The 72,089-nt window shown below is 35.3% G+C and overlaps 3 protein-coding genes and 1 long non-coding RNA gene across 4 annotated transcripts; 1 reads left to right on the top strand and 3 right to left on the bottom strand.

Moving 5' to 3' along the window:
- Positions 1-23,328: 23,328 nt before the first annotated feature.
- LOC136219701 (pentatricopeptide repeat-containing protein At3g22670, mitochondrial-like) lies at positions 23,329-25,405 on the bottom strand. Its single transcript, XM_066007188.1, has one exon. The coding sequence runs from the start codon at positions 25,306-25,308 to the stop codon at positions 23,653-23,655; it is 1,656 nt and encodes a 551-aa protein (XP_065863260.1). The 5' UTR covers positions 25,309-25,405; the 3' UTR covers positions 23,329-23,652.
- Positions 25,406-27,507: 2,102 nt separating this feature from the next.
- On the bottom strand, positions 27,508-30,742 carry LOC136219700 (uncharacterized). Its single transcript, XR_010684244.1, has 3 exons — positions 30,371-30,742; positions 30,198-30,269; positions 27,508-27,983 (listed from the first exon to the last, which is right to left on the bottom strand). It is a non-coding gene; the product is annotated as an uncharacterized lncRNA (long non-coding RNA).
- Positions 30,743-44,264: 13,522 nt separating this feature from the next.
- LOC136219699 (protein RDM1-like) lies at positions 44,265-46,741 on the top strand. The gene is made up of 3 exons (XM_066007186.1): positions 44,265-44,408; positions 45,514-45,699; positions 46,029-46,741. Exons 2-3 carry the CDS (start codon positions 45,543-45,545, stop codon positions 46,394-46,396), a joined length of 525 nt encoding a protein of 174 aa, XP_065863258.1. The 5' UTR covers positions 44,265-44,408; positions 45,514-45,542; the 3' UTR covers positions 46,397-46,741.
- A 17-nt stretch (positions 46,742-46,758) lies between these two features.
- Positions 46,759-49,135, bottom strand: LOC136219698 (homocysteine S-methyltransferase 3-like). The gene is made up of 7 exons (XM_066007185.1): positions 48,907-49,135; positions 48,106-48,162; positions 47,785-48,011; positions 47,582-47,711; positions 47,278-47,481; positions 47,127-47,198; positions 46,759-47,052 (listed from the first exon to the last, which is right to left on the bottom strand). The coding sequence occupies exons 1-7, from the start codon at positions 49,057-49,059 to the stop codon at positions 46,879-46,881; spliced, it is 1,017 nt and encodes a 338-aa protein (XP_065863257.1). The 5' UTR covers positions 49,060-49,135; the 3' UTR covers positions 46,759-46,878.
- Positions 49,136-72,089: the final 22,954 nt, after the last annotated feature.

The following is a 72,089-nucleotide window of genomic DNA, read 5'->3' as shown; positions in this document are numbered from 1 at the left end:
ACCCAAAGTGGAAACACTTTGTCTGGAAGTTTTCCTTAGCCAGCTGCTGTCTTGTACGCTTTGTCGAATCAACTCAGCAGCTTCGTTCCGAAGTTGTTCCCTGAAGGTCTTCTAGATCCTTCTTCCGCTGAGTTGCGTTTTGTACATAACGACATCGTTTTGACATACGCGGGCCGAGTTGCCTTAAACTGTTTGACTTGGGCTTTGACTTCCGTATTGGGCTTAGGCCTTTTAATCTTGTGTCTTATAAACAATTTAACTCAACATTGAACAAACACATTAGTAGAATAAATCAAAGCATTTAAACTTAGTGTGTTTAGAATATGTTTTTTAATTATACTTAAACAATTTTGTCAAATCAAAATTATGTGGAAAGGTGTTTCAACACATAATACTATGGTTTTGTCTGAGAAGAGAGGGCCTGCGGGTACCTCGGCAAGGCTCTCAGGAGCCCTTAAAAAATACCTGGTTTAGGGTTGTGGGTGCGGTCAGTTGTCCTCCTGTCTATGGATTTGTTGTTTTGGAATGTTAGAGGTGCGGCTAGCAAGGCTACCCGTATCCATGTTAATGATTTAATTAAACAGTTTAATCCTTCTTGCTTTGCTTTAATGGAAACTAAAATTAGTGGAGTTAAGGCAAATGAGGTGGTTAAAAATTTTAGGAACTGGAACTGTGTTAGATCGGAAGCTACTGGTCGGACTGGTGGGATTTGGCTTTTCTGGAAGCCAGATCGTGTTCATTTTGATATAATTAGTATGGATAAATAGTTTATTCATAAAAAAGTGAGTGTTTCTGGTAATAAACCCTTTTTTATTACCCTGGTGTATGTTGATCCTGTCCTGGCTAATCGGAAACGGCTCTGGGAGGTTCTTTACTCTATGAGTGTTAACATAACCGAGTCTTGGTTTGTAGCTAGTGACTTTAATGATATTACCCTTATGAGTGATCAGAGAGGGGGTTCTCATCATAAGAATAGTATGGATTTATGTGGGCTTTCTGATCTGGGTGCCTCTGGTCATAAGTTCACTTGGAAGCGCAACAGTACCTTCGTTCGTTTGGACAAAGTTTATGCTAATGTTTTAGCTCAATCTAGATTTCCTGAAGGGTCTGTGTTAAATCTCCCGTTCCGTCATTCGGATCACTGTCCTATCTTATTCAGGCTGATGAGAGGCAATCGGCCTAGGGGGGAGAGACCGTTCCGGTATCAGGTGGCTTGGGAATCTCACCCTAAGTTTAAGGATTTCGTCCAAGAGAATTGGAAACCTCACTCGAATGTCCTTCAAGCTGCTGAGGGTTTCAGAAAGAATGTGCTGGGGTGGAATAAAAACGTCTTTGGGCATATTCTTAGGAGGAAGAACAAGTTATTGAATAGAATTGAGGGCATTCAGCGTAGGTTGGAGGAGAGGTTCGATCACAGTTTGGATGGATTTCTCAGAACCCTTCAGAAGGAATTGGAAGCTGTGCTTCGACAGGAAGAGCTTCTTTGGTTTCAAAAGTCTAGGAAAGCCTGGATCAAAGATGGGGATCGGAATACCAGGTATTTTCATCTCTCTACCGTCATTAGAAGACAGAAAAATAGGATTGATGCTACTAAAAACTCTAATGGTGATTGGATTTATGAGGACGAAGACATTCGGCAATTGGCATTGGACTTCTATAAGGACCTTTTTAAAGAGGAACCTGTTGATCTGGATAAGGCGCATTCTGTTGCTACCTTTCCCATGGTGGGAGAGGATAGAATTCTGGAAGCCTTCCACCCTATCTCTCTGAAAGAAATTGATCAAGCCATTTTTAGTATTGGGGCTACGAAAGCTCCTGGGGTTGATGGTCTGCCTGCTGGTTTTTACCATAAACACTGGGAGGTTGTGAAGGAAGGCATTTACAACTTCATCAAAGGTGTGTTTAATGGTTCTCAGGATATCGGGCAGGTTAACAGAACCCTTCTTGTTCTGATTCCTAAAGTTGAGAAGCCTTCTTCTTTCTTACATATGAGGCATATCAGTCTTTGTAATGTTCTCTATAAGACTATTACAAAGATTGTGGCTAATAGAATTCATTGCATTCTTCCTGAGATCATTAGTCAAAATCAGGGGAGCCTTGTGCCTGGTAGACAAATGATGGATAATGTGGTGATTGCCCAAGAGATGGTCCTTTCTATGAAGATTAAAAAGGGGAAGAAAGGTATTGTGGCTCTTAAGTTAGATCTGGAGAAAGCCTACGATCGCATTAACTGGAGTTTCCTGATGGAGAGTCTGGAGAGAGCAAGGATCCCGGACAATTGGAGAAGTTTCATAAAGGTTTGTATCTCTTCTCCGGTTTTTCAAGTTTTGATTAATGGGGATATGTCAGAGGATTTCTCTCCTGGCCGGGGTATCCGTCAAGGGGATCCTATGAGCTCTTTCCTTTTTGTTATTGTAATGGAGAGGTTGTCTCACCTGATCCAAGATGCTGTTGATAATGGGAAATTCCACCCGGTGGCCATCAATAAGTTCTGTCCCCAGGTTACTCACTTGTTCTTTACAGACGATGTTCTAATCTTTCTGGAAGGTAATGAGGAGCAGTTAAGTATCATTATGGATATTCTTGAATGTTTCTGTTCGGCCTCTGGTCAAAAGCTCAATGTCCAGAAGTCCAGGATGATGTGCTCTAAGAATATGAATCAGAGAGCCTGCAAAAGGTTGAGTGATCTGTCCGGAATTCCTCTTACTTGCTCTCTTAGAAAGTATCTAGGTATTCCCCTCCATAGTGAGAGAGTGTCGAAAGTGTCCTTTAAAGATACTTTGGATAAAGCTAATATGAAGTGTGCCACTTGGAAAGCTAGGACTCTCTCCCTGCTGGCCGGCTTACGTTGATCCAATCTGTCAATTGTGCGACACCCAATCACATTATGCAGGCATGTCATCTTCCTGAGCCAGTTCTAAAGGATCTTGATAAAATTAATCGTAGATTCCTGTGGGGAGAAGCTGAGGAGGGGAGGAAGGTCCACCTCGTTCCTTGGAATGAGGTTTGTCAACCTAAGGACATGGGAGGTCTGGGCATTAGGAAAGCTAGTGATAATAATAAAGTCTTATTAATGAAGCTTCTGTGGCGAATGTGGCAGCTTCCTTCAGCTCTTTGGGTTCAACTTTTATGCGGGAAGTATCGGAAGGATAAGGTGTTTGGGGGTCCTAAGGATAGAGTGGTTAATTGTTCTTTTCTTTGGAAAGGCATCAGTGCGGTTTTTGCTGAGTTTTGTTCAGGGATTGGGTGGAATGTGGGAAATAGTAGATCCATCAGCTTCTGGAAGGATATATGGATTGGGAATAAGCCTTTATTGGAAGTTTGTGCTTCGTTGCCTCCTTTGGATATTCAGAACTGGAGGATTGCAGATGTGGTGGATTCTGAGGGTGAGTGGATTTGGTCAAAATTTGAGTCCTACCTCAGTATGGATTTGCTCCTTAAAATTAGAGGGGTTCAGATTAGTAGTAAAATTGATGACAAGGATAGTTACTGTTGGTCTTTGACGAACAACGGGGCCTATTCTTGTAAATCAGCTTATCAGAGGCGCTATCAAGATTTGGATTCCTCGTCCCCTGGGGCGTGGAAGACGATTTGGGCTTTAAAAGCGTCGTACCGTATTAGAAGTTTCTTGTGGCTAGGGGTTAAGAATAGGTTGCTTACTAATTCGGATAGGAAAAGGAGGCATCTGGTGGAGTCTGGAGCTTGTGGAAGATGCAGAGGTAATGAAGAGACTTTGTGCCATGCTCTCAGGGACTGTGAGAGAAGTAAAGAGGTTTGGAAGAGAGTTCTCCCTATGAATGTTCTTTCTTCTTTTTTAGCCCACTCTGAGAATGATTGGTTTATGGATGGGGTTAATGGTAAGCTTATGGCTGAGTTAAATTAGGGTGTTCTTTTATTCGCGGTGGTTTGCCATCAGATTTGGAGGTGGAGAAATGAGGAGGTTTTTGGAGGAGAAAAGGTGATTTTGCCGAATGTCTTAGATTTCTTTTCCAAAAAAATTAGCACCCTGGTTGATAGCTATGTTGAGGACCCCTTGGCTAGGGCTGTTCAGAGGAAGGAGGTCCATCTTTTAGGCCGGTGTAGGCCGAGAGAAGGTGTGGTTAAGTTTAACACTGATGGTTCTTGTCTGAGGGACGGGAGAATTGCTGCTGGAGGGGTTCTGAGAGATGATGGTGGCAGGTGGGTTTCTGGTTTCTCTCAGAATTTGGGTATTGGTTCGTCCTTTTCTGCAAAGCTTTGGGGGATATTTTCTGGTCTGAAGCTTGCTAAAAATCTGGGGATCAAGAAGCTTCTTGTTGAGTCAGATAACCTTGAAGCGGTTAATATGATCTCTGATAACAATGCTATTTGCCTAAATAGCCAGAACTTAATTAAAGGCATTAGAAGGTTTGGCGACTCCTTTGAGTCTATTAGTTTTGCTCATATTTATAGGGAGCAAAATCGTGTTGCGGACCGTCTTGCAGTAGAAGGTCATTCAAGAATGTTGGGTTTTTCTGTATTTGCTTCTCCTCTGGTCTTCATCTCTTCTTTGATCTTGGAGGATGTGGTGGGAGTCAGTTTTCCTAGGCTGATCCCGGGTTGAGCGGCCTTTTGTTTGTTTTTCTTTTCCTTTCCTACCAAAAAAAAAATAGAACTAAGAGTAATTTTATCCAAAATGGATGAAATGGCCTAATTTGGTAAAATGAAAGTAAAGTTGGTTAGATATATAAATGACCCTTTTTTAATTAGCCCTATTAAAACCCTGGGCGCTGGTTTTGTTGATGAAATAGGGAGGGAATAAAAGCTATTCCTTAGATATTTTTATTCAATATTTGATTCAACTTTTTTATACCAAAATAACTATTTTGTGGAACATATATTCCATAAATTAAAAAATAAAGATTCTTTGATTTGATTCAGGAAAAGGCTGTTTCTAATTAATATTATTATTTATTTTCAAAATTACCCTCTAACCAATTTCTTAAATCCTAATTATTTTTGCAAATCCATAATTTATATCCTGAAAAAATGGAAAAAACATTATAAATGCAAATATATATATATATATATATATATATAGAGAGAGAGAGAAGGGCTCTTGTGAGAACCCTTTGTTAGGTGAGGACACTTCTTAGGTGAGAACCAATTAAAACTACGTAGTTTTGGGGTATTTTTTTGACAAAAACGGTGAGTTTCATGTGAGAAGTCGCGCGTTTTTGAAGTTGAAAAGATCTGTCTCTTCGTTCTTCGACTTCTTCCTCGACTCCTTCGTTGTTTCCATCTTCTCTCATTTCTACAGTCGATCAACTTTGGTTTTGATAGAAAATTTGCTTTCTGCGTCTCATCAATTATACCGTGTATTTGTTCCTCTGAACTTTGGTTAGTTGTTTATCGTCTTCGTTTTTTCTGTTCATTGTTTTTGTTTGCATTTTTTCGCTTTTTCGTTTTTTTCCATGAATTTGTTCGTCTGAACGAGGTTTGTTGCTTTATGTTCTTCGTTTATTTTGTTGTTTTATGTTTTTCGTTGATTTTGATAGCGATTTTATGTAGTTTTTTTATTTTCTAGGGTTTCGTTTGTTTGAACTTTATGAAGAAGTTTCTGTATGTGTTTTCTATATTTTTTGTATTCAAATGTATTTAGTTTGAGAATGTTTTTATGTTGTTTTATTATTGTTTTATATTTTGTGTTTGTTGTTCTAAAATTATGAACGTATGTTCTATTAATGGTATATTGTTTTGTTTTATGTTTGTTCTCTATTTTTTAGTTTTGATAACTTTTTTTTTGTTGCTTTTTGATTTGTAGGTTTTTCATTTGTTTGAAATCTGTAAGTTTGTTGTGGTTTGATTTTGAAATTTAGTGAGTTTTAAAATGATTTTATTTTTTTTTTCAAAGTTTGTTCTATATTTGCATGTGTTTGTTCTAAAATTTTGAACAATTGTTCTGTTAATGAGATATTGGTTTTGTTTGGGGGTTTTGCTTGTTTGAACTTTCAAAGTTTGTTGTGGTATTATTTTGTATGGTTTTTGTTCTAAAATATTGAACATATCTTCTGTTGATGAGTTATTGCTTTGTTAAATTAGTTTATGTTTTGTTGATGAGTTATTGCATTTGTTTTATGTTTTGTTCTATATTTGCATTTGTTTGTTCTAAAATGTTGATTATATGTTCTGTTTTTTTGTAGAAAATGCGCGGAAATGGAGAAGAGAGTTTCCCAAGTAATGTGATTGATAAGAATTTGCTGGATGAAATTATTGAACAATATTGTTCTGATGAAGATATGAAAAATAAGAAGAAAGGTGAGAGTGTTGTTCCTGCTGAAGCTATAAGTGGAAAAAGACAGACATCTAAAAGATTTAAGAGGACTTCTAAAAGACCTTCAATTTCTAAAAGACCTTCAATGTCAGCCATTCCTGCTGACAATGATTTGCTCTCTAGTTATGTTGTTCCGTCTAATAATTTGTTGAGTCGGCAAACAAGGAGTCAATCTATCAAAGGTGCGTTGAAGCAGGAAACAAGTAGTCAATCTAGTAAAGGTATGTTTAGACGACAAACAAGGAGTCTATGTAGCAAAGGTTTTGATTCTTCTCAAGTTTCTGAACCTTCTGTTGATGGTTTAAAGGAAGACATTGATGCTAGGAAGCTAAAGAAAGTTAAGTTTGCAAGAAACATAAATGTTGCTTCTAGGTTTTTAAAGAAGCGGAAGAAGGTTGTTAGTGCAGGTGATGATGAACATATTTCTAAAAGGAATAAGACTGCTCTTGGTCAAAGAATACCACCTAAACAGTTTATTGGTATTCTTAATGATATTCCAGAGACTCATAAGAATGCAATTAGACGGATTGGATTTGGTGGCTTTTTGGATTTAAGTTTAGATGTTCATAATGCTTCTTTTTGTGAAAGACTTGTCAATAGTTTTAATGTAGATAGGTGTAGCCTTATGTTGGGTAATAGTGAAGAGTTGAAGTTTGTTAAGGAAGATTTTCAAGCTGTTTATGGCTTGCCTTGTGGAGGTGTAGAGATTGAGGAGCCTCAAGATGTTGGGGAAGATGATTGTTCAGATTTTTTTGCTGAATGGAGGTCTTATTTTGGGCTTATGAGTGGAAGTCCAATTAATAGTACTGTGATTGCTAAGCTGAATGATCTGAAGATGAAACCATTGTGTGATGAGTTTTTGTTGCATTTCGTATTCTGTGCGGTGAATTGTTGTATTCGTTCAACCAAGAACCAGGCTATGAACTATAAATTTCTTTATAGTTGTAGGAATGTTAATGAGATTGTAAATTTGGACTGGTGTTCTTTTGCATATAAGCATTTTTTGGATTCTATCAGTGATTGGAAGAGGAGTCCTACTTTTTTCACAGGCCCCCTTCCTTTCTTGTTGGTAAGTATATTTTTTTTTTTGATTATGTGTTTGACAATGTTTGTTGGTTGTTTATTTTTTAATTTGTGTTTAACTTGTTCATTTTTGTTATTTTTTTCTAGATAAGTTATTTTGATAGGCTTCAACAAGCTAATGTTGTTAATCCAAGAGATTATCCATTGATATCTGTTTGGAATAAAGAACGAATTCAAAAGAGGATGGCTTTGGAGAAATTGAGGGGATTTGAAAGTGGGATTGTGTTAAATAGAATATTGGTAGGAGAAAACTTGGTAAGAGAAGGTATGTATGGGGATGAAGGAAATTTGGAAAGAGAAGCAGTGAATAGGAATGAAGATAAACAAGATGCTGAAGTTGGCAATAAGAAGGAATGTGGAGAAGCTTCTTCTAGTGGACCAGCAGAAATTTTTGTACGTTATTATAGCTTTACCTTTGTTTTTAAATTTTAGAACATTCTTATTAAATTTTAGAACATGTTTATTAAATTTTAGAATATGCTTACTATTATTTATAACTTGCCCTGTTTTTTAATTATGGTTTTGTATATGCAGGAATTTCTTTCTAAGTTCCAATCATTAGCTAAAGAACTGGGTTCTAAAGTTAATGAAATGTATGTTATATTGAAAGAAGCTAATGTTGTTTTTGGTGAAGATGGTACAAGCGTTGAGATGGGTAATGTGATAAAGAGTTTATGGAGTAAATATACTCGAGGCAATGAAGATCCAGTTAGTCAAAGTGAAGGAGGGAAAGAAGAAGTTGTTAATGAGAACAAAGCTGAAAGTAAAAAAGATACAGGAATGACTGAAGATTTTGAATGTGATTTGTCTAGTCAAGATAGTCATACTTATCTTAATTCTGAATTTTTTGATGAGATAGATGCTTTAGTTGAAAGAATAAAAAGAGAGAAGAAAGATCAGAGAGAAAGTGAAACTCCAATGAAGAAATCTAAAGAAAAATATTCTTGTCCAAATTTTAATTTGTTGAGTCAGGAGTTGCATGATTTTGTTGGAGCTGAAGGTGGATCTACACAAACAAAAAATTTTGTTGAGAAAGTGGATGTTGCAGATGTGAAGAATAATTCTGATCCTGAAGTAATGTATGTGATAAGAATTATTTTATATTTTTTTTATTTTTTTTAATGTTTGTTATATTTTAGAACATATGCCTTATTGTTTAGGACATAGGTTTTATGTTTCTGATTATCTTATTGCTTTTTTATGTTTTAAGGTGGTTTGTTTTGTCAACAGGTTTGTTGTTGATGATGAAGTTGATAACGTGATGATAGAAGATGTTGTGGATGTAGATTTACAAGCTTTGCCTAGAAATATTCCAGATAAGTTACAGAGTCTGTGCAAATGGGCTAATTCCGAGTTGGTGAAAGGCAATTTTGTTAGCTATGTTGTTGGTGAAGAAGTGTTTGGACATGATGCTAAAGCATTATTGTTGAGGCAGGATATATATTCTTTGGTTCATATGGGAGAGATAACTTGCAACGTTATAATTTTCTATATGAGGTATTTTGTTTTTGAAATATTATAGTTTTATTTATATTAGTTGTAGTTGATTCTTACTATGTACTTTTGTGTTTTTATGTAGCTACTTGTTTAATTTGTTGAAGAAAAGAGGAATGGACAAATTGTTTTATTTTGTCGATCCTTATTACACTTATTCAATTGGAAGTACTAAAACAGTAAGCCAGCGCTCATATGAGTTGATGAATCGATTGAAGATGTCCACGATGGATAAGTCTATCTTTTTGTGTCCATATAATACAGGGTATGAAATTTTAGTTATTTTATTTAATATTTTTGTAAGTAATTTTCTTTATTTTGAAATAATAATAGTATTATTTTCAGTGGACACTGGACGTTGTCAGTTATCGATTTGACGAATTTTAGAGCTTATTGGTTGGATCCGTTGAGAAGGCGTTTGCCAAGGGCAGATATATGGATGGATGTTGTGAATGAGTATGTTTTTTGTTTATATTTTGTTTTATAGTTTATTTGATATATAATTATGTTTTAAGATTAAGATTATGTACCTGATTTTAATGAATTTCATTTTAACAGCGCTATTCTATTATACTCTGGGAATGATCAAATTAAAGTCAAATGGACTGCACTTTTGGTAACTCTTAATTTGTATATTGGTTTTGTACATGTGTGAAATTGTTTAGAACGTAAAGGTTAGATTGATGTACATGATTTTAATGTTGTGTTTGTTGTGTTGTAAGGTGTGCCAGAGCAGAAAGATCATAAAACATGTGGTTTTTTTGTAATGCGGTACATGAGAGATATTGTGATGGACAATGATTTGAAGTTTGCTGAAAAGGTATAGTCCACTTATAATAAATGTTTTGTTGCATTATTTTGAAATTATAGTTTGTTTTATGGTATTATTTTTTTTATATTTTGTAGTGGAAAAGTAGGTGTGGTATGAAATATAGTCAAATTGATTTGGATGAAGTTCGGAAAAAGTTTGTGGAAGAAGTGGTAAGAGTAGGAGTTACTGGACTTGATGACAGTTTTACTGATGATGTTTCTAATAGTAATGCAATGTAAGTGATATTTAAGAATTTTTGTAATTTAGAATATCTGTATGTGTTTTTTGAACATATGGTTTATATTTTAGAACATAAGAATAGAATTTAAGAGTAGGTGTTTTCTGTTTTGGAACATGGTTAATTTTTTTTCCTTTTTGTTATTTTTTTATGTTGTTAATAGGAGAGTAGAGAAAGATGTAGGTGAGAAAGTGCAAGAAGGTGGTGTTGGAAATTGTGCAAAAAGGATTTCAAAGTTGCCTGTGTATCTACAGTCTCCATTTTTGGTTGAGTCTGAGCATTTACTAAATAATATGCTTGATTCGAGGAGAATGTTGGTGGAATATGTTTTCTGTAATGGAGACCCACAGTAAGATCTTAATTGAATGTTGTTTGTGTTAATTTGAATTTTCTTTAAGATATACTTATTGTTTTTATTTTATTCTGTTTGCTTTTTTTGAAGTGAGTTGTTGTATAGTGATTCTTTGTCCACAATCAATAGAGAGGAGATTATGACCTTGTCAGGAAAGAATCATTTGGTTTGTAATGTTGTTGATGCGTGGTCTCGAATATTGAATGGTGAAAGGAAGAGCAGGGGTCAAATTGCTGTGAACAGATTCTTCTTCTCTACTGTACCATTTGTATGTGTTTTTACTTTTTGATATTTTTTTTGTTAAAAAGAAATTGGATTATATTAATATGAATGTTGTATTTTTGTATAGTTGTTACTATGTACAGCGATAGACACTATGCTTTTTTTGAGAGGATTAGTTATGAACTTCGTGAGACTAAAGTAGATAGTTTACAAAATTATCAGTTGGTAATTATATTAAAAGTAAATTGTGTTTTACTGTAATTTTTGTTTGAAATTATTATGATTGCTAATGGTTTATCTTTTTAGGTGTTCTTTCCGGTTGTTCATGCTGCACATTTCTATCTTTTTGTTATCAACCATTTTACTGGAAAAATAGACGTTATTGATAACAAGGCTCTTGAGAAAGGTGTTCAACCTTCTAGTAAATATAAGGGTTTTGCAAAGGCTTTGGTAATATTACTCAACTGTTTTTTAGTTTTGTTATTGTGTTCTATATATTTATTATCATGTTCTGAAAAACTAACTGTATGTTCTGAATAGTTTATGATATGTTTTAATATTCATAAGATGTTGTTTTATGTTTTCCAGGTGAAAGCATATTCACTTTATATTAAAAGAGAAAGCCCTGAATGTTTGAATGATATCAGTGCTTATAGTGCAAGACATTTGAAGTTGAAGTGGAAAGACACAACCAACAATGATGATTGTGGTGTTTTCCTTATGAAGCATATGGAATTATATTTTGGACAAGATGTTGATAAATGGGATATTGGAGTTGGAGATAACAATGTGAGTTTTTTTTAAATCTTTTTTATGATAGGTTGATGTTATTATTTTGAGAATATTAGTAATATTGATTTTGTAATATTGCAGGTTGATCCGTTGAAGAATTTTAGAGTTGAGTACTGTTGGAGGATTTTGTCAGATCCTGGAAACAAAGAAGTTGCTGCTGTTAATGGGAATGCATTAAAATTGAAGAATGAACACTAGTATTATTAGTTTAGTTAGTTATAATTTGTAATATATATGGGATAGTTATTGTAATTTTTGTAAAATATATTGTAAAAGTTTCTGTTGGCAAAGTTTGTGTTTTATTTTTTACCATGTTATATATGTTAGAACATAAGACATATTTGTTGGAACATAAAACATATTTTTTGGAACATACACGATTTTGATAACATCAATGAAGTGTAGATTGGATATATTTGTTTAGAGTGGAAATGTGTGCAGCTTAGAGGCTTGTTTAACAAAATTGTAATCATATGAAAATTCATTAGAATAGAATGAGAAGCTTGAAGTTAAATTTTACTGTTATACATGTTTATATCCACTATAAACATGTTAGATTCATTTTGATACATGTCATAATGATCATATTTGTAATACTTAAAATATGATAATTATGGCACACGTCATAAATTGGATGGAATATAGATAAAAAGATAGAGGAACATGAAATAATTATTATACTTATAATACTTTGAAATATGTTAATTATGTCATTGAATGAAATACGGGTAAAAAGATAGAGAAATAAAAATAACAAATTTTAGAGAAATAAAAATAAGAAATTTTCAGCTTCTTACATAGAAAAAAAATAATTCTGTGACAATAAATTGTATATTGGAAATATTAAATCGTTGTTCTAATACATGTATCATATGTTCTAAAAATTATATCATATGTTCTAAACAATATAAGAGATTAGTTGTTCTATTTTTCTGGACAGTTTCTGCTATCATGGTTAGCAAGTTGATTACAGACTCTGCATAACCTCTTTTTTTCCTGGTTTTCCTCAACAGCTTTCTCTCTTTCACTCTTCAATCTTTTATCACTGTTTCCTTTTGGAATATGTATACCTGTATCTTTGTTCTTTGATATTTTTGGTGCTTTGACATTAATTTCAGTCGGTACACTAGTTCCAATCAACATTTCAATGTCTTGATTTTTTGTAAGAGTTCTGTTTTTCTCAGTGTCTTTTTGAGTGATGTTAGCTTCTAAATCCATTCTGATTCCTTGAAACTTCTTCACAAGATCCTTTATATTTTCCTCATTACCTTGAGCTAAATAGACACAAACATTAATCTCTGACCATAGTTGATTCAGCAATGTTTTCTTATCAATTGTAGCAGCACATTCTTCCATAAGATTTCTGTGCAGATTAATGTTTTTTTGACTTGTTGCTAATGTAGTCCATCTGTTAAGAACATACCTGTTAGGAATTGATTCAAGCATTTTTTCCTTCCAAACCCACACCATGTGTCTACATGGTAAGCCTTGTCTTTCAAACTTCTTGCACGAACATTTTGTTTCGTCTTCAATGTTGCTGTACATAACCTGAAAGTTATTTGATGTCCTTTGCTCTTTGATAGTGTAAATTTCGAAAGGAGGTTGTTTATAGAATCCGTCTATTCCACAAAAGAAAGAACCATTATAAACCTCTTCCTGAAACTCATAAAAGACAGTAGTTGTATAAACATCAGCTCCATGTCTTTCAATACCCATTGGTGTTTTGCATACAGGTCTTTTATGTTTGGCATCATTGTCATTGTGAGCTTGGTTATGCCTTTGTGCATCCATTGCACTATCAAATCTCAAATAAAATTCTACAAAACTTAAATGAGAATTTGTAAAAGTAGTGAAAAAGTTGTTCTCGCTCTCTGACCTTGATGTAGTTCTCATAATTCCTCCTAGGAATAAGTCCCTGAAGTACGCTGGAATCCACATTTTTCTGATTTCAAATATTTGACCTAGTCATTCATGTTTTTCCAAATTAAACTCTGAAATGACTGCTTTCCATTTTTCATCAAATTCTTCAGGTTCAATTTCAACACTCCAGACAATTGGTTGAATCCTTTTTAAGAAATTGGTTTCTTGCATAATTGCACGACCTATTAAAAAAACCAGTAAGTATCTTCATTATATACAAAAAAATTTAACATGCCAATAATATATTGGAACATACAATTTAATACGTGATCAAAACATATAGTAGAACAATCAAGTAGTAAAATTTTTAATTGTAAACAATGCTTTGGAAGGCTTACCTATTTTATCATTCATCTTTTTCATAATGTGCCACATGCAGAATCTATGTTCTGTTTTTTGGAAAACATTTTTTATTGCAATCTTCATTGCTGGATCTTGATCTGTTATTAAGCATGTAGGTTCATTGCTTCCCATTGCGTTAAGAAACGTTTTGAAAACCCACTCAAATGATGCAATATCTTCTTTAGCAATGAAACAAGCAGCGAACGTAACACATTTTTTGTGGTGGTCTACTCCAGTAAAGGGGCCAAAGATCATGTTATATCTGTGGAAATAATATACAAATGTTTGTAAATAAGAAAACTTTTTAAGAATATAAGAATAAGATTTTAGAACATGTCAATAAGATTTTAGAACATCCCAATTAATATTTAGAACATTGCAATAAGAAATTGGTACATGTAATATTATACCTGTTTGTTTGGTATGTTGTGTCAAAAGATACCATATCACCAAATAGAGCATAATTCTTTCTACAAATGGGGTCTGCCCATAAAGCTCTGCAGAGATGATCGTCTTCATCCATATCAAAGTCGGAAAAAAAAGCAGACCATAGAAGTTTTTTCTTGCTGAAAATGTCAATAAACATTTGGGCATCTGACTCATAAATGTAAGCCTTTAAATCTCTGTGGAAGTTTTTGAAATCTTGCTTAGATGCTCCTACATTGTTGTATCCTCCTACATTTTCTTTTATTTTCCTGTATGTTCTTACGGGTCTGACATTCATCTACACGAAACACATGAACATATTTTATAAAGAAAGTAAATACAATTTGAAAACATTGTAGATGTTGTTAGGAAAGTAAATTTAGAATATGACTCACCTTAGAATTATCAACAATCAACTTCTTGTGTAGTATTGTCAGTTTTCTTCCCTGTTTTTGAAATTTCATACAGCGTGGACTGTAAAGTGGGTGTGTATGTTCCTCTTTTAAACGAAAGACAATATATTTTCCATCATTGCAGTACTTTAAAACAATTTGTGCTTGGCATCCAACACGTGTGATTAATCTTCTTCTCGGTTTATGTCCTTCAGTATCTTCAACATTTTTTTTTGTTTATGGCCTGCTTTATTGCACAAACAGTATTGAAAAATCACAACATTTGTGTTCTTTCTTTTTTTCACTGTAGATTTTCTAATATTAAATCCTGCTTCAGTGGCATATGCTTTGTAAAATTCAATACCCTCATCAATAGTATTAAATTTTGTTCCTACAATAGGTATTTTTTCCGGAGAACAACATGGCTTCCATTCTTTTGTTCCTCCAGGAGTCAGGACAATTTCTACTTGTGGAGTGTAGGATATAATTGCAGTGGAAGAATCATTTGGCTGCTCTTCATTTGACACTGCATTTAAATGCAATTTTGGAACATATGTGATAATATATAGCACATATGAACAATTGTTTAGAACATGAGGTACAGTTTGAAGAACGTAGTGAACTCTATATTTCAATACACTCAATTTTATTTTTTCAACAATTTTTACAACTAATTATAAATAAAAAATGAATAATATGTACTAATATCTATAGAACACATGAACAATTATTTAGAACAAGATTTTTTAGATTATGAAGAACAGAGAAATTATGAAGAACACATGTACCTCTTTCAATAGTTGAAGACAGAGAAATTTCATGGTTATCATCATTCTCTTGTAGATCATTGTCTATTATATCATGCAATTCCATTGTTTCAGAATAGAATCTGAATGATTTCCAATCTGTTTCAGATTTAAGCAATTTCTGAATAATTATAAACATAAAAAACAGAACACAATTTAATATTAATTTATAATTGTTGGAGATAAAATTACCTGATTGATGCTATTTCTTTGACTGTAGATCGTTTTTTCTTAATCTGATTTGCGATTTCAGATTATTTTTTGAGTGTTTAATGACGGAACGATGAGGAAGGAGGTCGATCTAATTGAGGATGATGAAGATCGATGATGGAGAACTATGATGGAGAACGATGATGGAGATCGCTGATGAAGAACGATGATGAAGAACGATGATGGAGAGGATGTGAGGGATTTGAGCGATTTTTATTCCTGATTTTGCTGTGAGTGAATCACACGATTTTTTCATTAGAGTAGCAGTTGGTTTTGAAATGAGTAAAACGGTACAGTTTTAGTTGGTTCTCACCTATCAAAGTGTCCTCATCTAAGGGAGGGTTCTCACTTGATCCCTCCCATATATATATATATATATATATATATATATATATATATATATATATATATATATATATGAAAACACAAAAAATGTGAATTACACAATATGCAAAATAAAATACGCAAAAAACATGAACAAACAAGGAAAACACACAAGAAAAGCAAAAACACGAAAACACAACAAGACAAATACAAAAACGTGAAAAAACACGAAAACACGAAAATATAAAAACGCGAAAAACATGAAAATGAAAAAAACTAAAAAAATGAAAAGGTGAGAAAACGCAAAAAAAAAAAAAAACTCGAAAACGTGAGCAAATGCGAAAAACATGAAAACGGAAAAAAACGTAAAAATATGAAAAACGCAAAATCGTGAATAACACGAAAAAATATAAAAACGTGAAATACGCGACAACACAAGAATGTGACAAACGTGAAAAACGCAAAAAAAAAGTGAGAAAACGAAAAAAAACACGAAAACATGAAAGAATCGGAAAAACATGAAAAACGACAAAATAAAAAAAACGTGAAAAACACAAAAACGTGAAAAACGCGAACGTTATAAACGTATTTTTTCACATTTTTCGTTTTTTAACATTTAAAATGTTTTTCACATTTTTGTGTTTTTAACATTTTTTCCACATTTTCGTGTTTTTCGCTTTTTTCAAGTTTTTGTGTTTTTCCGCTTTTTTCATATTTTCCTGTTTTTAACTTTTTTTTTTTTACTTTTCGTGATTTTCGCATTGCTTCACTTTTTCTGTTTTTAAATTTTTTTTACTTATCGTGATTTTCGGATTTTCCACTTTTTGTGTTTTTACAGTTTTCGTATTTACACGTTTTCGTGTTTTTAACAATTTTCACATTTTTTTCGTTTTTCATGTTTTTCTGTTTTCCATATTTTTTTAGGTTTTCGTGTATTTAACGTATTTTCTGTGTTTCCTGTTTCCTATTTTTCTGTTTTTTTATATATTTTTTAAAATAATATATATTAAATATTTGAATAATTTATAGTAATAATTAAATTTTAAAAGAAATAAAAAATTATATCTGAGGACAATGTTGTCTTTTGTATAAATTTTTTTTATCTATTTCATTCTATCTTATTCCACCAACCAAATATAGGAATAATCATTCCTAAGGAATATATATTCCATTCTTTGATATTCCATTCCTTTAGAATAGTCATTCTATTCCATGTCATTCCATTCCGCGAACCAAGCAGCACCTAAAATGCTTTATCCCTCAATTATTATTAGGTACATGATCCTAAAGTTTTTTTCCCAATTTTAAAATCAATTTCTGTTCCAATTTTTAAAATCAATTTTTATTTCCTTTAGTAAATAGATAGCAATATATGCTAACCATAGTCGATTATCAAATTAATTTTTTTAAAAACTCCTTGAATTTTAAAAAAAATCTAAGATATTTTGGTTGATTTACGTTGATTTCTCAGTCATCTTACTCTCTTGGAACTTTAAAGTTTCGCTTCCCGACCATTCTCATCATAGGGGGCAAATATTATTTGTAAAATCCATCCAATAACTTCGAAGAGACATCGATATATTACTGTGAAAGTTGATTATATCATAAAATAGAGAGTTGCACCTTCTATGAAGGACCTAAAAGAATATTCAAATTCATGATGCTATATCTTATGAAGGATTAAGGTGGATCCTACCCAGAATTCTATTTTTACAAATTCTATTTCCAGCTCTTCAACTACATATTTCCACATTATTTTGCATTAGATTGCCCTCTTTTGTATCACTTCTTTCAACAATTTTCAAGGACATAATTTTATGTTTTAGCAAATATAAATTTTGAAATGTGCCCTTCTACTACATCATGCAAGGATTACGAATTACGGATCAATTTGGTTTTAATTTTATTTAGTAGAATCAATTTAATCTGAATCAAATTTAGGTATCAATGTGAAGAACACGAAAGAAGCATCTACAAAAATGAGCATTACATAAAATCTCAACAATATTTTTAACATTCCAAGAGAAAATGTTTTTCACAATATTTTTTCTTTGTGCACGACTGCACGTGTGATTGGCCCGATGTCCACCGACATGTCCCGTATCGTTCCGGTGAACAGTAAAACGACCGTTTTTCCCCTGGACTGCTTCTCTTAGCCCTTTAGGCATTTAGCTTGGGTCATTCTTCGGATGACTTTAGGCTGGCCGTGACATCCTTACCCACTCCATTAGACAATGTCCTCTCTAGTGTGTGTCACGCCTCCTTGCCCACCATGTGTTCTCGCGACCTTGCTTGGCCTTTTGGTTTTATCGATGTCCTTTTGGTATCAGCAGCTTCCTTCTTTGGTTGTTGCTCGATCGTAACATGTCGTTCCTTCGACGACTCGTCCCTAGGTTGGCCAACCCCATGGCCTATGATTTCAGAGATTTGGCCCTCCGTGGCCTTAGTGTTCTTCGACCTCCGCCTCTTTGGCTTATGGTCATGCTTGTCCTCCGTATGCAACTGTCCTTCTGTAAGCCTCGATTGGCAAGCCTTCCCTTGCTTGGCCGATCTTCTCCTATTGGCTCTCGGACCCCTCACCTTTCCTCCATTGGTGCTTGCTGCCGTAGGAATCTTCGGTTAGGTGATGGCACATATTTCACCTTTGTCACGTGCGTCTTTGGCCACCCGTTCGGCCTTAGACTTTCTTCGCTTCACCGATCCCTCGGGTGAAGTCTTGGCTGGTTGGTGCTCCGCCTTGCCCTCTGATGGCAACACCTTGTCAATTGCGTCCTTGGCCATCCGTTTGGCCTTAGACTTCATCTTCTTCACCGCTTTCTTGGGTGAATGCTCGGATTGATGGTGTTCCGCCTTGCCCTCTGACTACAACACCTTAGAAATATTTGTTGCTTTAGCTTGCTTGAGCTCCGGCTTGCCCTGTGATGGCAGCTGTTATCGTCGTAATTTATAGCATTTTTAGTATTTAATTACTAGTTATTTTGTACCATTTTAATAAATTTTAATAATGGTTTTTGTATATTTTCTTCATTTTATGTATCTAAGCCACTTTGTGTGTGTTTTAGGCACTTTCATAAGGTTTTCAGCATAAATAACCAAGTCGGGGCTTAAGGCGAAAACTCGGGAGTAAACGGGACCAAAAAAAGGAGTTTTAGTGACATCAGCATACACCTCGTCACGGATGGGTCCTGTAAGATAAAAGTCCAATTGTTCACACTAGGACAGATGTGACACATTTTCGTATTTTAAACTTATCTCCCTCATATGGACTCGGATTGAGGCGATTCAAAATCCGTTGGAAAATCTAAGAGAAAGATGTACAAATGACTGAGAATAATCATCTCCAAATTCGAAGCGTATCAGGCCTAGCAAATTATCCAAAATTGATGAACATGTTGAAGCCTATGATTCCTTTCCCACCTTTACACATTTCAACTCCTAAATTGTCAAAGTCTTCCACCACCATCTCTTAAAGGTTGAATTCAGAAGATTAGGAAGTGGGAGGCCATAAGGAGACTTGGTCTTTGGAATTATGTGTGTCATTTTAATATAAAATGAGACCTTGGGAGCCATTTGAAGACACACCAAGCTTAGGCTTAATTCCTCTCTCTATAATGTTATTTTGCTGATTTTTCTCCTCAAAGATCAGTTGTATTTGTTGTTCTGATTGTTGTTATTGTGCTCAAGTTGTTGTTTGTGCAAAAGTTCATCAATAAAAGTAAGTTTTAAGTTACCGAATAAGTTCGTTCGGCAATCATCATTACGGTTTCTTCTAAACTTCAATCTCTTTTATTACTATGAACTCCATTATCTATCTTCCTAAGGTGTGTTTTAATCTAATCATGGGCTAAAACCCTCTTAACTAAGGCTAAAAGCGGATCTTAACCTTAATTATGTGGTAATTACGTTTAATCTATTCAAGCTATGTTTATCCTTTTTTAGAACTAACTTATGATTCTTAATGCTCGTAGGTGATGGGCCCAATTCCTACTTGAATATAATTAATTGTTTATATTGACCGTGATTAAATTAATTAATCGAAATTCATAAGTGGGACCTAATGACCATTTAGTGTGGCTTATTGGTTTTCCAAGATTTTTCATGAATCTTATTACAAATATTTAAATTTATTACTTGAGCCGGACCAAGGGAAAGTAATAAATCGAACGTTTGGAACTAAGAAAACTTAATGATTCTTTGGATTAATTACTTGAGCCGGACCAAAGGAAAGTAATTAATCGAAAGTTTAGAACTAATTACTCGAGCAGTTTTTCTTGAATCACTTTAGTCAGACCAATGTAAAGTATGTTAAAAAGGTTTAGATTAATAAAACTTAATGCTTCTCTAGATTAACTACTTGAGCCGGACTAAGGAAAAGTAATTAATCGAGAGCTTAGAGCCAATCTCGAGAATCTATTAGTTAATAAGAAAAATCGTCATCTTAAAAAGGATAAAACAACTTAAAAGGGGTTAAGTGTTATTACCAAGCAAAGAGGTTAAGTGAAGCTAGAAGCCTTAGTTTCTTTCAATATAAGTAATCTCTCACCAAATTTGTATAATTTTCATTTCATTTCTTGCTTAAATCTTAGCTTGGTTGTCCAACAAACTCTACCTTTTGATTGTTTAAGTAATAGATAGTAAGCAAAGAGATTAGTACTTATAATCACCATCCTCGTGGGAACCATACTCTACTTTCACTTTATTACTTGATACACGACTAAGGTATACTTGCCTTCACATGCATGTATACGTAAAACGCGCATCAGCAGCTCAATCGGCATCGTTGGTGGTCGAACGTCCTTTCTCACTTGGACATCCGTGGTTTGTTCGGGCTCGACGCTTGAAAATTCTCTCGTTCCACGGGGAGATCTTGGTGTTGAGGGGCTTGATGTCTCATCATCTTTTCGTCCCTCAATTCTCATTGCGCCAAAATGACGTAGGGACCCTATGTACATCTCAGTCGGTCGCTCATGCACGTCATCATGGTGTTGTCACTGCCATTTTTCGATGAGTGCATTCAACTTCTCCTTCATTGGGAAGTCCCTTGTCCTATGTTGGTCGGTACACAAATAGCACTTGAGCGGCCTCTCCATGTAGTTTTCTTTGTTGCCTTTGAACGGCTTAGCCTTTTGCGGTTTTGGGACATTCTTGCTACGATCGTGGGTGTCTCCCACACTTTTGCCATTGGCTCCTCCGTCTTGGCCATTCTTGCTTTTATCATGGCCGAAGCTTTGCCTTCCCGACTTGTCGAACTCCACTAACGAGTCGGCTACGGCAGTTGCAGCAGAAAGTTCGTTCATATTTCTGCGTTGAACTTCTAGCCTAGACCATGGTTGTAATCCTTCAAGGAAAAGATAAAAGTCCTCCTCTTGCGGATAGCTCAGTAGCTCTAGGAGAATCTCGGAAAATTCCTTGATGTACTCTCGTAAACCACCGTGTTGCTTCAAATGTCGCAAATTGGCCCTCTTTTCGAGCTCGCCCAACTCCGAGTAGAACTGGGCTTTAAGCTCACGTTTAAAATCATCCCAAGTAGCGATTGAACATGTACCTCGTCGTATTTCTTGCTCCTTCAATCGCCACCAAACCATAGTCGTATCTTGCAAGTAGAGTGACACGCCGTTGATCATCTTGGCATCGTTTGTTATGCCAAGTGTCCTAAAATACTTCTCCATACTCCATAGGAAGTTGTCGATCTCCTTGGAATTTCTCCAACCACCATACGCCTTCGGTTTCAGCACTTCTAGTCGCTGCAGAGTAAATGCACCTGAAGTTGACGCTTCACCATGTGCAATTGCCCTCTTGCACAAGGCTAATTCTTCCTTTGTCGTGACTAACTCAGCAAGAGCATGCTCTAGTTCTTGCCTAAGAGAAGCAACTTGAGCTTCCAAGGCCTTGTCCCGTTCCTCACAATCAGCGGCGACCTTGTTCACTGTGGCTAGCACCTCTTGCTAGAACTCATCCCCTTCGAGCATCTCTAGGCACTGATCAATAGCCTCGAACTTATTTAGGTCGTCGGCTACGACAAACTCCACTTTTGCTAGCCTACCGTTGATGTCTACAAGGACGTCTCGCGACCTCGATCTTCCCATTTTGCTCTTACTTTGCTCCTCGTGCACGCTAGTCGCTTCTGCCTCACTTCTCTTCGACATTGTGCTTCCGTCGATAAATCAGAAATTCGTAGGTAATTCTGTCACAAGTCTGTCACTAACCTTGGCTCCTTTTCCCTCGGTAACCTTGGCTTTCTATCGGAAGTACTTGCTTGCAAATAGTTGGCTTTCAACCTTTGGCTCTAATACCACTTGTCACAGACACATCCTCCCGATTGTCTATCGACCGTGCGACACTAGTAAATTCACCCTGATCACTAGTTCAGCCTTAACCTCGATTGCTTAGCGCGGATGTTAGGCAACGTTATGCCGCGAAAAAAGGATCTTGCACAAGTCTAAGTGAGGAAAACACTCTTTATTAGAAAAAGAATACTTTGCAAAGGTTAGGTTACAAAGCTATACTCTCAAAGGCACTCAACTTGCTAAGTTTCTCACACTTTTGGTGGATGCTCACAAATGAGTCTTGCTCTCCTATTTATAGCCTACCTAGGAAGATTCTAGAAACATTTACACAATAAAATCCTAGAAAATTCTAGAGAAAGAACAATTTAGAATAAATAAAAAAGAGTTGGGACATTTCTAAGTTGTCCCTAGAAGTTTCCCAGACCATTCCGGCCTATTCTAGCATGCCCCGAGCTATTCTAACATATTTCGGCACACTCCAGACAAATCTGACACGTTCCAGGCGAAATTGGCTCGTTCAGGCACGCTCCGAACCCGTCTGGAATTTTCTAGGCCCGTGGCTCAGCAAATTGAGGTTCATTGGGGGAAGTTCCTCGCAGCTTCCAACCATTGCTCACAACTCGTGGCAGTCTCTAGGCCTGCTGCCTGCTTGCCCCGTATGAACCGAGGTTAAGTGTGCCTGCTGGCACGCACACGGACCCGTTAGCTTCGGCACGGCCCCGTAACTTTCCATCATGGTAATTTTTGCCATACTTAATATTTTTCTCGCACTTCCCAAAGATTATAGTTCCATATTGATCCCAAGGATTTACATACCAAATATGAAGACATTTGGAATCCTCTAACACCTATTGTGTAAGGCGAGTGTTCGATGGAACATGACAATGTCCATTGCCCCTAAGCCTGAAGTTGGTATAAACCACATTATAGGGGGGCCTCCTCTAGGCCAAATTGGCCCCCAGCAGGTACGTGCCCGTTGCCCGGCTGGCTTGTGCACGTGTGATTGGCCCGATGTCCACCGGCATGTCTTGTATCGTCCCGATGAACAGTAAAACGACCGTTTTGCCCCTAAACCGCTTCTCTTAGCCCTTTGAGCATTTAGCTTGGGCCATTCTTCGGATGACTTTAGGCGGGCCGTGACAAATGGTAGAGGATGATAGCCTCGATAGTGTAAATCGATGTTAGGACCAGATCTAGTTGCGGCCTGGACCACAACAGATTCATTGCTTTCTTTGGCTTGTGGCAAAAGGAAAGCTTCTAACAAATTCAGTGAAAGAGTGTAGAAATTAGAGTGTATTAAATCACAGTGAAAAAGAGTGATAAAACAAGGTATAAAATAAGAAAAATGGTAAATTTGTTATTTTTATTTATTTATTTATTTATTTCTATGTGGCAACACTACTCCAATAAAATGTGCAAGGAACTAGATGGAGATTAGACTAGATATGATAAAGATCGCATTTTGCAGCCACTTTTCTTATGGTCTTGAACAACCCAGATGTGAGATTTTCTGTTGGGGGCCAAATTGTTCTTGATGATATTACAATAACTTTCGGGACATAAGAACGAACTAGCATACAACTGCGATTTGCAAGTAAATTAATCTAATGAAAGGATAAGAGTTAAGAAATAGCACTTCAACCCACAATTGAAACCATCTTTTAACAAGGCATTGGTTTTTGCTGTTTCATCATCTGTACCATCAACTTCTGAATCTTTACCATAGATTCTGCCATGTTATTTTTCTCAAGTGCCTCCACCAAAATCTTATAGGTGCTATCATAAGGAAGCATATCCTTTGATATTGCTTCTTCAAAGAAAGAGCAAGCAAGTTCAATCTTCCCACTATTACAGAGTCCACGCACCAAAAGAGCATATGTACCAAGATCAATGCTCACATTGTTCTTATACATATGATCCACCAAAAACTTCAGCACCTTAATCCTCTTCCTCTTGCAGCAAAGCTTCAATAAAGGACCATACGTTTCTACATTTGGTTTGCATTCTTTTTCCTCCATTAATCTAAGCAACTTCAATGCATTCTCTTCCTGCTTATGAGTACAAGCACTAGAAACCATTGAATTATATGTCAAAACATCTCTATCAACACCTTGCTTTTCCATATCTATAAACACATTCCAAGCATCTTTTATCCTTCCAGACTTGCTTAAGATGAAAATCAAAGAGCTGTAAAATGCAGCATCAGGGACTAATCCATTTCTTTTCATTTTCTCATACACCTCCAATGCTTCATTTATTTGCTTCGCTTTCCCCAAATTATGCATGATGATTGTATATGTTATCACACTAGGCTTGCAACCCTTTACTTCCATCTCCTCTAAAGTTGCATCCACGTTTCGAAAATCTTTCAATTTACAATATGATTCAATCAAACAAGTGTATGCAACAACACCAGGTTGAAATCCATGTTTCTCCATTTCAACCATAGTGTTTTTTGCTTCATCTAACTTCCCAGCTTTGCAATAACCATGCATCAAAATATTGAAACTATGAAGATTCACAGAGATACAATCTTTAAACTCCATAAACACATTCATGGCATGTTCAACACTTCGTTCCTTAGCTAATGCATCCATTAAAGTATTCAATGCAACTAAGTCTTTACTTACACCAAACTTTTCGAGTCCTCTAAATACTTCAATGGCATCTTCATACTTACCAGCTGCAGCAAGCCGCCTCATCACCTTAGTCATAGTAACCGATGAGATATATCCTTTCAATTTCGCCATCTCTTCAACTAAATCCCACATTAAACTGAACTCCTGACGCTTCCCTAAGATATCAACCATAATATCGTACAACTCCGGCGTATGCACATAACCTGTTTGATTTTTTGCCCAAGTGAATACACGAAATGCCGAAGCCCAGTCGTTATTAAACCTCTTCAAAAGCTGCAAAATCAAATCATTTGTTGCATCAATACCGCATCCATTCAGCGGCTCAATGAGAGAATCCATTGATGATTGGTGTTTCCTCAGGATTTGGCTCAGTTTATCGATATCACTAATGGCGGGCTCAAATAATAAGCGATTGGCAACCGGATTGCTATTTCCAAGGTTGTGATTCTGAACCCAATCGGCAAGTGAAGGAATAACGAAATCATCATCGTTTTTTTCGGTGAAATCTGGGTTTTCTTTGTCAACGAGCCAAGCAGGGAGATCGGGTGACTCTGGGGAAGGGGGAGAGGAAGGAGAAAGGGGCAACTTGAGGGATTTCGGTGACAGGGAAACGGTCTGGCAAAAATTCCGATGAACCAACAGTTGAAAGAGCTTCGAAGTTTGTTGATTTGGTGGCATTTTTCTTTGTGCAACACAAAATGTTGAACGTGTGAGAGAATCGAGCACCAATCTTTTGCCGGTAGGAGGGAGGGCGAAACAGCCAACGGCTCAATTACTATTAGGTACCTATATTAAAACCCTAAAATGCTTTATCCCTCAATTTTTTTTTTTTTGTGGATTGCTATTCGTGACCCCTATTTTCCTTACCGTCGCTTCATGTTTGACATTTTTGCCCTTTTCATTTTTCATTCAAAAATGTGAAATTCTCTCAACCACGAAGAACAAAACGAAGAAAAATCATGCTTCCAAAACAAGGAAAAATAATTGAACATCTAAGTTTCGGATTTACCAATAATCTGAAATTTAACGAATTTAACTTAATACGGAATTTTTTTTTCCGTTGAATTTGCACTAAACGGGTAGCCCATACGGTCCGGTCTATGGACCGATAGCATGAACTACCCTATTTCACCTAGCCTACCCGTTTTGCTTTAGAAAAAATGGGTTTATTTATTTATTTTTTTAATTATAATAAATATTAATTATAGATAAATTATGTATTGATTGGAAATAAAAAATACGTATTGAAGTGTCCAATTAATTTTTATTTGGTAAATTATATTTATTTACCTTTTAGAACGTAAATTTAATTATACGTAAATTATAATAAATATTAATTATAGATAAATTATGTATTGATTGGAAATAAAAAAATACGTATTGAAGTGTCCAATTAATTTTTATTTGGTAAATTATATTTATTTACCTTTTAGAACGTAAATTTAATTATACGTAAATTATGTATTGACTGGATAGAAAAAACGTATATATAAATTATTGATTGGAAATAAAAAATACGTAAATTATGTATTGCACGCGTTAATATGTAATTTATCTATAATTAATATTTATTATAATTAAAATAAATAAATATATATATATATTTTCCTTAAAGGTAAACGGGTAGCCTACCCGTTTTGCCTAGGTGAAATAGGGTAGTTCATGCTATCGGTCCATGGACTGGACCGTATGGGCTACCCGTTTAGTGCAAATTCAACGGAAAAAAAAATCCGTTTTAAGTTAAATTCCTTAAATTTCAGATTATTGGTAAATACGAAACTTAGATGTTCAATTATTTTTCCTTGTTTTGGAGGCATGATTTTTCTTCGTTTTGTTCTTCGTGGTTGATAGAATTTCACTTTTTTGAATGAAAAATGAAAAGGGCAAAAATGTCAAACAGGAGGCGACGGTAAGGAAAATAGGGACGACGAATAGCAAAACCCTTTTTTTTGGTCAACTTATCCCTCAATTACTATTAGGTACATGATCCTAAATTTTTTTCCCAATTTTTAAAATGAATTTCTGTTCCAATTTTTAAAATCAATTTCTGTAAATGCTTTATTTCCATACTTATTTTTTTTAATAAACGGATAGCAATATACTCATACTTATTTTCTTTACTCTAATCATGGCCGGTTATAGAATCAACTTGTTTGAAAACTACTTGAAATTCTAAAAAAAAATCAGATCGAGGAAATATATGACATTTTGATTGATTTACATCATCTTGCTCTCTTGGAACTTTAAAGTTTTGCTTCCCAACCATTCTCATTATGGAGGCAAATATTACTCATTAAATTGATTATATCATGAAATTAAGTTGATTATATCATAAAATAAAATAGAAAGTTGCATATTCTATAAAGGACTTAAAAGAATATTCAAATTCATCAAAAAGATGTTATATCTTATGAAGGATTAAGATGCTTTTGATTCCATGGACCTTAATGACCATGCATTATTTGGTCATTTACCGTTAGATCTAGGCTTATTAGAATCCTAGGATGAAAATTCAAAGCATCTTAAGGCTTAGATTTAATAAACCTATATCTAACGGTAAATGTGCAAATTCATTTGGTCACTAAGGTCATGTGAACATAGTTGAGGATTAAGGTGGATCCTAACCAGAATTCTATTTTTCCAAATTTCATTTCCAGCTCTTCAACTACATACTTACACTATTTTGCATTAGATTGCCCTCTTTTGTATCATTTGTTTCAACATTTCTCAAAGACATAATTTTATGTTTTAGCAAATATAAATTTTGAAGTGTACCCTTCTACTACATCATCCACGGATTAAGAATTACCAAACAATTTGGTTTTAATGTTGTCTAGTACAATTAATTTAATCTAAAATCAAGTTTAGGTATCGAGGTGAAGAAAATGAAAGAAGCATCTACAAAATGAGCATTACATAAAATCTCAAGAATACTTTTAACATTACAGGAGAAAAGAGATCTTTGTCCATATTCTTGACTAGTGTATTAAACTACATAATTTTCACAGAGAAGTAGATTCAATCATAAGAAAATATAGTGTACAAGACCAATAATTTGGCAATGGCCATCACTTCTAGTAAGCCCAAAAGTCAGGGCCACCGGGCTTCTTCACAAGAATTTGATTGTACTCTGGCCTTGATGTGAGATCTTTGAAGAGGAAAAAAGCAGTGATAAAGAAGAAAACAAATAGCATCTCAAATTCTGCATATTTTACAAATCCAAAGATCGCATTGACCATTCGAGTCAACAGTGATCCATCTCTTCGTCTACCTCTGCCCCCAACTTCTCTGCCCATCTCTGTATCTCACTGCTTCAATTCGTGCAACGTTCAATCTTTAGAGCAATTTTACTTCTGCAATTGATTCAAATAATGGGATGAAAAGCTGATAATAAAAAGAGATGCAGAAGATGTTCAGCAATTTTATCTCCCAAGTAAATTCATTACTTCTGAAATAGTTTTAAGAAAATATCCATATCATCTAATTTAAGACAAACAAAACAGGTGCTATATCTATTTTACTCGTATATTATGTTTCATGTTTCATTAAAATAAAATCTTCAAAATCACTCAAAATATATGTCAAGTATCAATATAAACCAAGCATCTAATCTATTTGCAAATCCATGATCCCAAAACATGCTAGCTAACAAGTAATGAACTTAGCACCTGTTCAATTTTGGATTCATTAGGAGGTCAAATGTCCCGTTATCTGTAATAAGGGGAGTAAGTTGACCTTGTTTTGAATGAAAATATATCATAGCATTACTCATAGATAATAGACGGATAATAACCAAAATCACATATAATTTAACAACAAAAAGACATAACAACTAACGAATTCCTAGCTTTAGCCTTTGTTTGGGAGTTCGGAGGTTAATGGAAATGAGAGTTAAAGGAAGTAATGGAAAGGGAAGGGAAGTGATGGAAAGGAAAGTTAAAAATTAATCTTGTTTGGAAGTTTATAGAATGTAAACGGGGTTAAATGTTTAACTTCGTTTGAGAGTTTAAATATGGAGGGGAAGGAAAGCTAAATTTACTATGCAGAGACAAAAAAAAAAAAATTTAAAAACTTTACGTGAGTTTGGAGGTTAAAGGAAGTAAACATTTAACTTCCATTAACCTTCATTTACTCTAACAAAATAACTCCCAAACAAGGTTAACCTGATATATAACCTTCCATTACTTCCATTTACTTCAATTAACCCCCTCCCAAACAAGGGCTTAAAGACATAGGGAAAGTTGGACCACATGTGAAACTAAAAATATGTCAAAGGACTGATGACAGCATATTAATTGACAAATTGTTTAATCAGAATATATGCTACCAAGGAAATATAGCAGTAAATGGACAATGAGTCAACAATGAAATTCTCATATCTTATCAAACATGTATATGATTCAAAAGAAAACATGTCAGCCATGAATTTATGAATGTTGCATGAAACTCTATTATTGTAGCAGATAGAAAATAAGATATAAGATAAAGAGGAAAAACACGAAACTTAGACAGAAAATTAGTACGCCGTGTGAAAAAGAGAAGATCACCCATAGTTATTAAAGGCGCATGGCGCACTAAGGTGCTAGGGGTCCTGGAGCCTTAGTTCATGGCGCACAGCGCTGGCGACCCCCATAGCGAGACAAGACGCACTTACAAAAACAAAAAAATATAAAACTAACATAAAAATACAATGAATACTAAATCATGACAATATTCTTAAACATAAATAAATTTTAAAATGGAAAATAAACCCCATGTTAAAAAGGTAAAGTTGAACACTAAATCCTAAGTTATATTCCTGATCAAAACTCTCCAAATTCATCACTCCCGATGAATTCGAATTTCCCTTGGTTGCTTTGTTTCTGTTTGAATTCGTTTTCTTTGTTTTGTTCTACTAAACTTCTTCCTCTTATAATAAGACTCAGTCGCTTTCTCTTCTAACTGTCTCGTCCTCTTCTAATTAATTCAAACGTATAATCTCTCTTCATTTTTAATAATTTTTTTCCTCATTTGGGACCCTTCAGAACACTTATTCCAGATATGTAACGGTCAAAAAAACCCATAAAATTGCCCCTATGTCACCAAGGCATGCCTTTGGCACAAAATGATGGTGCACCAGGCGAGCCATGGCGGTTGCACGACGCCATGGGGGTGTCATGGCGCTAAGGCCTGCGCATGGTGACTATGAGATCACCACAGTATTCAACTATCATGAATCATCCGGTCCAATGGAAAAAAAACTTATTATTGCAGCAATAAAAACAAAAGTATGATCAGAGTACGAATGACATGAAGTGGTGATGAAGAAAGCAAGTGCATATGTGAACTGAGGATGAGAACATAGTGGTATCAATTTGGTCAAATGAAGAGGTTATAAATAGTAGGATTTACCACCATATTAGGATTTATCAATGTATTTGGAGAAGTAAATGCATCGTCAACTATAAGGATTAAACCTATCAATGTATTCGCAGAAGTTCCTAAGGAAGTGCAGACATTTGACAGCTAACCCAGAGGCAAAGTAGAAGCACTAAAGCTCATTTATAAGCAACGCAGTAGCCATTTACCTGATTGAATAGGAATTTTGGATTTGAGATGAACAGGAGACAGAGAATTTGAGCTGAACAGGAATCAGAGAACTGCAATGCAACTAATCAGATCCAGACCCACATACTCAATTAACAAAATAAAAAAATACAAACTATTAACCTCTAAATAATGAAATCAGAACCCAACTTACCAAATAATGATGGCGAACTGCAGGAATTAGAATTCAACCCAATAATTTCAGAGATTAACGGAAAATTAGGGATTTCAGTCTTCAAAGGATAAAAACAGAAGAGAACCGCAAGGAGAGAATGAAGGGGAGAAGAAAACGGCGGATGTTTCACACGGTGAACGGCGGACGGCGATTTCAGAGAAGGGAAGGACGAAAGAAAATCGGCTGTGGACTGAATGGAAGCAGTGAAGATCGCGATTTAGGGATGAAGAAGATTTTAGGAAATTAAGTAAGTAATTGGTTAAATGATTAATTTGAGTACAGAATGAATGAATGAATATTCTAATAACTTGTCTTGACGTCCGTGTAAACAAACAATTCGAAATACCAACCATTTTAGAACAGGTCCGAGTCATCTAGAGATTTGTTAATCATTCAAACGATTTATTCTTTTTTGGCTCTATTATTTTTTGGTTTTTTTTGTTTCCGAAAAGACTTTTTTATTTTTGGGTAAGTACAAAAAAAAAAATGCTTGTGATATATACGTTTTATAAACTCGAACTTGTGGTTTTTTTTTTACAAAAAGAGCTTTATGCTAAACGCCGTTAGCAGAGAACGGATTTTTTCACTTACTCCGTTATTTTTGATGATGTGGCAGTTTGACCCAAATTTTGACCAGTGGCAAAACATGTATTAAATGAAAATACTTAATATTTAAAACCAGCAAACACAGGCCCCAAAATCGCAACTCTTCCTATTCCAACCTTTGAACTTCAACATTGCCAGGCACCATAAACCACTGAAAAACCTCATAATCAAGTTGGAAGTAGAAGGGGAAAAGTCGAAATTCGTCATCTTCTGCATCATACGGTTCGTATCCAACCTATTTTCACAGAAAACGGAAAACCCTAAGGAAGTATGAAGGAGCAGAAGTAAGGGTGAAGACCACTTTTTGAGGGTGTAAAAGCTTGGAAAGCAAGGTACATACACGGTTCGCACAACTCTCTAACCTCGATTTTGTTACGTTTTGTTTCTTTTAGTTAGGGTTTTTGCGATAGAAATTAGTATATACGATTTTCTTGTTCTTCTGATACGAATTTGTGGTTGTTTTGTTACGAATTTGTGGTCGTTGTTGTTAAGGTTGCATGTTAGTGTTAATGAAGTTTTTTGATTTGGGTTGTCTTTAGTTTGATGTCCTGTGAGTTCAGAGTTGTGCTTTTAACGATCTTCATATGCTATTTCTTGTATGATGTACAGTAATCATGGCACAAATGAATGTTTATACGTTGTTGTTGTTAAGGTTGCATGGTTGTGTTAATGATGTTTGTTGATTTGGATTGTCTTTAGTTCGATGTCATGTGAGTTCAGAGTTGTGCTTTTAAGGATGTTCATATGATATTTCTTGTTTGATGTACAGTAATCATGGCTACAATGCATACGATGATTATTCATTATGGTGGTGAATGGGTAGACATGGACAAACAACTTTATGTTGGAGGTAAAACGAGAATGGTGAAAATGGATATTGACTACATGAGCTACTTTGAGTTAGCGGATATTGGTAAGGATGTAGGGTATAAACACTCAGTACAAATGTGGTACAAGATTGCTGGGTTATCTGGATCAGAAGGAATTGAGGAGATTGTTAACGATAAGAGTGTTAGAGACTTCATTGACTTTAATGCAGGGTATCCGCATATAGACATTTACTGTTGAAACACCTTTCCACATGATTTTGATTTGACAAAATTATTTAAGTAATGATAAAAATATTCTAACACATTAAATTTAAATGATTTGATTTATTACACTAATGTGTTTGTTCAATGTTGAGTTTAATTGTTTATAAGACATTAAGATTAAAAAGCCCAAAGGCCCATAAAGTGGAAGTCAAGCCCAAATCAACACATCAAGACCATTCGGCCCAAGAGTTCAAAACGAAGCCGTATCAACTAAAACGACGACTCAGCAAGAGAAGGATCGAGAAGCCTTCGTGGCAAAAGCTTCAAGTAGAAGTTGCTGAGTTGGACGACAAAGCAGTCTGGACAGCGGCAGACAATGTTCAACTTCTAGACAAAGTATTTCTACTTTGGAAAAAGTTCAGAAGGCGCAGAAAGCTGTCTCGTGGACTTTTCCTTAAATGTCGAAACACTCTGTCCAAGACTGACGAAGACAGAAGATGCGTGAATCCTATTGGCCAACGACGCTGAGCACGCCCAGAGTGACAACGACAGGAAGCCGTTTCCCTCCAACGGTTATTTCGAAATTCGAAATAACCGTTCGAAATAACCAGGTGCCTCAAGTGTCACTATATAAAGGCCATCCATTTGCTTCAATCGATGCAGAACTTCAATTAGTCGAAACGCTGACCAAATTCATACTCGAAGATTCTGTGAGAAAAGCAAAGCAAATACCTTACACCAATTTCCATATTATTGTGTAAAAGTCTAGAGTGATTTCCAATCATCTAAAGTGTCTTAGCAATCTTTGTTTAGGACAAACACTTTATCATTTCTAGAAGAATAGAAAGGAGAGGTTGAGTACTCGGTTATAGTACTCAGCGTAGATATAGGAGTGAGTAGAGGTATAGAGGAAGGTACTCTTGTTATACTCAGCTTCTATTTGTAAAAGGTTTTGTGCTCTACCTTTAAAGAGCTCAGTAGAGAATTCAAAAAGCTCGGAACGAGTTCCGGGGACTGAACGTAGGCGAAGAGGCCGAACCAGGATAAGTCTGCTGAGTAATATCTCTCTAACCCTTAAACTCCTTTAATATATATTGCTTGCTATGAAAACTGACTAAGTAAAGAACTCACGCTGAGTTAATTTTACTAAGAAGCTGAGTTCAGGAATAGACTCTAAGTGCTATTTCCTGACTCAAGTAAAGAAGCAGACTTAGTCACAAGTTGACTAAGCTTGTGTCTTGAATCTACTTAGTGACGCTGTGTAAACCTTTTCATAAGAAAAGAAGTCAGCCTTAACGGATAAAATTTTAAATAGTTCCTATCCCCCCCCCCTTGGAACTAACTTGTCACGTTATAAGGGACCAACATTTACTACATGGAGATAAAGCCATTACAAGTTATTGATGACAATAGGTGTGACATGAACGATATCCCAAACACAAATGCAGCTGGCTCTAATAATGTTGGTGAGAATGTTTACACTTCTTCTAATGGTAAGAATGATGAGAGTGTTGAGATTGGTGCCAATGATGAGAGTGTTGAGATTGGTGCCAATGATGAGAATTTGGGGGAGATTGGTGTAAATGCTGAGAATTTGGAGATTGGTGCCAATGATGAGAATTTGGGGGAGATTGGTGTGAATGCTGAGTATGTTGAGATTGGTGCCAATGATGAGAATTGTGAGATTGGTGCCAATGATGAGAATGTTGAGAATGCTTACAATGATGAGGGCGTGGATATGGGTGCCAATGATGAGAATGTGGAGAATGCTTATAATGATGATACTGGTGCCAATGTTGACACTAATGAGGGATGGTCTGATTTTGATGACACTGGTGAAGGAGGATCTAATTCTGATGACAGTGACGACAGTGATGAGAAGGATGAGAATGTTGACACTAATGAGGGCGAGGAGAATGTTGACAATGCTAACAATGATGACATAGCGTCTGATTCTGAAGATAGTACTTATGTTCAAAGTATTGATAGCAATGAGGAGGAGAGTGAGTCAGAATCTTTAGATGAAGAAGTAGAACCAGATCTAGATATCCCAAGCACAAATGCAGCTGCCTCTGTTGACAAGGATTTGGACGATGACGATATGGCAAAATTTAATGAGAGAGGATATGATAGTGAAGAGTTGCATAGTTTGAAAGGCTCTGATGATGAAGGTCCATAATATACAGACTTCAATGAGAATACTGGTTTTGCCAATCCCCAACTGTGTGTAGGTATGAGGTTTACTAATGTGCATGTGTTTAGGAAGGCTCTGAAGGAGTGGTCAATCAAGAATGGTTATGACTACATCTTCATGAATAACAATCAACAGAATGTGACAGTTAGGTGCAAGTATAAATGTGGATTCAAAGTGCATGCTTCTAAGCTACGTGGATATGACACATTCCAAGTGAAGACATTTCAGCCAGTCCATCAGTGTCCTAGGGATAACAAAAACAGGCTTATAGGTTCTGCTTACATTGTAGAGAAATACCTTGAGGACTTGAGGGACAATCCCAATTATGATGTTGATGCGCTCGGTAATAAGGTGCAAATGGAATTGGGATCTGAGGTGTCTGCAGCAAAGTGTTACAGAGTAAGAAACCATGCAAAGAAGTTAGTTGATGGAGCTGCAGGGGAGCAATACAGGAGATTGTTTGATTATGGTGCAACAATGGAGAAACAGATGCCTGGTAGCATGGTAAGATTTAAAACTGAGCTTGAGTTGGAAAGGGTTGAGGTGCCTAGAGAAGGAGAGATTATAAGGCTACCTAAGGAGATAGCTACTTTCCAATATATGTATGTGAGGTTCAGTGCACAGCTAGAAGGTTATAAGTCTGGCTTGAGACCAATAATAGGGCTTGATGGATGCTTTCTAAAAACACCATTGGGTGGCCAAATTTTGTCTGTTGTGGCAAGAGATGGAAACGAACAAATGTATCCATTGGCTATGGCAATGGTAGACAGTGAATGCAAAGCATCGCGGGAGTGGTTCTTGGAGAATCTATTCACTGATTTTGGAAATCCTAGAGCAACAAAGTGGATTTTTATATCTGATAAGCAAAAGGTAACAACACCTTTGTTTCATTTAAGTTTGATCTAATTATATATGGAATACGATAGATTTTGATAATTGTTTATGTATGTGTACAGGGTTTGGTTGAAGCTATGGAGAAGTTGATTCCTGGAGTAGAGCATAGGTTCTGTGTTAAGCACATGTATGACAACATGAAGCTCATATTCAAAGGACTAGAGTACAAGAAGCTGTTGTGGGATGCTGCTAAAGCTGGGACTGTTAGGCTGTGGGAACACTATATGGACAAGCTTAAGGTATTTGATGAAGCAACATGGACATGGGCGATGGAGAAAGATCCCACGACATGGGCCAGGTGCTTTTTCTTAGTTGAAACTAAATCCGATGTTGTGCAAAACAATATGAGTGAGTGCTTCAATGCTTATATTAAGAAGATTTGGGATAAACCTGTGGTTAGTTGCTTTGAGTGGATTAGGAAGAAAATGATGAAGAGAATTCATGTGAATGTTGAAGGTATGAAGAAATATAGGGGTGATATTTGTCCTTACTAACAAGAGAAGCTGGAGAAGCTCAAATTGAGTGTTAGAGGTTGTATCGCAACTCCTGCTGGTCAGAAGATTTATTCTGTTGATTGTGGGGATTACATAAGTGTTGTTAATTTGCAAGATAAGACATGTAGCTGTAGGCTTTGGGATATTAGTGGTATCCCTTGCAAACATGCAATATCCGCTATTTTCAAGAATAGGGAGATGCCTGAGATATATGTGCATGAGTACTTCTCCAAAGCTGTTTACTTAAGTGTATACAATCATATAACGCCACCAATACCAAGCAAAGAGGAATGGGAGAAAACAGATCTTTCAGATATCCACCCATGGGTTGTGAAAAAACCTGCAGGAAGGCCTAAGAAGAAAAGAACTAGGCGGTCTGATGAACCGAGAAATCCATACAAGGTAACAAGAGCAGGATGAATTGTCATATGTGGGAACTGCAAGAAAGAAGGGCATAATGTTAGAGGTTGTACCGCTTCTGCTACATGCGAAACCGGCTGGCAAAGGAGGATAAGAAGAGCCAAAAACAAAGAATTGAATGTCCAGGTAAGGTTATATCGGGTAGACATGGTAATTTGTTTACATTCTATAACTGTTTACTAATGATGTCGTTTTCATGTTTTTTTATAGTCCTCACCCCCTAGACGGGCTGGAAGACCAAAGAAGAACGTATGTACATCTGCACCATCATCTTGGCCTTCATCATCTGCATTGCCAAGGAGGCGTGTAAGAACACCATTGTCACAGCCACAACCAGCCTCAACTCCACTTTCTACAAGCATACCTGCAGTTTCAAGTTCGCAGCCCCAACCTATGGCGAGTTTACAGCCTCCCAGTGCAAGCAGGATGACAGTCGAAGATATCTTGCGGAGGTTAAAGAGATGAGATGGGATTAGATGTTTTTGTGGGTATGAAGTACCATGAAGTGCACTTTTTGGATGCTTATAGCATGTTAGATGTTTTTTTTGTGGGTCTGAAGTACCCCGAAGTTCACTTTTTGATGCTTATAGTACAATTGATGTGGCTAGCGGGTCTGAAGTACCCTGTTTTTGTGTATCTAATTACAAGTTTAGTTAAGTCTTTGGAATGATGTTTACTTAACTGCTTTTGTAATGCATCTTCTATGATTACTTAACTGATTGTGTAATGCATCTTCTATTACAGGTTTTGTGTCAATTACAGGTTTCTATAATGCAATTTTGTGTCAATTACAGGTTTCTATAATGCAATTTTGTGTCAATTTTGTGACCACCAAGTACAACCTTAGCTTCATTGTAAATACATAATTCTTGTGCTTACTAATGTCACCAATATCAACCCTAAACCATACCTATAGAACCTACTTCAGTTTACCAAATACCTTTACATAATGCTAACCAAAAGATTAAGCAAACATTCCCATTTTGTGTCATCAAGAACAACATGAAAATTAAGCAATTCATATCACAAAATACCAATACCAATTCATACCACAAAATACCATTTCATACAAAATCCCATTTCGTACCACAAAGTACCATATCGTACAACATGCCAAGTCGTACCATAAAATGCCAATTGGTATCACAGAATACCAAATGCATACCAAAAAATCCAAGAACAATTCATGGTGCCAAAGACTTCCTATCATTATTCCCTAAATCCAACCAATACATCTCTAACCCTATTACGACAATAACCAAGCAAACTACATTTTCTATACAGCAGTTCCATGTCCATCTTCTTCCTTGCCTCTGACTCTGCACCGTGAATTCTTTTTCTGCCAGCATCTTTTTAGCCAAACTCAGCTCCAACTCCATCTCTTCAATCCTTTTCTGAGCAATGGAAATACCTTGTTCGTATATCTTTCTCTCCTCCTTCAATGCTAATAACACCATCTTTCACCTCCTACATAGTAATTCATCTATCCATTCAAAAAAATTGTAGCCCTTCACCTCCTTAAAACGCCCACAACCAAAAAACTGCCTGCCCATGTTCCCCGGCGTCTTAGCTGTTCGTAGTTGTGAAATGAATCCGCAATTGCATCTTAGAGGTCCTGCTAATTCTTCTTGACTTCCCTGCACCCACGAATTTGAGGAATTTCAACTCATCCTACCACAACGAGTTCGGGATTACAAAATGGTGGAAGGAGATTTCCGATTCGTGCCAGAAAGGGGAGCGTTGGGTATCCAATTAGGAATTAGGGTTAGCAATTTTGGGAGAGGATAATCGAATTGGGGAAAGGGGGAGAAGAATGGGGGTTGCGATTTTGGGGTTTTGATTTTCTGGTTTAATATATTAAGTATTTTCATTTAATACTTGTTTTGCCCCTGGTCAAAATTTGGGTCAAACTGTCACGTCATAAAAAATAACGGAGTAAGTGAAAAAATCCGTTCTCTGCTAACGGCGTTTAGCACAGACCTCTTTATGTAAAAAAAAAAAAAAAAACCACAGGTTCGAGTTTGTAAAACGTATATATCACAGACATTTTTTTTTGTATTTATCCCTTTATTTTATATATCGGTTTTGTTATAGCCAACCGCCTACATTTATATATTAAATATATGTTTTTATATATTTCTAATATTTACATATTTATTATTGCATTGAAGTTTTTAAATTTATTTATAATAATTCGATTTTTTTTCCTTTTATTTTTAATGGAGTATAATTAACCATTTATTATTATTTTTATTAAACTTTTTTTTATTGGAGTGTGTTTAATATATTAAACATTTATCAACCATTTAATATTTATTATTCTTTTAATTATTTTTATATGTTTTTTTTAAGTAAGGTTGGGTTACAGGCTAAGATCGGAATGCAAAGATCCCAACTAGGTTGGCATCTTCACAAAACCAAACAAAAACCCAGACCCGAATTTTATTAAAATGAGAAAAAAATACAGGAGAAAAATTAAGAGAAACAAAATTGTTCTAAACAATACATATCATCAGAAATAAATCTATTACAAAAAACTGGTGCAGAATTCCACCAAACAATATGATCTGTTGTGACGCCAAATTTAGCCAATGCATCAGCTGTTCTATTTCCTTCGCGAAAAATATGAGTAACATTTAGATCCATAGAAGAACAATGCCGGAGACAAGTAATCCAATCCTATCGCAACGCCCATGGAACAACTAAAGAGTGCTTCCTAAGCAAATTTACCACATAAACAGAATCGCATTCCACCCATAATTTGTGCCATCCTTTTTTCCAAGCAATCTGAATAGCAAAAATAACAGCTTTCAATTCGGAAATATGCGCAAAAGGGGTATCCACTCGAAACGCAAAACAACTCCGAGCAAATCCTCGAGTAGTGCGAAACACCCCCCTGCTCCCCCCATTTTTTATATGTTTTTTTTTATTTTTAAAATAATATGATATGTTTAATTAATTGGTAGATCTATCGTGATTGAATTGTTATAGAGTTTAACCATTTAAATTAGATAATTCAATAAAATGATATTTATTAAATGGATGATATTGCATGTATATTGAATAGTTATTAGTATTGACAATCGAAGACACTTACATATAAGCATTTAATGTAAACATATTATTCTTATGTATTTTCAATATTTACATATATATTTATTATTACATTCAACTTTTAAATATAACAAAACCTATAAAAATATTTTAAATACACCAATAATTTTAATTCATTCCAAAATTCAATGCAATAATAATTGTAAATATTGAAAATATATACTTATATTAAATGTTTAGAAATGTCGTATATATCAAAACCGTTTATATATTTAAATTCTAAATAAAAATTTCAACAGAAATCCACATAAAAATATTGTAAAATTTTATTAAAATATTAATAAATTAGAAATGTAAATATTTTTAAAACAAAAAACTCTACTTATTATACTACGGAACTAAAATAATTCATGCAAAACACTTTCTAAAAAATTATGTGGTACAATTGAATGGAATAAATCCTTGTAGAATAAAAATTTGGCTCCCAACCCAACGTAACAAATAAATTAAAAAAATATAATACTGTTGTATTTTTTGTTTTATTTATTTATTTATTTTCTGTTCCGTCCTTGCCTTTTGGACTTCTTTTACTAAAAAAAATATATTGGATGGGTTGTGCAGGGTTGAATTAATTAATGGGTTGGTTATAGTATTGTGGTTGGTAAGGAGGGATTGAAGGGAAAGAATACCATGGGAGGGAGCTACACTTTTTTTTGCAATATTAGATAAAATATCAAAATAGGTTTAAAGTTTTTGAGGAAGTACTAATTTAGGCTCAACGTTCAAAATAGCACCAATATAGATTTAGTGTTTACAACATAATATCAATTTAGGCTTAACGTTTATAATATAGCATCAATTTAGGTCATCACGTACAAAATATCACCAATATAGACTTAACGTTTACAAAATAATATGAATTTAAGCTTAACGTTTACAAAATATATCAAATTTATTTAAGCTAAACGTCACAATTAAATTAACCATATTATATTCTTTTCCTATTAACTTTATATGTTATCTTTTTATTTAGTTCTATTTTATTTATTTATTATAATACAATTAATTAGTATTCTTGTCCATTAAAACCTTATACTATTTGTTTTTTATCAACCATTCCATGACTCCTAAATTCCATGTTATATTTGTTTTTCGTCAACCATTCCATGACTCCTAAATTCCATGTCTCATGTAATATAAGGTTTTAATGGACAAAAATACTAATTAATTGTATTATAATAAATAAGAATATAGAACTAAATAAAAAAATAACAAATAAAGTTAATAAAGAAAGAATATAATATGATTAATTTAATTATGACGTTTAACTTAAATTGTATATATTTTATAAAACGTTAAGTTTAAATTCGTATTATTTTATAAACGTTAAGCCTATATTAGTGTTACTAGTTTTTGACCCGTGCGACGCACGGATTCATCTTAATATATAAATATTAATAAAAATATAATTAATAATTACAATTAATGATATAAAAAAGGAGGAAGTGACACCTCAGCAACATCGTTACTGTTTTATATTAGGGTAATTAATTTATTAGTCCCTATATTTTGACAAAACACATTGTTTAGTCCCTGTATTTTCAAAAACACATGGTAAGGTCCCTAACTTTTTTCTCAGTGAACTGTTTAGTCCTTCTGTCTGTTTGTTAGATTTTTTAACGTTTATGACTTCGGAAATGACTAAATTATCCTTTACTATTTACCCTCAAACTTTAGAAGAGGAAATCCAATTTAGAAAAAGAAGTCGTTTGTATGGAGAACAAGAAAAAGAACAGACCCAATGCTTACGATTTTGAACGATTAAGAAGAAAATCAAGAAGAAGAACACTCAAAGTTGATTTCAGATGCATTAGAGTTTAAAGGAAAGGAAAATAAAGGAAAAGAATAACACAAATCCAAATTGACTAACAAAATTTTCATGAGAGTCTAACGGCAGGGACGAAACAGTTCACTGAGAAAAACATTAGGGACTAAACAGTTCATCGAGAAAAAGGTTAGGGACTTTATCATGTGTTTTTGAAAATACAGGGACTAAACAGTATGTTTTGTCAAAATATAGGGACTAATAAATTAATTACCCTTTATATTATATATAGATATGCAGAGAATTAGAGAGATTTTAGAGATTAATTTAAATTCTGTAGAACTCTTAGATATAGTACGCATAAAATAATATTTTTATAAATAAATATAATAATATAACTAAAGTTAATATATTATATTTTTTATTAGTAAAAAAGGAGGGAGTGACACCTCAGCTCCATCGTTACTGTTTTATATTATATATAGATAGTTTCTGTTCTCATATTCAACCATTGATTCCATCTCAACAACAAGATCTAACACATCTATTTCATGATAATAATGCTTATTCTCCATAACTATATTCAATCTGAATCGCATTACCTTCTTCTCTTCTCCCGATACGCCGCCGTTTGTACAACGTTTGGCTTGTTCAATCGCACCTGAAGCCAATCTCTGTCGATATTCTGAATCAATTCCTAAACGAGCCAGTCTCTGAGTAAATTTGTCGAGTACGTGGTGGTCATTGTTGAGTAAATCAATTTTTGTCCAGTAAGGGACTGTGACTGGCTCAACATGCTCGTGACTAACACAGATCGTCTGTCTGCCGTCACCGGAGACGCTGAAATCTCGGTGGCAAATTATGTAAGTGATGCGGAAGTAAAGTTGCCGTTGAGAAGTTGATCGGAGAAAGACATTGTGGTCTGTTTTCTTCCGCTCTGGCATCGGTTTGACTGTATATAGTAGGACCTTCTTTTCATATATATTTATTAACAACTTATGAATGAAAGATTTATTAAGATTTAAGAACTTATGAATGAATAATCGTACAAATATATATATATACTAGTTTTTGACCCGTGCGACGCACGGATTCATCTTAATATATAAATATTAACAAAAATATAATTAATAATTACAATTAATGATATAAAAAATGAGGAAGTGACACCTCAGCACCATCGTTACTGTTTTATATTATATATAGATATGCAAAGAAATAAAGAGATTTTAAGGACTAATTTAAATTATGTATAACTTTTAGATATAGATATGCAGAGAATTAGAGAGTTTTTAGAGATTAATTTAAATTCTGTAGAACTCTTAGATATAGTACGCATAAAATAATATTTTTATAAATAAATATAATAATATAACTAAAGTTAATATATTATATTTTTTATTAGTAAAAAAGGAGGGAGTGACACCTCAGCTCCATCGTTACTGTTTTATATTATATATAGATATGCAGAGAATTAGAGAGATTTTAGAGATTAATTTAAATTCTGTAGAACTCTTAGATATAATACGGATAAAATAATCTTTTTATAAATAAATATAATAATATAACTAAAGTTAATATATTATATTTTTTATCAGTAAAAAAGGAGGAAGTGACACCTCGGCTCCATCGTTACTGTTTTATATTATATAATATATATAGATATGCAGAGAATTAGAGAGATTTTAGGGAGTAATTTTAATCATGTAGAACTTTTAGATATAGATATGCAGGGAATTAGAGATATTTTAGGGATTAATTTAAATTATGTATAACTTTTAGATATAGATATGCACAGAATTAGAGAGATTTTAGGGATTAATTTAAATTATGTAGATCTCTTAGATATAGTACAGATAAAATAATCTTTTTACAAATAAATATAATAATATAACTAAAGTTAATATATTATATTTTTTATTATATTTTTTATCAGTAAAAAAGGAGGAAGTGACACCTCGGCTCCATCGTTACTGTTTTATATTATATATATAGATATGCAGAGAATTGGAGAGATTTTAGGGAGTAATTTTAATTATGTAGAACTTTTAGATATAGATATGCAGGGAATTAGAGATATTTTAGGGATTAATTTAAATTATGTATAACTTTTAGATATAGATATGCAGAGAATTAGAGAGATTTTAGGGATTAATTTAAATTATGTAGATCTCTTAGATATAGTACAAATAAAATAATCTTTTCACAAATAAATATAATAATATAACTAAAGTTAATATATTATATTTTTTATCAGTAAAAAAGGAGGAAGTGACACCTCAGCTCCATCGTTACTGTTTTATATTATATATATAGATATGCAGAGAATTAAAGAGATTTTATGGACTAATTTAAATTATGTAGAACTTTTAGATATAGATATGCAGAGAATTAGAGAGATTTTAGGGATTAATTTAAATTATTTAGAACGTTTAGATATAGATATGCAGAGAATTAGAGAGATTTTAGAGATTAATTTAAATTTTGTAGAACTCTTAGATATAGTACGGATAAAATAATATTTTTATAAATAAATATAATAATATAACTAAAGTTAATATATTATATTTTTTATTATATTTTTTATCAGTAAAAAAGGAGGAAGTGACACCTCAGCTCCGTCGTTACTGTTTTATATTATATATAGATATGCAGAGAATTGGAGAGATTTTAGGGACTAATTTAAATTATGTAGAACTTTTAGATATAGATATGCAGAGAATTAGAGATATTTTAGGGATTAATTTAAATTATGTATAATTTTTAGATATAGATATGCAGAGAATTAGAGAGATTTTAGGGATTAATTTAAATTCTGTAGAACTCTTAGATATAGTATAGATAAAATAATTTTTTTATAAATAAATATAATAATATAACTCAAGTTAATATATTATATTATATTTTTTATTATATTTTTTATCAGTAAAAAAAGAGGGAGTGACACATCAGTTCCATCGTTACTGTTTTATATTATATATAGATATGCAGAGAATTAGAGAGATTTTATGGATTAATTTAAATTCTGTAGAACTCTTAGATATAATACGGATAAAATAATCTTTTTATAAATAAATATAATAATATAACTAAAGTTAATATATTATATTTTTTATTATATTTTTTATCAGTAAAAAAGGAGGAAGTGACACATCAGCTCCATCGTTACTGTTTTATATAGAATATAGATTTTGTACGCGATGTCTAAATTGATGCTATATTATAAACGTTAAGCCTATATTGGTACTATTTTGAGCCTAAATTGGTACTTCGAACCGAGACGATCCACCGAACCAATTTTGTACCTTATCCCTATTATAAAACCATCGAACCGAGACGAGCCACAGATGCTGACCATCCCCTCTACTAGTTTGTGCTCCCTCCCTCTCGTTCTGCTGTACTTTGGATTCCCTCCCTCCTAAACCCTAACCCTAACATCTGACGCCGTTCTTCTCACACCCTTCACTACTTACCTTTGTTCGAAATATCAACTCAGGTATCTCTACATCATTCTTCTTTCTTCTTACACTGATCAATTGTGGTTTCATTCTCCCAAAGCAACTGTGATTCTGCTTTTATTTTCTTTCCATTCCGTTTTCCTTTTTTATTTTCTTTGATTGGCGAGTTTGATAGATTTATGCTACTCCTGGAAGGTAGGTTGTGGAATTTTTTTTAAAAGAAATTTGGCTTGGAAATTTGATTGCGATTCTGGAACTCTATTGAAGTGATTCGTAGCCGTAACTGAATTAGAATTTTGCTGAAATAGTTAAACATGAAATTGTTCGAGGACGAGCCTTGCACCAAGAGGTCATGGGTTCGAGTCTTAGGAGCGGACTCTGCCCAGAATTGGGGGATTTGGCCACGCTAGCCTCTGCAGAACAGTTTCTTGCCAAAAAGATTGGCAGGGGAAGGCTTGTACACCCTTGTGACCCTTGTGGTGGGACCCTCCCCGGATCCTCGTTGGTGACGCGTAATGCACCGGGCCGCTTGTTCATTAAACACCGCTAATTAATTTGATATGTTTGTATATGTCAGCTATTTAGACAGATGTCAAATGTCTGTATATCCGTGCATTCACCTTCTAATTCTTTATTGTTATGATAATATTGATTTTAGAATCCTTTGCTGATGAATGTATGTACTTCACACTGTGCTTGTTTCATAGCTAGCTCCCGAACTTCATTCCCTTCTCTAGTGGTTGTAAATTGGATGTTACTTTGCACCATTTGGTTGTAACCAACTCCTCTATACCATTTGGTTGTAATCAACCACTAAAGGAGGTGTTACCAAATTTGGTTTGTTACCAAAAATTTGGTAACAAACTTTATTATACTCCCTCAAAATCTAAAAAGCCAGCATCATTTGGAGAGTGAAAGCCACTCCAAACTTTGTTTGAATGAGTTGCTTTTTACAAAACAAAGTGCATTTTTAGTCCCTTGTTATTTAATTAATATGTGTTTTTACCCCATAAAATTATGAAGTAATAATGGTTCTAATGTGATGTAAATTTTCCAATGTGGCACCCTTAAGTTGTTTCGTACCACTAGAGATGCTCTTATTGCTCATATTGATTGCTTCTCATGAATCTTTTTTTCTCGTAGCTCCTTCTCCGCAGTATTAATTGTATACCATGAAGAGGACAATTCCATGGGATGGGCATATTGATCTCATATCATCAGATGATGAATCTCTTTCCCCAGGTCCTGTAGAGACAAATGGAGTTGATCAACCGAATTTCTCCCCGAAGATTGCAATTGATCAACCTTTAAAAGAAATGACAATTGAAGGTATGAATTTTAATTTGGATTTGGATAAACTATTAGCTTATTCCGCTTGGGTTTTTATTTGTCAACTCTGTTTCTTATCAACTTGGTCTGGGTTTTGTTTTTAACAAACCATTTTTCTATCATGTCATCGTTATATAGGTCATGCTTCTTTTTCCTGGTATCCTAATTTGTATGAATTATACTTTTCAAATGCATGATTGTTATTACCTAAAATTGAAGTGAAAGGTTGAACCTTGAATTTCACACTTGTCCAATGACTTTCTGTGATAAAAAAAAATTATGCATTGTGATCTTACATTGAAAGTCTGCTACTCCGCTTTGTGATTCAGATGTACTGATGAGAAGAGCAGAAATGTATCAGGACTATATGAATAAGCTCCCTATCCCATCACTTCATGGCTCTGTCATTCCATTTTCATCATGGGTGGGATTAGGCAAATCAATAAAGAAATTGTATGGGCAACCATTGCATTACCTCACCAATATTCTTCTGAATCAATGGGATCATCTGAGATTGTACAATGAGGATAAGCTAAAGCCCTTGGATATCATGATTCATCCAATTAAAGCTGAAGCCACAATCTGGCTTGTTGAGGAAATGCACAGGCTTACTGCATCTCATCAACATGTGGCTAGACTCTGGATGTCGGATATGAATTACCATAATTCTATTGACGCAATTTTCCCTCAACTGTGAAGCAACTTTCTTTACAGTTAGCTGATGTTAACCATACAGGTGATTTTGTGAGGTATGAACTTGAACTGTGCAATCTGTATCTGGAATGCTATAGAAACCCCTTTCAGCTGGTTCACTGATCCTTTTCCTTTTCTTAGTAATCTTGTTGATTTTCATGGTTGTTGTCTACTTTTAGCCTTGTAATTTCAAGTAAATATTCCTGTAACCAGAAGATGAAAAATTGCATGTTGATCGATTTGTTCAAGCAGATAATGGTGATCCATTTGTGTTAATGTAAAAACTTCTGTTGCATATAGGTGAGTTTAAACTGCAAATAAATGGTACCTTAGTGAAGTAATTTGAGTATGTTTTAAGTGCCACTCTAGCAAAGAAATTCAAATATGTTTATTTCATTAAAGATTGCACATACAAGACCATGATACATCCATCTAGCTTACAGGGAATTAGAAACAAGGATAGGTCAGTTTCTCAGCTATGGGAATTCACTTGTCGGTTTTAGCACTGAAAGCAGGCAAACATTTGTTGGAGAGAACCCTGCATATGCCTCTAATTGTATTAGGAGTAGTCCTGCAGCAGCCCCCAAAAAGAAAAGCTCCAGCCTCGTGCCACTTCCCTATATATGCAACGAAATCTTCATCTGATACTCCACTTGATTTCTGCACCACAAAAACATTACTCAATCTTCACATTCACTAACATTTCCAGAAGGAACTATTGGCTTAGCGCTTACCACCCACTCCTTGCGTTGGGCATCATAGGTCTCGCCGCTGTTTGGGTATATGACTATTGGCTTAGTTGTAACCTGACAGAATAAAGAACTATAAGATTCCACAGATGGAATATGGGAGGAAGTTAAATGGGGTATCAGATTCGTTATGCACCTTGCGAATAGAATCGATAAGTCCGTGGATAAATCTAGGAGGAGTGCAATTGATTCCAACAGCAACAACTTGCTTGCAAGAATCTGCAATGGAAGCACATTCCTGAATTGAATCCCCACTAACCACATTAGTTCCATCCTTGGAATTGAAAGAAAACCATGCTGGAATATCTATGCCTTCCTCTTCAAGCAGCTCAGCATATGCCTGCATAACAACCAACCCCACTTCAGATCAAACAAACTCAAACCATCATTCATGTTCACTTTGCCAAACCATATAACCAATTCCGAATCTCTACTTTTACCTTTGCTTCGATCTTATTTGGAATCGTCTCAAATGCAATTAGATCAGCTCCTGCTTTGGATAGTATCTGCACCCTTCTCCTGTGAAAATCCTTCAATGTTTCAACAGTAACCGCCTCGCCATAGTTGCCACTACAAACATATAGGTATTGAATCAGACATTTTAATATGAAACCATTAGCTAGTGACTTGAACTACAATGTACCTATACTCTGAACCATCTGCCAAATAAGCCCCGTAGCTGCCGACGGACGCAGCAACCAGAACTGGACGTTTAGCTATCCTTCCATTTTCCATGAAATCCCATGAAACTTTGGTACAATTATCATAATAAATTTCCCTTGCTTCACAGGCAATTTCAACACTTCTCCTAAGTAATGATTCAGCCTCTTCTTTAGTAAACCCCTTAGCCTCAAAACCCTGAATAGTAGCCTACCACATTTAAAAAAAAAAGCATCAGTTACTGCATCATATTATGACAAAAAGATCATTCTCTCATTATAACAAATGCTAGTACCCAAATTACCTGATAAGACGCTGTTAGAATGATATTTGCCCCAGCATCAAGATAATCTAGGTGTACCTGAAGAAGGAAAAAATATCAATATTTTCCGGAGTATCAAAATATAGTGAGCGATAATCGTGTCAAATAGACCATGTTAAACGAAACGAGTTGAATTTATAAATCGTGTTCGTCGAGTCAGCTAATTATTTTTCCCTTTTCCTTTTGCTACCCACTTTCCCTTTTACCTGTAAGATTATATTCCCTACAAAATCAGAGTTGATGCTGCCAACATATTTCTTTATCTGCCATCACCAGTCTTTTCATCAGCTTAATAATTTTACCATGATTTCTTCTAATCCTCACTTCACTTTTGTTATCAAATTACTATATATTTTGTTTAATATTACCTCCTTTAATGTTGATCCAAATTCTTATGATTATTAGAATTCTGCACTATTTGTAACTTGAGCTAAAAAAGGTTTTTTTTCCCTAAATATTTGGTGAAATGAAATTTGTTTTTTTTTAAAGCTAAGGGGACAAGTGTTAAGGAAACCCACATGACAGCAGAAAAAGGCACATGAGGTGGACAAGATAGGCATGGCCACGTCACTGTCAGAAGATTAACTAGTTACTTTACTTCTGCTAAACTCATTTTCCAGGTTAAGAATATAAATTTAGATAAGTAATTTTCGTTTTTTGGTACTAACTTATAAATCCAATGATCCCATGAAAAGGAAATTAATTAAAATTAAGCAGAATTAACGAAGCTTGATTATGAAATGTGATTGGAAGAAAAAAAGAGGGAAAAAGAAAGAAAAATACCCTGCGAACGAGATGAGGAGAAGTAATAAGGCATTTGGCGCTCCAGAGAGGGTCGTTTAAATCAGCACCATGCCGCTCCAGCTCAGTTGCAAAGCCGCCGTCGACTATGGCGTAGCCACCGCATTTCTGCAGGAACTCCGACATGAAAGTCATATTTCGGAGAAGACGACGGAGTGTTTTGTTGATAAGTTGAAACTTGAAAATGAAGGCTTATTTGTTTCTCTCAAACCAAATTAAATTTGTTTTATAGAGGAGGAGGGAAGTAAGGGGACGAAATCCTACTTCTGACAGTTACCTATTTGCCCCTCTATTATATTATATTATATTATATTATATTATATTATAGGTTTAATAGGCACCCAGCCCCCTAAATTTGTAACTTTTTTTACATGGTCCCCTCAACTTAGGGAACAACCTCTCAATCCCCTCAACTCTCCAAAAACATCACATACAGCCTCTTACACCCCTATGTTCGGTCAAAATATTGACCCGTGTAGAAAACGTGTTTGACTGTTGACCACACCAATGTCACGTGTCACTTTTTTGTTAAAATTTTCTATTCTGGCATAAGAATTCTGATCGAAATCCATTTCTGGTAGTTGTTCGCCGAGCACAAATGGGCTTGCTCGCCGAGCAGGGGTCTTAATGGAAAAATTTAATAAAAAATGACACGTGGCATTGGTGTGGTCAACAGTCAAACGTGTTTTCTACACGGGTCAATATTTTGACCGAACATAGGGGTGTAAGGGGTTGTATGTGATGTTTTTGGAGAGTTGAGGGGGTTGAGAGGTTGTCCCTTAAATTGAGAGGGCCATGTGAAAAAAGTTACAAGTTTAAGGGGTTTGGTACCTATTAAGCCTACATTATATTATGTTATTACTTCATTCCTTTTGTTGTATTTTTAATTTTATGACAGTGAATATTAATATTTAGTTTTATTTGCAATAAAAATGTGATAAGTGCATGTTTCATTAATTTACTAAAAATAATAATCATGTCGTAATGAATCATGATTCATAATATTTTTATTATTATCCCATATCTGATAAGAAAACCCCTTGACATCACTAACTTTACGTGTTGAGTTTCTAAATTTTCAATTTGATATATGAACCCCTACGTTTTTATAAGCATCTAAAATTGGACATAATTCAAATTAGGCAAAAAGCATCTTCTGGTTTCTCATTATTATTGAGTTTCTGAGGTTTTATTTTAACATATCAACATTGATTTCTTTTTATTATTATGTTAATTGTTCTTTGTTGAATGAGCTAATTGTAAATATTTAATTTAGTAGAAAAGGTAATTCATTCTTCTGTATATAAAATTATTATTTTTATTATTTGAAATTCTTACAATTTTTTTATAGCCACGTGAGAGTGGAATTAATACATGTAAAAAAATATTAAAAATATAATTTCGAACACATGAAATATATAATGTATTTATCGAAGTTCTATATTGAGAGATTAATACAAAAATTATTAATAGTTTAAAAAAAATACAAAAATTATTATTAGACCGTAACTATTAGTTAAACTTTTTAGTTCAAATTGGTTTCATAATATGGGATTAGAGTCTTTTTATTCGTGACAAATTAAGTTACAGAGCATGTTATGTGGGCTTGTGTCGTGCACATTTCAAATATAATAGACATTTGCTTGTGGGCTATTATTGAGCATTAATCAACTTAATCTTTTAACCGGAGTTACAAGCGGTTTCGCCAGGAGTTGGTTTATACGTAAGCGAACCACTATGAAAAGTTGTAAAAACACCGACTAAGTTCACGAGTTGGAGATAAGCGGACTCGAACCGCTTGAACCCACTGAAATGTTTTTTTTTTATAAATAATATATCTATAAAATGCTAGTTGACCCCATTGCAATCTTTTTTTAAAATAATATATCTATAAAATTTTATTGCATTTTGATACAATATTTATGAATTTATAGTAGTGTGATCTCATTGATTTTTGAAAACTTCTACGTGCAACATTCTTTTACAAAATTTAAATATTTGCACTCCATCGTTTAAAATTCTGATGTTATCCCTATTATTTTTCTGATTATCAAATGCTTAATATAATTAAAAATAAAAGATTATACATATGTTTGTTTGCTAAAAAAATACAAATATTTTGTATTTTTTTTTTATTTTCTAGTGTTTATTTGTTTAAGGAAATAAATTAACAAACAAATTTTAGTTAGTCAATAGAAAAATATATAAAAAAAAATGTGAAAAATATTTCTTTTTTTTTCTAATATTTTAAAACTGGTATATTCTTTTTTTACCCATTTGAAAATAATAGTCACTAACAACTATTTTCCGTTAATATTTTATTTTTCAAAAAAGAAAATTCTTAATTAATATTTTTCAGCAAAAACGGGTCTTATTATACCAAATTGAAAATGATGAAGTGGGGTCCGGATGCATTTTGCTATTAATATTTGTATTAGGATATGTGTTTCTGTTTGCATTGGTTACTTCTTTGTTTGAATTTGTCATGATGTATTGCTTGTTTTTATTGCAGATACATGATACAAAAAGAATGAGTACACTAGTTGCTAAGAAGAGAGACAGACGTGTTTGGTCTGCTGAAGAAGAGACTTTGTTAGTTGATACACTCTATGATATGAATAACACTGGTTGGAAAGTAGACACAGGGCACAAAACAGGTTATCTATCATACATTGAGAAAGAAATGCTCAAAAAATTACCTAATTTGAAGAAAAATCTTACATATATTTTGGAGATTCAAAAATTTGGAAATGGTTTTAGCTGGGACGATGAGCAGAAAATGGTGACAGGCGAAATTGACAGTTGAAAGAAAATGGGACAATAACGCGTATACAAAAGAAATGACAGTTGAAAGAAAAGAAATTCTGAATATACAACACGTACTTTATCTTATCTATACCATTATTATTTTAATGCTATTATATATATCAGATCGCACATAATATAAGCCGTGCAGGAAATACCAATTTCAATTTCAGCATGTTCCACTACTACTAATGTTTTCCTTTTCCGTTTTCCTCCACTTTCAAATATTTTCACTGGGACGACTAAGTGTAATTTGCCAATTCATATTGATGATAAGCAAATTAAGAATTTTCAGGGGCAAAATTATAGTATTAAGTTTTTAAAAGGGTTTAACGGAATGTTTTTTACCTTGAATTATAAAGATTTTTAACATGAAAGACAATTATAATCTGTGATAATTAGCAATGCTATTTATGAGTCTAGTGTTTATTTCACTAAAGGTGAATAAATCCAGTTTTAGCAAGGGTGGGATGTCTTTTAGTAAAAAGGTTTTAGGTGTTACAGATAATGTTCCTATTATCTCTGTAAATAGATTCTTATCTAGTTAGAGTTTCAATTTGTCTATAACCCTAGCTAGGCAAAGTTTCAATACTATTATACTTGTGTATTATATTCCTATACAAACTACTATTGACTCACTATAAATACAAGGTCTCTGAGCCATAATCACCAAGGTGATTCAAATCTATTACTTATCTCTCTCTATATCCATAATATTCCCGTATATCAAACTATACATTCAACATGGTATCAGTAGTATCAACTTCCACATCATCCGAATCCTCTGATCATCCACAATCACCAACGTACACCCAATATAAAATCGCTGCCGGCGCTGCCGCTGCCTCCAGTGTCGCTTCCGTCACTATCGCCCCTGCCGCTGCTTCAACTTCCGCGGCTGATCAAAGCACGAACGAAGCCTTCGGTGGCTCGTTTGCGACTTCGGGATGGCGGTTCACCTCGCCCTTCGTCACCGGTGAATCCGCATTCCTTACCGCGACAGCAGCACCGCCCGCTGCGGCAGCTCCACCCCAACAGCCAACGGTGGGCGACTCTTTTCCTTCGAAGGTGCGCGCAGCCCTCTAGGCGTACCAGGCGGCCAGCGCTTAGGCGGCCAGTGCCCAGGCGCAACCCGCAAACCAGCAGAAGCTCTTCGCGTCTGCGTCTGCGTCTGCCGCCCATGCGCAACCTTCGCAAATCCCCTCCACGACAGCAGCCCCTGATCCACGGTTTGTGCAAACCGCGATGCTTCCAACTCCGACAACGTCAGCCGCCGATGCTGCGGTTTTAGCCGCGATTGCGGCATATCAGGCGGCTGTTCCGCCTCCATAAAATCATCAACTTCCGGTTCATTAGACACCAAATCAATCCCAACAACCCTCGGCCACTCAAACCCTATTTTCTCCATCAGTTCTTGTTGCCCTAGCCGCCTACCAAGCAGCCGAAGCCAGTAACAAACATCAGGTTATTTCTGAATCTAATACTTCCCCATTTGGTTACAATACCCAATTAACCCGTGATCCCTCACCATCTTTCTTTTCAAATTCGTTTCACAATACTGTTGATGCACCTTCAAATAATCTTAGACCTAATTTTCTTTCTTCCTCCAATCCTCCTATTTCAACCAATCATGTCTATACAAAACCTGTTTCTACCACTGTCAATCAACCACGACAACCACCCACAAACATCACCATTAACATCAAATTAACCCCATACAACTACAAAGCATGGAGAATGTCCATGGAATCCACCCTCAAAACCTATCATCTATTTTCTCATATTATCAGTTCAACACCGCCTCCACCTCAATTTATTTCTAGAATAGGTTATGTGACATCTGCTGCGGATTTAATCATAAATCCATCTTTTTCCCAATGGGATGATTTAGAAAATGTTGTTAGGACTTTGCTCTTAAAATCAATCACCGAAGAGGTGTTTCCTGATATTGCTTATCTCAAATATTCATATGATATTTGGCTAGCTTTGGAAGATGACTACGGGCTTATTACAGGTAGCAAGCAGTGTCAGATGGGAGTTGAACTGCATGAGCTTGAGCAAGGGGGGATGTCATTTACTGCGTACATGCAAAAAGTGAAGTCTATTCTCGATGATCTGGCTGCCTCGGGGAACCCCTACCCTCGACACTTACTACCGTCAGTTCTTTACAAGGGTTTGGGAGAAGAGTATCCCTCTACCGTTTAGAATCTTGTCACTCAGCGTGGTACAAACATCAACTATCAGGAGATTCTGCACAGTTTGAAAATCGTTGAAGGCATGATCCAATCAACCAGAAAGACTATTCTGCTTCAACCCGATGGTACACCAGCGCACCGAGAGGCTAATGTATCCACTATGGACACAACACAATCAAAGAAGCAGAATCCAAAGAAGATAAGAAGTGGCAAATGCTACAACTGTGGTGATCCAAGCCACTGGGCTGATAAGTGCAAAAGACCAAAGAACAATTCATGATCAAACTACAATCCTGGACCACAAGCACACATGGCGTGGCAACAACTACCAAATCCATTCATGGGTCCTCATCAGCCGTGGTATCCTGACACCGGAGCAACAAACCACATGACGGAAAATCCGGCCCAACTTCAACAAATGCAACCATATCCAGGATATGACACGATTCAGTTTGGCAATGGTCAAGGTTTGCAAATTTCTCACTTTGGAAATTCAAATATCAATAATTTGAAAATTAATGATGCCCTACTTGTTCCTAAGCTTACAAAATCTTTACTATCTGTTCAAAAATTTCCCCGTGACAATTCATGTTTCTTTGAATTTTGGCCTAACCATTTTCTTGTGAAGGACCAAACAACTGGAGAAATCCTGTTACAGAGCCCGAGTAAAGATGGGCTTTATGTGCTTACACCCACCCTGAAGGAGGCGCTAGTAAGAGAGAAGGTGTCTTTTGAAAGGTGACATGCACGGCTTGGACATTGTCAGAATCAGACAGTCAGCACAGTTCTCAAAGGAAACAATCTATCCTCTTCAAAATCAGTTAGCAATTGAAACTCTAACTAGATAAGAATCTATTTACAGAGATAATAGGAACATTATCTCTAACATTAGGTGCAGCTATTGTGATATATAGAGAACGACATAATGTGGATCGATGCTATAAAGAGTGTGGATTTCTACCGAATTTAAAATTTACAAAGAACAAAAGTTACACAGTTAATGTTGTTTTTGGGATTTTTTTTGGGAATAGTTTGGAAGAATCAAAGTTTATCTCAAATCCGAGTTGTGATTGATCAACAAACTAAAAACGCATACCGAGAGATGGGAGAGGGAGGCACGACTCTTCAGAAAGGGGATACAAAGTTTTATGTGATATTGATAATATTATGTTCTTAAAGTTTAGATGTGACATAATATTCTATTTATATACAATTTATTAATATTGACCATAATCTTAATAAAACTGTTACGAACAGATAATTAATTAGATCACCGGCTCAATTAATTGATTCCTACAAATAGTTATAAAGTAACTAGAAAATTAGTTGATGTTGTTAGTAAGTTGTTAGGTAATTAGTTTCTATTAGTCTAGAAATAAGAGTAAATGTTAGAAAGTACAAAACCTTAAATCCACAAATTTTAATATCATTTATCCAATTAACAAATATGGAACAACTTGGGATGTAAATGGAGCGGACGGGGCTGGAATGACATTTCCCATCCCTACTCCACGACCTATCAGGGATTCTCCATCCTCAAAATCTGAACGGAAATTTTTTGTACCCATTCCTATTGAGATCTCCATTCCCTATTTCATTATGTTTTTTTCTATTTTTTTTTTCAATTTTCTTAATATTTAACATAGTATAACGATAAATAATAAGAGTAAATTCGAGTTAGTGAGAAAAAGATAAAATAAAATTGACCTAAGCTTTTTTTTAAAGAAAAAATTGACCTAACCTAACAATTTTTAATATATATAATAAAAAAATAAATGTTAATCGGGGGATCCGCAGGGATTCCCGTTGAGATATATCAAGGACAGGTACATCAATCGCACATGGGGTGAAGATACTTATCCCTATCCCCGCGTCGTCCAAGTTTACGTGGTATAAAACAATTCCAATTCATGCCCCACCAAGATTCTAATAAGGGATTTCCCATCCCCATCGCGGATTTCCAATTTAACCCATTTACATCCATAAGAACAACTATACAAACTAGGCATAAAACCCACTTATTTCTCATTTAGAGATTTAGTACAATTAAAATCGCGGATAGCAATACAATGATTAGAAATACACTATGATTAATGGGTAAAGGCCAAATTTAACTCTAACTTTTTAAAGGAAGTGCAAATTTAGTCGTAACGTATGAAATAGTTGAAATGTAACCCTAAAGTTTCGAAACAAAATCAATTTTAGCTCTACGTTATCGAAAAAAAAAAATGTTTGACTGGTATTTAACTACCACTTCAGACATTTCAAATATTAATTATGTCTAAAATATTTAGTGCATTAACAAAATTACAAAAATTCTCTTAAATGCTAAAATTAAATCTACTACATATAAATTAATTGCAATTTTTTTTGTCAAATTGTCTAAAATATTTAGTGTGTTATTAATATAGTTACAAAAAATGTACGAAACTGTTTCAATTTATTGACAAACTTGTTTAGAATGTCTGATGTGACAATTAAATAATAGTCAAACCAGTCTTTTCAAATCTTGTTGCAAATATTATGATTAAATTTGAAAGGAGTAAAGAAATCAATTTTAACTGACAAATTGAGAGGTTGTACATATATTTTGTATGTAATTCAATAATTATTAATTTATATTTTCATTGGGCCTTTAAGAATTTAAATAAGCTTAATGCTTCTCCAGCCCCCTTAACTTGTCTAAATTGGTCATTTTACCCCTCCAACTCATCGAATGTTCTATTTACCCCCTTAACTCCATGAAAATGGTATTTCTCACACCATTAACTTGTACAAATTTATCATTTTACCCCTTCTCAACTCATCGAATATCCTATTTACCCCCTTAACTCCATAAAAGTGGTATTTCTCACCACTTATGATTCTATTTACCATCTTAACTCTATAAAAATGGTATTTCTTATCCCTTTATAGTAGTCAAAAAAGTTGAAAAGAGAAAGAACAAATAAAAAATACAAATAACAAGCACATTAATATAAACAAGTTAAATATATTATATGTAGGGATAATGTACCAAAATAGGCCTATGATTTTTGGGGAAGTATCAATTTAGGTTCCACTTACAAAATAGCATAAATATAGGTTTAACGTTTAAATTTTTTTATCAATTTAGGCTTCGATAACGGATTGTAAGGAGTGAAAAATACCACTTTTATGGAGTTAAGGGGGTAAATAGAACATTCTATGAGTTGAGGAGAGAAATGGACAAGTTGAGGGGGTGAGAAATACCACTTTTATGGAGTTAAGGGAGTAAATAGGACATTCAATGAGTTGAGGGGGTAAAATGACCAATTTGGACAAGTTAAGGGGGCTGGGGAAGTATTAGGCCATTTAAATATTTTTATTATTTAATGCATTTAGCGGGGTTATTACTTTAGTCCATTAGTCCAAGTCGGAATCGAAAGAATTTATTATATAAACGAGGTTATTACTTTATCGAACATTTATTTATCGAGGTTTAACTGTAGTACTTAATTATACGTTTTTAGACTAACTTTAAATAGGGTTTTGAACCAATTTTTCCAATTCTTAACTGTGGTGTCAAGTGAATTACAAAAGGTTGATATTGATATTTATTTAGTAATTGCATCGATCAGCCTGTATAATGCACTTTGAATTTCAAAAATTATACTAATACACTATATTATTATAAAATTATATTTGTTTATATATTAACGTTTAATTTAATTTAATCATGTCGCTCATGCCATGTATTTTAAAATATTTTAGTTGTGGTTTTCACATACCACTTTTTTAAGATTTAAAATTATTTATATGCTAAAAGTTTCAAGAAATATAACATTTTATCTTCCCCAACAATGTCATAATGGTAGAGCATGTGTTTGTTGAACAGTATAGTAGAATGATGTATGTATCCAGACAACTTAATGTCCAGATTCTTTCAAGATTCTGGAAATTATTTTTTTTATTGAATTTGGCCTGTAAATGGTCTAGATTCCCTCTTTTATTATTTGGGGAAAACATCCAAAATATATACTGTAATTTTGACCAGAAACGTAATTATGTTTTGTATCGGAGTGGGAATAAAGAAAGACGTTATCTCTTATAGATAATACTTTTATAATGCCAGTCACTCCAATAAGATTAAGATTTAATTTCGCAATATTAATACATTAACAATTTTGGAAGTTTGTTTTTTCGTTTTAAGATGAAATTCGGCAATAATAACAATAATACATAAATGAATTTGGAATTATCATTTGCTAATATTTTCACAAACATATATTCTAAATATTTATTTTTAATTTATTTAAAATGTTGATTTTTATCTCATAATATATTATTTGGTAATATTATTGCTTCATTACTTATCAAATCTCAATCAATTTAGATAGTTTATTATTTTATCTTTACCACACGATTTATTATTTGGTAATATTTGCCTCATGAACTATCAAAATTGGTAAAATCTAATTCATAAAAATGTAACAAAACTAATAGATATTTATTAATGTTAAATTAGTTTGTTGTCATCAATTTGTTAATAATATCCTAGTTTCTAGGATGATTTATTCTTTAGGAAATAGATAGAGTTTGTTTTTATTTCAAATTCTTATCCACATTCTTAGCTTATTTAATATGGGTTTGTTATTTCCTTTGGCTGCTGTAAAGCTATTTATACCTAATTTTCTACTCAATAAAATATCTCTTCCAGCTATCCTTTTTGTGGTATCAGTATTTCTGAAACTGACAATTGGTATTAGAGCTGTGCAAGGGACCAAAGTGTGAGAGTGTGAGTTAAACAGTGAGCGATCGAAATGTTAGAAAAGTTTGTGCAACCATCCATTTTGAAGTTTGATGGCCATTATGATTATTGGTCAATGACAATGTAAAATTTTCTGAGGAGTAAGGAGATGTGGAGCCTAGTGGACAAATGAATCCTTGCAGCAGCAATTGGGACAGCTCCAGCGAGTGAGGCACAAAGGAAGACGGTGGAAGACGCCAAACTCAAGGATCTAAAGGTTAAGAATTTCTTGTTCCAAGCAATTGATAGAGAAATCCGGGAAACAATTCTTGACAAAAGAACATCCAAGGCAATTTGGAACTCAATGAAACAGAAGTATCAAGGGTCCACGAAGGTGAACAGGGCACAACTTCAAGCATTGAGAAGGGAGTTTGAGTTGCTTGCCATGAAAGAAGGAGAGAAGGTAGACACACCTTCCTGGGATGAACCTTGACAGTAGTGAACAAGATGAAGTCAAATGGTGAGACAATGGAGCAAAGTACAGTGGTTAGTAAGATACTTAGATCACTGACTACCAAATTTAATTATGCTGTCTATTCGATTGGGGAGTCAAATGATCTAAGTACTTTGAGCATTGATGAACTGCATGGGAGTCTCCTTGTCTATGAACAAAGGATTCATGGATACCAAGAGGAAGAACATGTATTAAAAGTATCTCAAGATGATAGATCGAGTCGAGGAAGAGGTCAAGGCAGTTTTAGAGGAGGACGTGGCAAAGGTAGAGGGAGTCAGTCTTTGAACAAAGCAGCAATTGAATGTTACAAGTGCCACAACTTGGGGCATTTTTAATAAGAATGTCCTGAATGGGATAAGAAGGCCAATTATACTTAATTGGAGGAAGAAGAAGAAGAGCTCTTACTCATGTCTTATGGAGAGCTTCATCATATTAAAAAAGAAGAAAAATGGTTCCTCAAGTCAACCTGCAGTAATTACATGACGGGCAATAAAGAATGGTTCTCGAATTTGGAAGAAGATCTTAGTCGGACACTGAAGCTTAGGAATGATACGAGAATGGCAGTGGTAGCAAAAGGAAGCACAAGAGTATAGATAAATGGCATAACCCAGGTGATATCTGATGTTTTAATGTTTATTATATTCCTAAGCTTAAAAACAATTTATTAAGCATAGGACAACTTCAAGAACAAGGGTTAGCCATTTTAATTCGGGATGGAACTTGTAAAGTATTTCATCCTAGGAGAGAATTGATTATGCAAACCGACATGAGTGGAAATAGAATGTTTTATGTGTTAGCATCTATGCCACCAAAACATTCCATGTGTTTACAGATTGAAGGTATGTCTCAGAAAGATGCTCACATGTGGCATCGCCGTTTTGGACACTTGAATCATAAGGGGCTGAGAACATTGTCCTATAAAACGATGATGATTGGTTTACCTTCTCTGACATCTTCAAAAAAGATATGCACTACTTGTTTAACCGGGAAACAACATAGAGAACCGGTACCAAAAAGGAGTACGTGGAGAGCATCAAAGCAACTTCAGCTAGTGCATTCAGACATATATGGTCCCATTCAACCAGCCTCATACAATGACAAGAGGTATATTCTAAGTTTTATTGATGATTTTACATGTAAAACTTGGATTTACTTCTTATGTGAAAAGTCAAAAGCATTTGTTACATTTAAATTCTTTAAGGCCAATGTTGAAAAGGAGACATGCTTTCATAACTTGTTTAAGGACTGATAGGGGTGGCGAGTTCACCTGAATGAATTTGGAGAATTTTGTAAATCACAGGGGATTAGTAGACAACTGACGACAGCCTATACGCTGCAGCAAAATGGAGTTGTTGAAAGAAAGAATAGAACAATCATGAATGTCGTTCGATCCATGTTAAATGATAAACAAGTTCCCATAGCGTTATGGTCTGAGGCTGCAAGATGGTGTGTGCATATCCAGAACTGATGTCCAACAGTAGCTGTTGAAAATAAGACCCCAGAAGAGGCATGAAGCAGTAAGAAACCAGTGGTGGAATATTTTTGAGTTTTCGGATGTGTAGCACATGCTCATATACCAGATCAAAGTAGAAGCAAGCTTGATGATAAGAGAAAAAATGTATTTTTCTAGGAGTCAACGATGAATCTAAAGCGTGGAGATTGTATGATCCGGTTTAAAAAAAGATCATCATCAGCAAAGATGTCACATTTGAAGAGGGAGAAAGCTAGAATTGGGGCAGAAATAAAGCAAAATATATTAGAATGGGGAGATGAAGATGAAGGCGATAAAGTGGATGACCGGAATGAAGAAGAAAGTGGTGGACCAAGTTCAAATAACTCAAACAACAACTCCAATAGTTCAAACAGCTCAAGTAACTCGAGTAACAGTACCAACAAATCGAGTAGTGCGATACAATCGACTCTAAATGAGCCAAACTTTGATGGTGAATTAGTTGAAGGGAAGGGTGTACGAGAAAGAAGAGCACCAAATTGGATGTCATATTACTTAACGGGGGAAGAATTATCTGAAGATGAAAATTTGAATGCAATGATGATATGATGATGTGACTGAAAATGACCCAGTTTCATTTGAAGAAGTAGTGAAAAGCAAGAAATGGATAGAAGCAATGTCATCGGAGATTGAAGCCATAGCAAAGAACCAAACTTGGGAGCTTATTTTGTTGCCTTAAGGAATTAAACCGATTGGAGTCAAGTGGGTATTCAAAACCAAGCTTAACGAAGATGGGAATGTGGAGAAATTCAAAGCAAGGTTGGTAGCAAAAGGCTATGCACAACGCCAAGTAGTAGATTATATAGAAGTATTTGCTCTAGTGGCAAGACTTGAACCATTCATGTAATTCTTGCAATAGCAGCACACTTCAGTTGGGAAGTTTTCCAACTCGATGTAAATAGTGCTTTTCTTCACGGAGAGCTCAAAGAGGAAGTATCTATGTAGCAGCCTCAGGGGTTCATAAAGAAGGGAGAAGAAGAGAAAGTATATAAGCTGAGAAAGGTGTTATATGGTATTAAACAGGCACCATGAGCTTGGTACAGTAGAATCGAAGCCTATTTCGTCTGGGAAAAAATTGAAAGATGTCCCAACGAGCACACACTGTTCACAAAGACAAAAGGAGGTAAACTATTAATTGTGAGTCTTTATATTGATAACTTAATTTTTCTAGGAATGATAGAAGCATATGTGATGAATTTAAAAATTCAATGATGTTGGAGTTTGACATGTCTGATTTGGGAAAGATGAAGCATTTTCTTGGAGTAGAAGTGAAACCGTGTTCAGACAGAATTTTTATTTGTCAAAGGAGATATGCGCGAGAAGTCTTAGCACGATTTGACATGGAAAGTAGTAATACAGTGAAAAATCCAATAGTGCTAGGTACGAAGTTGTACATGGACGAGGGTGGAGTTAGAGTTGATGAAACTCTATTCAAAGAAGTAGTAGGAAGTCTTATGTATTTAACTCTAACTAGACCAGATTTGACGTATGCTGTTAGTTTGATAAGCAGATTTATGGCAAGTCCAACTATGTCACATTGGCTTGCAGCAAAGAGAATTCCTAGGACATCGATTTAGGTATTTTCTATAGAAGATGAGACAGTAGATTGAAACTATTGGTTTTTTACTAATAGTGATTATGTCGGCGACTTAGATGATCGAAGAAGTATTTTCGGATTCACCTTTACTTTGGGATGTGCAACTGTTTCTTGGGCCTCAAAGAAACAACCAGTGGTGGCTCTCTCTACTACGGAAGCGGAATATATAGCATCAGCCTTTTGTGTGTGTCAGTGTGTTTGACTCAGAAGAGTGTTAAAAAAACTTGGAGTTGAAGAGAAGACATGAACTGTGATCATGTGTGATAATATCTCTTTTATAAAACTCTCCAAAAATCCAGTGTTCCATGGAAAAAGCAAGCATATTGATATGAACTTCCATTTTCTTAGAGATTTGGTAAATGATGAAGTTGTTAAGCTGAGTTAATGCAGTTCTGAGAATCAAATTGCAGATGTTATAACAAAATCATTGAAGCTGAAGCAATTTGAGAAGCTTTGTAGCACGCTTGGAATGATTGATATTACTTAAATAAGCTAAGTTAAAATGAAGTAGCTTAGGGATTGTTAGATATTTATTAAAATTAAATTAGCTTGTTATCATCCGTTTGTTAATGATGTCCTAGTTTCTAGAATGATCTATTCTTTAGGGAGTAGATAGAGTTTGTTTTTATTTCAAATTCTTATTTACGTTGCTAGCTTATTTAATGTGGGTTTATTATTACTTCCTTTGGTTGCTGTAAAACTGTTTATACTTTCTTTTCTATTTAACAAAATATCTCTTCTAGCTATCCGTTTTGTGTTATCAGTATTTTTGAAACTAACAAAATCTACAAACGAAACCGTTACAAATTTAATAAAATTATTAACGAAATTTCACCAATAGATAATTGAGTGATATATCAGCAAAATAATATATAAAAACCAACAGAGGATAAAGATAAATATTATAAATGAAGGGACTAATAATCTTTTTAGCACCTAAAAAAATTGATATATATATTTTTAATCTAAATTGATATTTTCTAGATAAAAAAGGAAATTGATATGTTTATTTTTTTCCTTTATGAGAATGATATGGGTGGAAAAAGAACAAGGGCATATGTAAAAATGGTCCAACTAGAAATCCACTAATAGAATATGGAGAAAGAAGTGCATAAACAATAGGCTTATCTTTTGAATTTTGAGGGATTTTGTTTTGTGACCTTAATAGATTCTCCATTTAATTTTTCTAATATTTTTTTGTTTATCTAAATTATCTGGTATTTTAGGCCAGTTCGGATAGTTTTTTTTTTGGAAAATAAAATTATCTCATATATTCTTATATTTAGAATTCAAATTCTAATTCAATTATTAACTGATACAGTATATTTTAACCACATTTGTAATCAAACGCTAATAATTAACAGTTAATAACAAACAACTAACAGCAACAACACTCTGAGAGAAACGTACCTGTAGAGGTTAAGAAATTAAGAATCCCTCACGCATTGACGAGTTATACGCCGCCACACCCGCCTCCGCTCTTATCGTCGCCCTCCGCCGGTAGGTTTCCGCCCAACGAATCCTTTATCGGTGCTCTCATCTCCTGCTCCTTTATCGCTGCCGCCGGGTTCCTTCGCTTTGATTTCTCACCGCCGGCCATGGATCCCCATTCTGATCGAAGCGAACAGGTCACACTAGAGGAAGAGCTACGAACCGGACTAGTCCTCTCGCTGGATGAGATTGTTGTTCCTCAACAGGCAAAATCGTGGAGCTTGCTCGGTCGCTTTCTCACGGACCGGCCGATCAAATCGGCTTTTATGAAAACGACGATGGCAAACATCTGGAGCCCGTCCAAAGGCATTTTTATTGAGGATTTAGGTCCCAATCTGTTCCAGTTCGAATTCTATCACCCCTGGGAACGAGATAGAGTGGTTCAGGGGGGGCCCTGAACTTTTGAACAACAGCTGTTGATTCTTAATTGCATCGAGGAGGGTCAAAATCCAATGAATGTACCTCTCCAACAAGCAGATTTCTGGATACAAGTTCATGATCTCCCAGTAGGGTTTATGTCGGAGAAGGTCGCCAGCAGCATTGGGAACTACATGGGCAGATTTATCGAAGCAGACCCCAACAATTTCACAGGTATGTCCCGTACTTCTCTCCGTATTAGGGTGTCTATTGATGTGAACATCCCCCTCAAAAGGAAAATGCAGATTAGCTTGTCTGGTGGAAATATCTTCTGGGTGAATTTTAAATACGAGAGACTATCAACTTTCTATTTTGTCTGTGGCCTGATCGGGCATGCTGACAAGTTTTGTCAGGCTCTCCTGGAAGTCGATGATCCAAATTCAGTCACAATAGTTTACGGTCCTTGGCTTCGGGCCCCTACTCGTCGCTCTCTTAATCAGCCACAGTCACGGTTCCTGCTGAATAGACCTCCCCAACAGCTCCCTATTACTACCAACACGACTGAACCAGCATCAGGAGTAGGGTTAGGGGTGCCATGAACTTCATCAATTGCCCCTAAAATTGCTACTATAGTGCCCCAGGTTTTAATGCAGGGCTCAGCCAGGGAACGGCTATACCGAAAGGAAAGGAGAATAAGTATAAGAGGGTTCCTCAGCAGTCCGAATATTATAAGAGAGACACAGATGATGAAGGTATTGAGCTGTCAGACCCTAAACGAAAGAGAGTATTTGGCAGGGAAGTTAACCATCAGGACACTCATTCAAGTTTCATGGATTGTGAAAGCCCTATTGTTAAAGAGTTGGCGGGTGTGCTAAACGAAAAATTGGAAGCGAGCCAGGCTAATCTGGCTCGCAAAGACTCATGAGCACTCTTTCTTGGAACTGCCGGGGGATTGGGAACGCCCGGACAGTTCGTCAGCTGATGGAGCTGGTTTTCACCTTTCACCTTGAATTTATTTTCCTAATGGAGGTCAAATGCAATAGACAGAAACTAGAGTCTCTTCAAAAAAAGCTTTCTTTTTCAGGTTTATTCTTTGTGGATCCTATTAATCAAGGTGGGGGTCTTGCTCTCCTCTGGAAATCTGCAGGTTCGGTTCAGCTCTTGGGCTACGCTCAAAATTTCATTGACTTCAAAGTTTCCCTAATTGGTTTGCTGGAGTATCGGTTAACCGGTTTTTATGGCTACCCTGAGCGTACTAGGAGATTAGATTCTTAGCAGCTCCTTCGTAGTCTTTGTGCAAGGGACGCGACCCCCTAAGTTGTTATTGGTGACTTCAATGACCTACTCTCCTAATCTGAGAAAAGGGGTGGCAATAGGCATTCATTGGCTTTACTTCGGGGTTTCAGTGAGGCAATGATTGATTGTGGTCTGGCTGAAATTCATATGTCAGGATACCGTTTTACGTGGGAAAGGGGAAGAGGCACTGATAACTATATCGAAGAGAAGCTGGACCGGGCTCTAGCTGCAGCAGCATGGCTTTCTCTATTCAGTTCAGCTTCGGTCCGTAATGAGGATGCATCCTGCAGCGACCACTCTACCCTTCTCTTGCTCCCTATATCGGCTATAGTTCCTTCTAACAGAACATTCAGGTTTGAAAATGCATGGATCCGAGAGGTCGATTGTGATGAACAGGTGAAAGCCGTATGGGTCCGCGCGTCGGGGGCAGATTTTATAACCAGACAAACTGACTGTGGCAAGACATTACACACCTGGGGTAATGCTATACGGAATCGTTTTTTGCTTCAGATCCGTCAATGCAAGTTTGACATCAAGCGCTTTAGGACATCTACTAATAGTGATATCAAGGACAGATTGCAGGCTGCTCGGGTTCGACTTGATGATATTTTGCTCCAACAGAAGCTATACTGGAAGCAAAGAAGCAAGGTAAATTGGCTGTAGGCAGGGGACACAAACTCAAAATTTTTTCGTGCAGCAGCAAACAGCAGAAGATGGAAAAATCAAATAAGCAGGCTGCAAGATAGTTCCGGAAGCTGGGTTGACTGGGACTCTGGTTTGTCTCCTTTAATCACTAGCTACTTTATGGATATTTTTACCTCCTCAGGTTGTGCTCCTGACCCTATACTGCAGAATGTCCAATCTAAAATTTCTTCTGAGGTTAACGCATAGTTACTAAAGCCATTCACAGAAGTGGAAATTAAGCAAGCCCTTTTCTCTATGCATCCGGATAAAAGCCCGGGTCCTGACGGGTTCAATCCATATTTTTACCAACACTATTGGGGTCTTGTAGGGGCTGATGTGGTGAAGACTTGTATCCAGTGGCTGAATGATGGAGTATTTCTCGACCGTATTCACGAGACTAACATTGTTCTGATCCCTAAGAAGAAGGTGCCTAAAAAGGTCTCTGACCTAAGACCAATTGCGCTTTGTAATGTGATTTACAAAGTCTTAGCTAAGGCTATAGCAAACAGGCTAAAGAAGGTACTCAATCTTATCATCTCTCCATCTCAGAGCGCCTTCATTCCGGGTAGACTAATTATAGATAACATCATGCTGGCTTTTGAAGTGAATCACTACCTGCAGGGTAAAACATCGGGGAAACAAGGTTATGTGTCTCTCAAACTTGATATGGCAAAAGCTTATGACCGGGTTAAGTGGGAATTTCTGAGGCGAATGATGTTGAAGCTGGGGTTTGATGAGAAGTGGGTATCTCTGGTTATGCAGTGTGTTACCAAGGCAGAATATAAAGTCATCCACGATAACCATGTGATGGGGCCAATTCGACCACAAGAGGGCTCCGGTAGGGGGACCCAATTTCACCATATCTCTTCATCATATGTGCTGAGGGCCTCTCAGCGTCTCTATCTGCTCTGGAGGAACAATATCAATTACATGGATGTCATGTAGCAAGGTCAGCTTCGTCTATATCTCACTTATTCTTTACTGATGATAGTTATCTGTTTTTCAAAGCTTCCAAAGAAGAGGGTCTCACCGTCCAAAATTGCCTTAATTCATATGAGGCTGCCTCAGGGCAACAGGTCAATTTCTCTAAGTCCTCAATCTCTTTCAGTAGGAACTGTAGTCATACAGTGAGGGCGCAGATGAGCGCTTTATTCGGGATTTCGCTAGATGCATCTGCAGGCAACTATCTTGGTTTACCATCTCTAGTGGGGAGGTGTAAATCAAAGGTCTTCCAATTCGTCACCGATAGATTTCGGGCTAGAATAACAAGCTGGAAATCAAAACTGTTATCCCGCGTTGGCAAAGAGGTACTGCTCAAATCAATCATCCAGGATCTCCCTTCTTACGCCATGAGTCTATTTCTTCTCACTAAAATGCTCTGTGTGGAATTAGAACGGATGATGAACTCGTTCTGGTGGGGCTCTTTGGGCTCAGGAAGCAGAGGCATCCACTGGAAATCGTGGGAGAAGCTGTGCACTCCAAAAATCGAAGGGGGCCTCTGTTATAGGAAGTTAAATCTCTTCAATCTAAGCCTTATTATCTAAGCAGGGATGGTGGCTTATTTCTCACCCAAATTCCTTGGTAGCTAGAGTCTATAAGGTTCGATACTATCCCTCTTCATCCTTTCTTATAGCTGATATGGGTAATAAGTCGAGTTATATATGGCAGAGCCTGTTAGCCGCGCAACCGGTTCTGGCGGCGGGGTGTAGTAAGGTGGTTGGAACTGGAGACTCAATAAATATTTGGGAGGATCCATGGCTGGCTGATCCGGTTAATTCGTATGTTGAAAGTGAGCAATTCACCGGCTTGGGAAGCGCAACGGTGGACAGTCTGCGATTGGTACCAGGGGAGTGGAATACGGATCTGATTAAAGGCGTTTTTGTTGACATAGATGCAACTCTAATTCTAGATATTCCGCTTAGCCGACGAACAGCACCGGATGCTTGGGAATGGAGCATGGACCCTAAGGGGAAATTCACGGTCAGAGGTGCCTATAAACAGTTGAGGATGGACCAAAGTAACGCCAACATTGCGCCTCTCGCGCCTGATAGGATCTGGACAGATATCTGGAGTATGAAGGTACCCCCTAAAGTGAAAAATATGATCTGGAGGGCTTTGTAGAACTGCTTACCGACAATGACTGAACTGTTTAAACGCAAGGTCCCGGTGAGCCATGAGTGTCCGATGTGTGAGCAGGATGAAGAGAGCGTCTTCCATGCAGTGGTTACGTGTCGCAAGGCGAAGGCGGTTTAGAGCCTCTCCCCGGTATCAGAAATCAGTGGCCGCTGCACCAATTTCCGCGAATTCTAGGAGGTAATCTTTAAAGATTTTTCGAACCATGTTGAAATTGCCGCAATGTGCTGTTGGTTTATCTGGCTGAATAGAAACAATAAAGTCTAGTCCGCAAAGCAGTCACCGTCGACTCTAGTTCACGGGATGGCGTCTTCTTACTTGGTGAGGTGGAAGGACGCGCAGGTTCGAACCGGTTCGCCGACAAGCGCGGTTCCGTTGTCCAGGCCAAAATGGCAATGCCCCCCTATCGGCTTCACTAAACTCAATATCGACGGTGCTTTATTTCAGGGCGAAGGTTATGCCGGTTTTGGCTTCGTACTGCAAGACTCCGACGGACTGATTCTGGCTGCGGGAAATGGTTCTTTACAATGTAAACTTGATCTGTTCCTGGTGGAGGTTATATCGTGTAGAGAAGCGTTGAGCTGGCTTAAAGATTCTGGGCGGCAGAATGTTTTAATGGAAACGGACTCTCAATTACTAGTGTATGCTCTTCAACGAGAAACTGGTTGTAGTTCGTCTATTGGGTTAGTTATCGAAGATTGCAAATCCCTTCTAAAGGAAATGCCTAATGTTTCTATTTCTTTTATTTATAGATCACCAAACTCCGCTGCTCATTCTGCAGCAAGAGCAGTTGCATCTGCTTCTGTTAGGGAGGTCTGGCTCTCTGTGCCCCCTCCATGTATTTGTACTGCTCTTTTATCTGATCAATAAATCTTCCTAGTTCAGTTTCAAAAAAAAAACCACATTTGTATGAATAGTCAAACTTTCTAGTAATTGCATATTAATACTTCGTTGACCAAATGAATTTGGTAATTCACTGTTATATTACATCTAGGTTTATAAAATCTAAATCTTAAGATGCTTTAAATATACACTCAGAATTCTAATAAGTCTATATTTAATGGTAAATGATCAAATATTATATGGTTTTTAAGGTTCATGTAAACAAAATCGGTTAAGTATTAGGCCTTAATTGGCATTCAACTACACAAGTAAGTGGATGGAATTTTAGTGAAAAGTTTGTTGTTATAAATAACAAAATATTTTAATAGATTCAGGGGAAAGTATGAAAAAATGCATTGTGGTTTGTTTAACTTGTAAATAGAGGGATGTGGTTTAAAAGTTTGCAAATAGAGATTTATGATATGTTTTATTTAGGCCTAATATATCATCAGCTCTTTGAACTTGTCCATAATAGTAGATTGACTCCCTGAACTTTGCAAGTGTCTCACCAGCTTATTGGACTTGATTATTCTGTATCATCAACTCCCTGAACTTGTCCATAAAAGTAGATTAACTCCCTGAACTTTATAAGTGTCTCACCAACTCCCTGAACTTGCTTATTCGGTAACAACTAAATGCAAAAACCATAATACTAAGCCTTTGTTTGATAAACCACTTAATGACTTAAATTAAAATATTAAGCACTTATTTAATTTAAGTGCGTTTGATAACAATTATTTATCCACCACTTAAATTAATAAATTAAGTTAAAAAAACACTTATTTTGGTAAGCCAAAATATTTAACTTAACATTTTAAGTTAACTATGATCAACTAATATTTTTTATAATAATTATATCACTCAATATTTTCAGCACTTAAAATTCAGTACTTATTTTCCAGTTTTATTAAACAGCACCTAACACTCATTTCTTATCCATTCGATCTCTCAAACCTACAACACTAACTCTTATAATTGGTTGAAAGGTATGAGAAGAGAAAAAATTACCTCTTGAATAGATTAAGATGTATTTTTAGAATTTAGATTTAATATGTTTTTGTATTTAGTTGTTACAGAATAAGCAAGTTTGGGGAGTCGGTGAGACACTTATAAAGTTCAAAGAGTTGATTTACTTTTGTGGACAAGTTCAGGAAGTTGGTGATACGAAATAACCAAGTTCAAGGAGTTGGTGAGACACTTACAAAGTTTAGGGAGCCAATCTACTATTATGGACAAATGGAGGGAGCTGGTGATGTATTAAGCCTTTTATTTACAAAACAAAAACAAAAACAAAGTATTGCAATTACATAGTTAAGTTCTTATTACAATGAGATGTATTTTTTATCTTAAAAAAAAACATTCTTACATATCGACAAAACACAATCCTCTAAAGAATAACTCTCTAAATCAAATAAAATCATATGGTGGACATTTTACAGTTTTTTACTAATTTGGCAGTCTATGATTGATATTTATGTTCTTTTTATACGGTTGCTATTTGATTTTGGAGTATATTTTATCAATATATAATTGGGTAAATTCCAAAAAAAACCCATGTGGTTTGATGTTGTTCCAAAAAAACCCTTGTGGTTTGTTATTACAAAAAAAAGGACCGTGGTTTGCGCCATTACCCAAAAAACGAAAATGGACTTAACACCGTTAATTTGCTGACGTGGCACAAGGGTAGAGTTGGAAATTCGATTTTTTTTTTTTATTATTTTTTCTCTCTCCTCTTCTTCCCCTTCCTCCTTCTCCTTCTCCTTCTTCTCCTCCTTCTTCTTCTTCCTTCTTCTCCTCCTCCTCCTCCTTCTTCTTCTTCCTTCTTCCTTCTTCTTCTCCTTATTCCTTATTCTTCTTCCTCCTCTTCTTCTTCTTCTTCTCTCCTTCTTCTTCTTCTACCTTTTTTTTTCTTTTTTTTTAGTTTCGGAAATTTCCAGATTTCTGGAAATTTTCCAGAAATCTGGAAATTTCCAGATTTCCGTCGGAAATCTGGAAAAATTCCAGATTTCTGGAAATTTTCCAGAAATCTGGAATTTTTCCAGATTTCTGGAAATCTGGAATATCAGGCATGCTGCCAAGACTGTATGTGCAGGTATCATTAAGTGACGCCTGAAAGCCTGCAAAGATGAAAACTAGATTTTATCTTTTGAGGACCTATAAATTGTTAGGTGAGTTCTTATGTCATTCTATGAAATACTCGTAGACTTAGCATGATCAGTTGAATTATACCAATTATTATTTTTTCAAATAGAACTTGAACCTGAGGCATGTAAATCGCTGCCAACACAGCGCCAATATAATAAAAAAGATGGCTACTGATTGTAAATCGCTGATTATTTTTATATCTGCAATGGTTACATTCAATAAGAGATAAGCAACATATTACTTGTTTATATAGGAAAGAGATGGCTACTGATTGTAAGTTTGGAAGTAGAAATGAAGATAACATCATTTCAAGCAAAAGCAAGAAGCTAAATATAGTTGCTGAAAGAAAATTTGAAACAAGTAACCATAAGCTGAAATGCTGTTTCATTGCATTGATGATTTATAGATAAGCATGTTAGATACTGATTATTTTCCAGATTTCCAGATTTTCGGAAATCTGGAATTCCAGATTTCAGGAGAAATCTGGAAATTTCTGAATTTCGGAAATTTCCAGATTTCTTCGGAAATCGGAAATTAAAAAAAAAAGAATGGAAGAAAAAAAAAGGAGGAAGAAGAGGAGGAGAGGAAGAAGGAAGAAGGAGGGGGAAGAAGAAGAAGGAAGAAGAAGAAGGAGGAGGAGAAGGAGAAGGATGAAGAAGAATGAAGAATGAGGAGGAGAAGGAGGAAGGAGAAGAAGAGGAGAGAGAAAAAAATAAAAAAATAAAAAAAAATCGAAATTCCAACTCTACCCCTGTGCCATGTCAGCATTTTAACACTGTTAAGCCTATTTCCGTTTTTTGGGTAACAGCGCAAACCACAGTCCTTTTTTTTGTAATAACAAACCACAA

The sequence above is a fragment of the Euphorbia lathyris genome, chromosome 2 (genome assembly GCF_963576675.1).
Source record: "Euphorbia lathyris chromosome 2, ddEupLath1.1, whole genome shotgun sequence".
Lineage (NCBI taxonomy): Eukaryota > Viridiplantae > Streptophyta > Magnoliopsida > Malpighiales > Euphorbiaceae > Euphorbia > Euphorbia lathyris.
This window is presented reverse-complemented; position numbering and strand designations above follow the sequence as displayed.

What these genes read in the sequence shown, in the direction of transcription:
- LOC136219701 (XM_066007188.1), bottom strand. Translation starts at nt 25,308, where the DNA reads ATGCCACCAAATCAACAAACTTCGAAGCTCTTTCAACTGTTGGTTCAT.
- LOC136219698 (XM_066007185.1), bottom strand. Translation starts at nt 49,059, where the DNA reads ATGACTTTCATGTCGGAGTTCCTGCAGAAATGCGGTGGCTACGCCATA. An exon ending in CAAATAAGATCGAAGCAAAG is followed by an intron (nt 47,482 to 47,581) that starts GTAAAAGTAGAG and finishes GTTGTTATGCAG; the next exon opens with GCATATGCTGAGCTGCTTGA. An exon ending in CCCAACGCAAGGAGTGGGTG is followed by an intron (nt 47,053 to 47,126) that starts GTAAGCGCTAAG and finishes TTTGTGGTGCAG; the next exon opens with AAATCAAGTGGAGTATCAGA.
- LOC136219699 (XM_066007186.1), top strand. Translation starts at nt 45,543, where the DNA reads ATGAAGAGGACAATTCCATGGGATGGGCATATTGATCTCATATCATCA. An exon ending in AAAAGAAATGACAATTGAAG is followed by an intron (nt 45,700 to 46,028) that starts GTATGAATTTTA and finishes TTTGTGATTCAG; the next exon opens with ATGTACTGATGAGAAGAGCA.